Genomic DNA, 72089 nt, shown 5'->3' with positions numbered 1-72089 from the left:
ATTTTGCCTGTAACGTTAGTCTGGCAGGAAGTATCGATTATTGGTCAGGTATCTCTCTTTTTCGCGTGCAATCTATAAATATTGTATAGGTTCTAAAAGTGTCTGTTCATTCTCGTGAAAATATGTACTGGGATATCTCGATGTATACACGATGCATACGTAGAGTTTTAGGATTAATATGTTTTTAAAAAAGATTACTTACTATCGTATATATCGTAAATCAGCAAAAAATAATGATTTCTTCGTATAATATCAATTTTCTTATTAAAATCGTTGTAATATATTAATTTTATAAAATGCAAATTAATATATTTATACTAAAAAAATGTTTTTGCAAAAATATACAAACATAGTTGAATATATTTATGAAACATAGAATATTGTGTTGGAATTTATTTTGTCTAAATTATATTTAAAAAGTATTTACGGAAAGAGCTAAGTTCCGCGCGGAATATATTGCAGTTTTGTAGGATTGTAGGTATAATAGAAATAGAATAGAATAACATTCAATGATCCTGCATTTTTGCACTAAATTATTTTTGAAAAATTTTATCACTTTATCGCTTTCTATAAAATGTACACATATTCATATGAAAGTTAGTTAATCCGAATTAAATGCACTCTGTCAAGTGCTAATCCTACTTAAAGAAAGTTTCACGCTCGAGCAAGCAGCTAAAAAGAAAAATACAACAGCTAGGATGCAACGCAATGATGTGCATTGTGTAAATGCGTTAGTATTTGTTTTTTTCACACAAAGTAAGATTTATTTAATTTAGTTCTAACCGTTCACTAAAACCTCATCGATTTCAATGAGTTTTCTTAGTGAAGCGTGCATTTTTTTTTCTTGGATTTTATAAGCACCAAACTAAATATACATGTATAGAAGTTCGATTTTGTCAACATAGTTAATAACTGGGACATATTATTATGTGTATTGTATGGATTCACGTTTTGTCATGTCATATTATTATTGAAACACATATCATAATAAGTAGGCATGATTTATCTTAATCATACAAATTGTGCATAATGTGTAATTACTAAGCATAATGTGATAACAGCACATATTATATAATTTATCTAAATCTTGTATAATGTTACAGATTTATTCGAAAATATAATATGATAACGATATAATCAATATAAAAAAATAGAATTATTAATAATATACATATGTAATTTATAGTTGTAATCATTAATAATTTAATGGATATTTTGAATAAGACAAAATTTATTAAAAATATTTTTATTACATTTTTTATTGGCATGTGTGACGTTAATGTTAAATGATGTTAATAATTATAATTATTTTTTGTTTCCGGCAATTAATATATTTGGGAATTCCACATCACGTACATATGTAATAGTAGAAGATTAGATTATATATAGGAGAATCTGTGTGTAGGGACCACTTGATCCTTTGGGAGATTTGATTCCTATCGCTTAAGCTTTATTGAAACATTCATTTTTACTGCTTTAAACAGACAAATTCTTCACATTAAAAATAAATTTTCTGCTAAAGCAATGAACTTGTGTTCGCGTGGAAAGTTGCGCGCCTCTAGGCAATGGGGGAGGTGGATGTAGTTTACAATAGTTTCTGGTATTATATATAGCCGAAATAAGACGTTATTTCTTCAAACTTTTTTGTCATTAACTTTTTAACGAAGGACGAGTGACAGCTAAAACTTGTTGGAGGTTATTCAGGGTCATGACCTTGATAACATATGTCAAAATCAAGGTCATTGGAGCTTGTTCCCCTAATCGATATTTTATCCGGTTTTTGAATAGGAGGTTGAGATCTGAATGCCTTCACATCCACATGCAAGAAAATGGTCTTAATTTACGGTCTGATACCGAGGGTTTGCACCACGCATACGTACAAATTGTAAATGACATAAAAGAGACATCTGTTGTATAGATATTTTATAATTAGATTCAGATCTCACGCACAGTATTTGTTTTCCTTCACCCCTCTCTGTTTGTTATATTGTATTAGTTTGACTGACATGTTCCGCATGATTTAATATTATCAGTTATATTTCAAACGCGCTGGTATCAACATGTTTTATAGAAAAATAACCAAGAACATTATTATACAACCAAAAATACTTTTAATTATTTAAAATTTTAATTGTTTGATCCAGAGCTTACGACGTATTCTCTGATTGACGACGTGTCACTTTTACCTTTATTTTTGAACAACTTTTAATCATCGATAATTCAACTTTCAACAGATTTTACAACATCAAATCTGTTAATTTGATGGTGACTCACATCTTTCAATCAGGGGAGATTTAACTCATGTATTAGATGAAGAAGAGTCCGAAGAGAGTCGAAACGTTCTAATTGTTATTTTGGATTTATGGATTAAAGGAGAAGAAAAAAATAAGAAATTTGAATTGATTTCTCTGCATACCAATTACCACGCTGTTACTCTCATTCGCCCAATTTTCATCATCAATTTGTTAAATATATTATTAAAATATATATGATATAGCATAACAATCTTTTCCTTTTCTTTATTTTTTAAATATTAAACAAAATCAAAAGGAGGAATCAAGTATTAGGTTCTTCTATCTAATAGCTTATATCTATGATAAATTATTATAAAATTAAATAAAATGTGCGAAAATAAATTAAAATATTTACAAATTACTTATCATTTTCTTTATGTAAACTTATGACGAATAAAATACACATATAATGATAAATGATGGATTATGCCAATACTAAATATCATAATTTTATGTAAGTAATATTATTAAGACATGTTACATTACATCAAGTAACAGTTGTATTATTATTATTATTGATTATTGCTGTATTATATTTTACATTCTTAATACTACGTATTTAATATTTAGGTATTATAACATATTTATCAGATACACGCATGTCAGAGACAGTAGTATACATGTAAATATATGTATAATATTATATAAACGTCAACAGAAGAATTTCTGTCAGGCGTCACTCTACGTTAGAGTGAAAGAACGCTAATGAGAAATGTCATGCGATAAATGTCAGGTCTAAACTTAGCTTCAGACGGAAACGAGTATTTTTAAGTGAAAAGTGGACGATTTGTGCGAATCGCAAAATGCATTAAACTGTATATATGTTTTTGCCCAGGGTGATAAATCGATCTGTAATTTGACCTTCATCTAAAAGTGTGCACCAATAGGAATTAAAACAAAAAAATACTGTACTAATCCAAAACAAATAAACCACAAACCCAGTCAATTAAAAACCTTGGTATCTCTTCGATTAAATATCTTCGTTCTCGATAGCGAATTTTCATTTCGTGTATTGGGTTTGTTGCATGATGAAAGTGAATCAAGCACTGTAAGTGACGAATAAAGTATCGAGTGCGAGAAGTAGCGCGCACCAGTTAACGTAGTGATTGTAATCAATCGCATTTCTTCGACATCCGTAATTTGTTTGTTGATTTTACACTTCCAATGCATTGTTACGTTGAAATTCAAAGCTACGTGAATCAAAATTGTAAATAGTGATTTCTTGATATAGTAAAAAATTCTTTCCACTGAAATAACGTTTAGCATTATATTTTTTCGTGATTTTAGAATTTAATCACAATTTCCGTTTTTGTTAAAAAAAAAAAAATGAAATATATAGGTAGATGTAATAGAAATCTATATCTAAATCTTCTTTAGAATCTTAATATATCTACATATAATTCTCTTAAAAGTATCATTCTTCAAAAGTGATTCAGAAAGTACTCAGAAAAGAGAAAAAACTTTTTAAAACTTGACAGAAAATTATTGACTAAACAAATAATCGGCAAAATGAATATATTTTTAACATGATCAAATATCAATTTTGTCATTTTTGTTTCACGATCCTTAAAAAACTTTTTAAGTTGTGACGATTTTTTTATGAGGTTAGTTCACTTTTGATGATTGATAGGGTAATGGCTACGTTTACACCGTGCATTTAGGCCGCGACCTATACAATAGATGTTCTTGTTTATCCTGTAAGTTAAACAAAGAAACCTATCGTATAGGTCGTGGACTAAGCGCACAGTGTAAACGTAGCCAATGTTTATTTAACATTCATATTCATGGTAATAATTCGAAAATCACATATTATATATATATATATTTTATGAATTGTTATTTTTAAAATAAGGGAACAATAGGTTTTAAACAGATTGTGTATTAAAATTATATTAATTCTGAGATAAGGTAAAGTACTTTTATAAAATTTTAATTTTCAAAATTTTCAGGCTTTTTGAATTTATGCGCATAAAATGTCAAAATACAAACAAATATGAAAATTTAATATACACAAATATAAATTTTGATAATATACAAATAACAATGAAAAGGAAAGATTTAAATAAACAATTAAAGCACAATAAGTACGCTAAGAGAATTACATGTAAAATATTCGATGGTTGAAATCTGAATGCACCAGTTACAGCATTTTTCCAGGTTGCTTTGTACTCAGCCCTTCGCTTGGCGGTTTATCAATTTTTCGGATCATTTGTCGTGTCGTTCTAGTGCAAATAAAGCGACGGTCGCCCCCATACAAAGCCAACCGTTTATTCGAATTTCCATTTGCCGCGCATATTATCATTGCTGTACAAATTTTCCCCGATTAACTCGTAATTATCTCTCTCGACCCAGGTCTCTGCCGTTTATTCCCCTTCGTCCCCGCATCGATCGAATCGGATAATTATAACACTGCGGCCAGTGCTGCGGTTCGAAGGACGACGACGATGACGACGGCGACGAGGAGCGGTGTGGCGGCCGGAGTGAGAATTTCAATCTCGTGCTCGTTGACGAATTTCGGATACTCGAGGTGCCAGCAATTTCCCCCGACGACAAATACAATTTCCAGGTAGGTACTTGCATTGAATACTGTTTACGTGGTGTTACGAGAATCTACGAGGTCATCTTGTGGAAATTGTTAATGAAGCTGCGGGAGAACATTCATTCTAGCTCGTTCGTGTCAATTCTCTCTCTCTCTCTCTCTCTCTCTCTTTCTCTCTATAAAATTTGAAAAGTTCAGTTTAAGTAGCTCGTATAATAATTTTACCAACGACATATTGCTCTTGAGATTTGAAAATCATTTTTCGAAATATTAATAAGAGTAATTTCTCACTCGAATAGATTTCTAAGTTATATGAAATCATTTGACAGTTGTGGAACGAAAAGTCTGGAAATTTAGTAGTTGCGAAGAAAACTATTTTTTTTTCATTTTTCCGATTAAAGCGACGTTATAACATTTTACAAGGCTTCGAAGCCATTAAAATTTATTGAAAATGCCAAAGAGAAATATTTTTGTGTTTTGAGCCATCAGTTTAACATGATAAAATGTAATATGTAATGTTTACCTCGGTTTATATTAAAAATAAAAAAGAGGAGTCAGAATATTGTGAAAAATATTTCACTACGATTTCAAGCATGAAGGGTGCGATTATGATTCTTTAAAGATACAAATAAATAGTACTCTCATGTGCTATATACTTGCGTATATAACATTTTCAATGTACCTTACAAGCTATTCGATTCGTATATTAGCAAGACGTAAATTTGTTGGGAGAATTTGAATTTGCATTAATTATGCGTCAGTCGACGATTAATAAGCGTGTCGAGTTGATGGAAACTTCCTTGAAAACGGTTTTACAGATTACGAGAAAATTAAATATGATTCAAATGATGTCCTTGCATCGGATTTAGCATGGACGTTATCGCGAGTTCCTATATATTATTCATATATAAGTCCGTCTCACATTAATAATTCTCCGCGTGGATATTAGAGAGAGATAATTTTCTCCAAGTAGATCGCGCATGAGAAAACAGATTTGCAACTAATTTTAGAATACATAATCGGATAAACCATACTTGATAACGATATTCTTATCACAGAAATGAGAAATATAATTTTCCCTAAGAAACAGCGAAATTAAATTTCTGCCTTTTTCATCACGTATAATATCCTTGTGACAATAAATTTTACAGATAATATTGCATATTAAAGAAAATAAATATTTTAACAATTTCTTTCAAGCTTATTAATATACTGTTTTAAAATGATAAATTTAGAATCTTGCTTGCTCTTATAAATGGTAAATATTTACCCTTAATGCGAGCCAATTTCATTGTAAAGTCAAATGACAAACTCAGAGTATGAGCTTAATCTTGCAAATTATGTGAAATATGGAACAGCTCGGAATGTTTCTAAAAATTCTTCATTTGAATAGCTCTCATTATAAATCTAATGCACAAGCTCATTGTAAAATTAAATGATAGACTTTGAGTGTGATCTTTCAAATTATATGAAATACGTAATAGCTCGAATTTTTTCTCAAAATCTCGTATTTATAATAAATATTTTTGCCTATTATAAAATTTAATGCAAGATAAAAAATTTGAGAAAATAAAAATTGGTTGCATAAATTACTTCTTGAAATTCTTTGCATGGATAAATGTCGACAGGTTATCTAACGTGTATGTACATCTGAAATCACTCTATTCGAATATCTCCGTCATAAGGGATGATCGCTCTATCGCGATGTGCGCGTAATGGTATTTCGCATTCGAGAATCGTTCAATGCGGATTCCGCGGACGTCGACGACGTCGCTCACGACGACCGCATTTTCCCGGTAAGTAATCGGGATTGAGTTACGTCGATGCGGTAGCAATCATGAGTAGCCACAAGCGATCCCGGGAAATCTCTAATGAACAGGAAATAATTAAAATCCTTTTCAGATGTTTATTTTGCTTGACTTTAGATATCAGAATGAATTTGTCCTTCATTTTTTTTATGGCATTCTTCATCCACGCCTTTGTGCCATTAGTTCTTTTTTAGTTTAATAATATTAAAATATTCTTACATAACACAGAGCAAGTAATTTTTCTTAATTCTTTTTTATTTTCTTTAGTTTGATATAGTTTATATGGTGTGCTGTTGTGTCATAATTGAAAAAAGATTAAATAATTATATTTTCATTACACTATTTTCATATAATGCAAGAGTTTTTTAAGATGTTATAGATATGTAAAAATGTTGGCGAGAAAGCATAGAAAGCAACATTTGCTAATGTTAAAATTAATATTTTGTGTCAACAGTTTAGAAAAGTACATAAAGATTTGTTCAGATAAAATATCGAGCTCCGCTAAAATAAACAATACACGTTTGCATTTATAACATAAATGTTAACTGAAAATTCTGAACATTTTTACTTTGGATGTACACGATATATTATTAATCAATTAATTAAATTTAGAATTAGGCAACCTCATTTGGAGTTAAATATTTGGTAAATAAAAAAGAATGTATATTTTTGTAAAGAATTGTATAAAAATAATTTTAGGATCATTATTGTAGTTCAAGTAGAATGCGTTAACTTTATTTATAGAACATATCGGGTGTAACAAATTATTTATATCTATTCACCCGCAAAAAATATGGATATTAATATAGTGGTCTATATTTTTTACAAGTGAGTATTCATATGTAAATATACAATACCTATATATAGAAAATATAAGAGATTTTTATCAAATACTTTAGAAATAATTATAATTTTTTAAATAAATCTGTCACATAACTAAATAACAAATTGCACATTTCTGGCAGATTACTCTTGCAGTTTAATTGGATTAATCAATTTTTGATCAGATATTAACAGATGTTATCAAAAGCCAAATTTTAAGTCGAACAGTCAATTTTAATGTATGATATTTTTTTATTCATATAATTAGCTCATAACTAATAATCTATCAATAATTAAAAATTACTTTGTCTTTCTTTCTTTATCTTTAATTTATATATTTTTGTATTAGAATAAAGTAAAAATAGAGAAGAATATACATTCTTTGAATTTATATTAAAATTTTTTTGTCACTGTAAAAATTAAACAAAACTATTTCTCTAAAGAGAAAGAAAAGAAAATAAAGATACGAGACATACGAATATCCCGATCGTAAGATCGAAGAACTGATCTGATAATAACCATTTGATCACAACTTAGTATCGATAAAAATGTATCGTAATCGTATTTTGGATTCACAGATCTGTCTGGTTCGATGAGTCGAACCAAACTGAATGTTCTCGTAGTTTGATCAATACAAGTAGCGCGCAGGCGTTCTCGGTAAATGGAAACACGAGGCTCTCTCGTTTTCCTGTTCACGTCTGATCGGAAACAGGTAGATGGTAAGAAAGGTGTACCGGGTAGGTGTAAAGCTTGCAAGAAGATATATAGCAGAAAGAGAGTCGATTTTTCTCGCCACAGCACACTTAAATTGGCTATTATCAAAAAAAGCTTTAGAGAAAAATAAATCTGCCAATTAGAAATATAGACTTTTTCTTTCTCATTCAGAAATTAATTGTTTTAAGAATAATTTAAAATTCTTTTATTGCCAAGGTAAATAAATTATTTCTGATCAATTTCTTAGCAGTAAAAATTTATTCAAAATTAAAACATAATATAAGCATAATATAAAAAAAACTATTCTTAAATAATTTTATCATCCCTTTTAGTAAAAGATTTAATCTTCTACTAAAAGGGATGATAAAATTATTTAAGAATAGTTTTTTATATTATGTTTTAATCTTGAATAAATAATTTTTACTGCTAAGAGAGAATTAATTGATCAAAAATAATTTATTTACCTTGGCAATAAAAGAATTTAAAATTATTCTTAAAACAATTAATTTCTGAATGAGAAAGAAAACCTCTATATTTCTAATTGGCAGATTTATTTCTCTCTAAAGCTTTTTTTGATAATAACCAATTTAAGTGTGCTGTGGTTTACGTTAAACCGAGACATAGATATTATTGATATATCTGAGAAACGTATTTGTCAAATGCACTTATCATCTGGGCCAATCATATTGGTGTCAGCTAGGAAACCTCCAATCATTTCAGAATGATAAGCTTCCTCGTCATTGAAGCTATGTATTTACGATTCTAATGGTCCTCGGGATATCAAATTACCGGCTTGAGATAACATTTTTGTCAATGTTCCTCCTACACAGCTATAACCGTAAATTTTTTGCTTGGTTTCGTTGATATCGCATATTGTGTTTATTCAGTTCTGCGAGAAAGACGCAAACAAAATTTCTCGATGGCACAACTCATAAATCCCCAACCGTATCTGCTAAAATTTTTTATTGGGAAACATATAACGAACGATTTTTATTCTTTATCAATTATTTTTTATTATTATCAGATTATAATTGTATAGCGTTTTATTCGCGAATTGTAATAACATCAACAACAATGTATTTTGATTTCTCACATATATTTAGAGGAATCAACAAATCATTGACGTGATATCAAATAATCGTTTCTCGCGTTATGTTATCAGTTATCTCAAACAAATGTGTTTCAGTGCGATCAAGTGCACAAAGTTTAATCTCGCGTTATTCGTTCTCTACGCTGTTGACCCTTTGGGTAATCCTGTGCTCTGCTGAAACGGGTTTGAAAGGACCAGCTTCGATCTCGGAGTAACAGAAATTTCAGGATATTTACCCATCCGGTGTCTCGATTGCTTTTCGATATTAAAACTCCAGTTTATACGAGCAATCCGGAAAACTGTATTGATTTCGAATATGTATATTAAAAAAATATATGTATATAACATGAACAAATATTTATATGTAATGTTCTAAATTTCCTGTATCATGTTTGTTTATTAAAACATTCACAAATTTATTTTACATATTATTGATCAATTTGGAGTTTATACATATATATCGGGGCAATAGTTTTTGAGTTATGGGTTTTGGAAAATCAAGAAATGTTCATAAAGTTTTAAAATAACAATTAATAAAATACTATTTTTCATCTATATGTTTTTAACTGAATGTACGTAATGTGTTTTATATATATATATATATAAATATTAAGAATCTTATTAGACCATATAGGTGAGAACACAACCAATAAGAAATAGGAACGGCCATAACGGTCGAAGCTGGATTTTCGATGCTTAAATAATTCAATGTGAATTTATATATACTATATATGTTGTATATATATGTATGTATATTATATATTAAGATTTGATATATTTAATATATTTTGTGTTAAATCTTAAAAAGTTTATATACAAAAAGATGTTTTGTCAAATTTTTATTGTCGGAAGTTGACTTTAGATTAATCAAGAGATCTCGTGGAGCAGGAATATAAAATTATGTAATGCTCACTGCAATTTTTATATACTCTGCTTTCTAATTTAATAATAACTCAGAACGAGAATTTTAACGGTAATTTTGCATTTATTTCGATATATTGTCTTTAATCGGATTAATTTGTACTTTACAGAGATTTCGATTAAAGCACGAATGCTTTTGCAATTAGATCAATCATAGTTGAAAAATCAATAAATTTGTGTAATGCGAAGATACATATAATGATTGATTTATCTTTGCATTATTAATAATTAGAAATATTTTGTGTTTGTGACACTATTAAAGACTACTTCGCATTCATCTAGGAATGCACCTAATCCTTGAGATATATATAAAAAATAGTAATCTTGTGTTACACACGCCCTCGACCTTTAAATCATCGTTGCGCTCCAACGAAGCAAGACATATTCCCGGTGATTGTCAATAACGTGCATTTTATATGTATTTTTATATTCTGAAATAAGAGTTTCCGCGTATTTATACATTTTTACATAAATTAACAATTCAATCTATTATCGAATCATCGTAACATTCTACTTTTCATGTCTTTATTACGTTATATTAAGTGTCGTAAATGACGTGAATAATTATTGGATTAAAATCTTAAGCACAGAATATCAGATCATGATCAAAATATTCAGTTAAACATATAAAGCATATATATCGACATAAAATTCTAGATTGAGTTTAAAATTTTAGAAAAATTTCAAGTTCAGAATTACGGAATTATTTTATTACAAGGCTAAAATAATTTAAAAAAAAAGGATAAAGCCAACAGACATTAATAAATTCACTTATTGTCTGCCAAGCAAATTTGTTCAAGTCGGGCGCGGTATTTTTTTCTGCGATAACGACATTAAGTACATGGTCACGAAGCAACATAACCGTATATGTACATAAAATGAATAACATGCTATTTATATTATGCTAAATGCATGTTAAATTTTATGCATTAGAAAATAAAAACTTATTCTAATTAAGTTTCTTGTTATAATTTGAAAAAATTGTGTCCTCTTTGCGTCATATTCACGTTGGTCACATATTTTTCATGTCACACATTGAATCAGATATTTTTTTTATAGTTATACACAAACAGAAAATCACGCAGTATTGTACCATGAACAAGCAATGTTGCAGTTTGGATAAATAAACGGATAAGATATGTAATCTGTACCATATTAATGTTTTATGCATAACATGTGTTATTATATAACATATTTTCACTTCATAAAATTGATAAACATTTTCAAGCATAGTAAAAAGAGAAAACTGATGTTAATTTAATTTTTTATAATTTTTATAATTATAAATTACGATCTGAAAAATAAATTACGTTACGAAACGAGTTTTAACTTTATTCAAAAAATTGAAGTTGAGGGTGTTTTTACAAGATGAAATTAGTAGTAGTATACGAAACTTAATTGTAAATCTGGCATAAGGAAAATATGAAAAATAATAATGATATAAATTTAATAATAAGCATCTTAAAACACTTTAAAAATTTATTGTGAAAAAGATCACTTTATAGGGTTTAAACCTGAACTTCCGACTTTCCGGGACAGGCGTAGATGTTTAAAGATGTATTTATATAAATATTAGTAATTTGAAACCTACATTAGCGCTCTTAAGCAATTAACGTTCATTTAATTTTGATGCTTAATTTTAAAAAGACGATGGAAGGTAATTCCATGTGAGACTTATCCCTGATAGGAATAAGCACGTACTGGAAAATCCACTTCAGTATAATTATGAACAAAAGTTGCCTCTATGCCTCTCGTTTTGAAATGGTACTCACGCGATTAAGAGCTATCTTCTATTGTAAAAGAATATATGATGAGAATTTAAATAATCGAAGCAGATGCTGAATCTGTAGAAACTATCATAATGTGAAATGCGATCAATATATGTATTTTTACATGATTTTATACACAGACAAATAATGATTATGCATTATAGTCAATGCGCCATCTTTTCTAGTAAATCATGTGTATATCGCATTCTTGGCAAATACAAAAACAATGTTGTGTGGATCGTAATATTCTTTGATGCGCATAGCGGAAAAAAATAGTAGAAACTTTTAAAAGTGAGCATTTGTGATGACCTACTTCAGTTTACGAGTGGCATATGCAAACGCGCGATACATTTTCCAATTACCTTCGGTATATTCGGAAACATGCTCGCCTCTTAGTTATGGCCTACATTAATCAATAAATTTCCGAGAGGATTTTCATATATATGGAAAGTCCATGGATGCAATAATAATAGGATGAAAAAAGTACAATTGAAAAGTATGATGTTTTAGAAAAGATTTTGCCAATTAACATATTTGTGTCTTTATCGCACATGCATGTATTTAATTATATATTTTTTAAATAAACGAGACTATATATCTGAAATAGAGATGAAAATGACCAAATTTTACGATAATTTACTCGGTAATTTACCGTAAACTAGTCAGTAATTTATGGAGGCTGGTAAAATGGTAATTTAAAAAAATTATAAAAATAAAGTAATTTGATATAAAAGTACATTTAGTCATTAAGTTAAAAAGTTTAAAAACACTTTATTTAATTTAAATTTTTATTTTGATGCTACTTATTGATATAATAATTAAGAAACTATGTAAATACGTAGTAACTAAAGAAACTTTAAATAAATTATTAAAATTTTGAAAACAAAAAGTGTGACATGTACAGTAGTCTTAAACTATATTTTTTATACCTTATAAACTTAGAAAATTAAATGATAGAAATAGAAGAAAAAAATATATCATCGCGTGTAACTTTTCAAATTATGTGATTTTAAAAAATCACATACTGATTTGGAACAATCCATTGCGTGATTTACATGTTTTAATTACATGATTTCGTTATGTAATTTTGTGACATAATTTTTTTCAATAGGGTACGTTTAGATTTAGTCAATAGCTCTGTTATTCTATCAGCGATTCTTATTAGAAATATTGAATGATTGTATAATTTTATACAATATATAAGTACGAAAATACCAGTCTATTTGTGCATAAAACTATAAGAAACAATAAATTTTACCAAAATTACCAATAAATTACCATTTTACCATAATTTTACCATAAGTAATTGTAAAATTGAATTTGACAGTAATTTTGCATCTCTAATCTGAAATAATGAATTGATTAAAATATTTTTTTTTGGTTATTGTCCATAAAAACAATATTATCAGATATAGAAATATTTAGTAATTACATTCTTCACGTTTGACATTGTAAATCATTAAGTATACTTAATAGAATTAAATAATTTGAAAAATTTATTGAAATGAAAAATGAAATAAAATATTAGATTTGGAAACAAAATGGACTAACTTTAGAAACAAATCATTTATTTGTGGTCAAATAAAATAACATATATAATTATACGAATCAGATATAGTTTTAATCATGAATAAGATTAAGATATTATCTGATTTATTATACAAAAATGATTTTATTTAGTTTCAGGGTTGATATGAAGTTACGTTTTTAGAAACGATGTTATCTTTGCAACCAGTTAATATCAGTGTGGCGTCAATAACAGTATGTGATTGTGTGATTTTCTGATATTTCGCAGAGTAAGCTGTGAATCAGATATAGTTTTAATCATGAATAAGATTAAGATATTATCTGATTTATTATACAAAAATGATTTTATTTAGTTTCAGGGTTGATATGAAGTTATGTTTTTCGAAACGATGTTATCTTTGCAACCAGTTAATATCAGTGTGGCGTCAATAACAGTATGATTGTGTGATTTTCTGATATTTCGCGGAGTAAGTTATAAAAGGGGTCGGTAGATAACTGACGGAAACAGAGCAACTAAATTAATACAATATTTTTATTGCAATTTCATCGAGTATGTGTGTACATTGGACGTAATTAAGAATATTAAAAAATATGTTATTGCTATTTGTTCATTTGTGAACACGCTAATGCTTGAAACATAACGCATTCGTAAGCGAACGTTATACGTATATTTATTGCCTTAGGCGTTAATTTTCAATAAATTTAATTACAATTTAAAGAGAAAAAATCGGAAATAATCTATTATTATTCGCGAATAAAGCAGCAATATATAAGTTTTAACATAAACCATCAATTATATTATTAAATATCATTTCTATACTGAAGATACATGATGTTACGTCATATTTTAAATATGTATATTTATATAATTAATATATACTTTATTAAACAAGAAAATATACAGAGTATATCAGATCACCTGTATCATCTTTTTTTCTCTTATTAGGCTGCTCCTCACCCTGATGAAATCAACTGCAATGTTCACGAAACGTTGGCATTCTAAGAATGAATTTCGACACGGACATAATTCGCGAAACGCATAATTTCTGTACAAATCATATTAATTTTTTTCAATCAAAATAAAAATGGAGAAAAACCTTTTTAAATTTCCTTGATCACATAGGGTTTGATTTAAAAAAAATTTAATTTTAACTTCCGATAACTTTTGATGTTTGGATAAATGGATAATTCATAACTTGTAACAATTTCCTCATTTTTCTCGTAAACCGTAAATAATATTAAAAAATTCAGGCAAATGTTGTTTGTTATTAAAAGAACTCCAACAATAACTTATTCAATTTATGTTTCTATTAAAAATTTCAGATTTGACCCAAGTTTACTTTACTTCCGGTAAACCGAAGTAGTTTCCGGAAAAATGAAATTCCACCATTACATAGTTTAAATAGGCTTTAGTAATGAAAATGTTTTTTCTAACCATTATCTATTATGTTTTTTCTACCATTATCTATTTCTGAGAAAAAAGATGCTACGAGTGATATATCCTATATATTGTACAATATTTTGTTATTTAATTGTACAATGATTTATTTTAATTATTACACAATTAATTTGAAAATATAATCATTACACGATCATTATGTAATGATGAACGGCACGAGTTAATATTTATTTTTTTTTATTTTTGCCTTTTATTCTATATTTTTGAACATTTTTGAAATTTTAAATTTATATTATTAAAATAATATTGTTTATAGTATTAAATTGATCATTTCAAACGCTAGCCATGTTAAAATATAGAACAAAATTATTAGTTTGATGAATTCTCTATATACATATATTGTACATTTATGAAGCATATTTATCTCACATGAAAATACACGCACATATTTTGATTATAATCTGTCAAATGAAAGGGATTGATGTAATTATGAAAATTACGAATCATTCAATCGTTCAATCCGTTAAATCTATCTGCTATATATTCAGTTTCTTCGCGTTTATTATCAAATCTTTCCGTTCGTTTCGTATTACCTATATTTTAACAGCTCTTCTTTAGTAACTCTTCTTTTGTTCTCTGCATCTAAAGTGCATCTTTAGAGTTCGATATATAGTTCATATTGATCCTTCTTTCTAATGTAAAAGGAAGTTTTAGAGTTCCAGAGTTATGAACATAAAACAACAATGTGAAATTTTCAACACTGCGATAGATGATAGAAAAAATAAATACTGCAAGTTTAAAGAAAGAGAACGCTTTGAAATATATACGCTGAAAAAAAAGATTGGCTGCTGCAGCAAATTAGATGGTAAAATATGGCATAGCATTTTTAATTGGTTGCAGCAATCAATTTTTGGTTGTGTTAATCTATCGAAATCCTATACTGACATTGCAGATAGGCTAACGCAACCAAAAATTGGCTGTTGCAGCCAATTAAAAATGCTATGCCATATTTTACCATCTAATTTACTGCAGCAGCCAATCTTTTTTTCAGTGTAGGTACGAAATTTTGCGCAACAACAATTCGCCATTTTAATCGTACTATTATATTTCTTTCCTTATTAGGAGAATGCTGGAAATGAATGCTGTGAAACTTGGTAAAGTTTAATATTCTGACGGTTTGTTTTAGTCATACCTTTGTATTTCTTTCATTGTTGCTAGTATTTAATTCAGACAACAATTTCTGAGATTTGGGTAACACCAATAAAAATGCTTCAAAAGGCTGTTAAATATTGATATATGTGTGATTCGAATTTATCGTCGGAAATTATCTTCGCGACGTAAGCGCAAAGAATTCTTCTATCTTATCATTTCGATTTCATTTTCATTTAACATAATTCGGATTATATGTTATTTATCATCTGGCAGTTCCGGTCTCTGATTATCTTCTCGGTTAGTAATTCTGCTTCTGTATAAATTATGTATTGATTTAGTTGTACGTGTACTGCAGCAAGAACTGCTTCTTTGAATTATTCGCTGAAGTTTTAATTTACTTCATCAACTTCTACTTCACATCTTTATAATAAAATTATATGGTAAAATTCTTATGAAAATTCTCATAAAAGACTTAAGGTGCGTTCGGCGAGACTTATTACGCTGTGTCATTTTATTCTTGTTTTACGTCTAATAAACAATGAAGATACACTCTTGTAATTTGAAAATTTTAATTAAAATTTTATGAAACAAAATCGAATGCAAGTTAAATAGTTACATGAAATTAAGTAATTTCATTAAAAAAAAAATAAGCATTAGATTTTTAAAATAAGGCAAAGTTTTCAAATTGCCAAACACTGTCTTTAAAAAGATTGGCGAATCTTGAATCAACGTGCACTACTTTTTCAAGGCTGGTCTTATTGGCTTATTGTATAAAGGGACATTCTGCTGCAGACAATTCCAACAGACCAACGCATTGCTGGCGTTGTTCCATTACCGTTCGCGCATTACTCTCTTTGTTGGGCGTCTTGTTCACACATTCTTATTTGTCGTTGTCTCGCATGGGGAGAAAGAATGTAATCGGCCGTTCGGTATAAAAAAGATATCTTATAATGTTGTGAATTTCGAGAATTTCGAAGAATGCGATTTACCACAGTTTACTAAGAGAATGATTTTCTCTGTAGGTAGCGAGATGTACCTACATACAGTCCAATAAGTATTTCATGGGAAACACACTTGTCTATGAGGAGCACGATGGCGAAAACGAGAGAAGGACAAATGTATTTTTACACAAGAGAGAGGAAGAGAGAGAGGGAGGGAGGGGGAGAGAGAGAGAGAGAAACGTAGTTGAATGCATTCGCAAAATAATGCACGGCCTTCTTTATATTTTATATCACTGAACGTGGACCGCTCGCGATACAAGTTTCCTTACATGGCTCGAAGAAGGTTGTGGATAAATAACAGCGTAATGGCAGTCACAAAACGCTGAGGCTATATTTTATTTTGGCACAGAATGTAGAACAACTAAGCGGAAGGGCATGAAAGGGATAGAAACGGAAGTAGCGATATAACAGTATACGAAGTAACAGGCAGAATTGTAATTGCTCTTGGTATAGTATATGATTCATGGTATATACAGTGTTTTATTTACTAGACTTATAGTGTGTGTAAGGCGCTATTTTTTAAAATAAAAATATTTACGAGAAATTGTGCACTTTTAATTGTTTTCAAGTAGAAGATTGATAAATCTTGTATTTGTTAAGAAAAAAAATTTATTGTCAATATTAATCAATTTAATCATCAATCAAATCAACAAAATCAATTAAATTCATCAGTATTATTCAGAAAATATCTCTTGAGAATGTGTTATCTGATATTTCACACAAAAATAAAGTTTTATAAGATTCTATTATACAATTGTTCCGATGCTATCAATACTATGATGTATTGATAACATATAATTATAATTAAAATATACATGATTTCAAAGAACCGAATGTTTCTTCTGCACATCGCAGCTACATATTATCAGTTACAAAATCTCTAAATACCACTTGTTGAACGAAACTATTATTTCTCAAATCGACAAAGTGTCATCCATACCTATCTATTTCATATATACGAGTTTAATATGGTTCTTATATTTCTCAGAAAAATGAGACCTACATCATTGTATTTCAGCTTTTATTTTTCTTTTTGTATTTGTGGTCTAACGAAAAGATTATAATGTGATTAAATCCTATGTTTTAATTAGTTTCTAAATATACTCCAAAAATTAAATTTTTGAAAAAGTAAATAATAAGAATAAATATCAATTCTTAATTCATTATTCACGTGACTTTTTTAACTTTTAAGTTTTAACTTTTAAGTAAGTAATTACTTGTGTGGACTGTTTCTAACATCCCAACATTATATCTCAATTTTCATTGTTCCCTTTGATGATTTACCTTGATAATAATTTAATAATATTCTATGTATCCTTTAAATAAAGATAAATGCAAAATTTTTTTAAAATTGTGAAACAACTTACGCTAAATATAATAATATGTATAAATACTATATTTAGCGAATTTATAAGTGTGTTAGTAGGAATGTTGCTACTAGGTTGCTAGTAGGATAAATTATATATATATATATATAGGGTGGGGCATTTTAATCGCTCTAGGCGGATATCTCAGAAACTAAGAAAGATACAGGAAAAAGTTTTATATAAAAGTTGTAGGTTTTTTTGGGAGAAAGAAAGTAAAAATAACAAATTTTATATATAGGGCATTATCAAGGTCAGATAAAGGTCAAATCGATTTTTTTTAATGGAACATCCTATTTTTGATGCCAGAATTTAATAGCTGGTAGTAATAGCTTTTCAAAACACTATAATAAAGTTATTTTTCATTAAGTACTTTTCAAGTTATAAAGCAAGTTATAAAGCGGAAATTACTGTACCGCCGACATCAGTATTACTCAACGTGTCCAACCGACGGCTAAAACTTCTTGAATGTTGTTTAGGATCATGTCCTGGATAACATTTGTTAAGATTAAGGCCATTGGAAATTATTCCTCTTATTTTCATTTTTGCATTAAAAATTTATTTTTACGTAAAAATGAAAATAAGAGGTACAACCTCCAATGGCCTTGATTTTGATAAATGTTATCCAGGTGACGATCCCGAACAACATTAGGTTTTAGCCGTCGGTCAGACACTTTTGGTAGTGCTAATGCCGGCGGTATTGTAATTTCCAAGCTTTATAACTTGGTTAAAAGTACTTAATGAAAAATAATTTTGTTATTGTGATTTGAAAAGCTCTCTTAATACCAGCTATTAAATTCTTGCATCAAAAATAGTGTTATATTAAAAAAAAATCGATTTGACCTTGATCTGACCTTGATGTCAGGCCCCCATATACAAAATCTATTATTTTTACCTTCTTTTCCCCAAGAAAACCTACAACTTTTATATAAAACTTTTTCCTGTATCTCTCTTAGTTTCTGAGATATCTATCTGGGGCGATTAAAATGCCCCACCCTATATATGTTATATGTCGATTATTCCTCTTCATCTAAAATTTTTACACATAAATTGTCTATAAATATCTCCATAAATCTCTATTAATTAAAATATGATAGTAATCTATTTAATTAATATCATATTAATTAATATCATAAAATATTATCATGATTAAATGAACTCGAAACTGATCGACCTTATGTTCGACTAATTATTGAAACAACATAAAAACAATATGCATTACATGATAAACGCTCTAATAAAGCCTGATTAATAATATCGCAATTTAAATGTTTCCAATTTTTGCTTTGTTTTATTAATTTCTATTTGCTACGACCAAATTATTTATCCTTCATGCTTATACGCGAGGAAATATAATTAAACGAGTTCAAGGTAAACTCGAGTGTGTATTCAAGGGAAAGCATTTGCATGTTTGTTACTAATTGTAGGAGCAAGGTAAAATATTTTAAGATAAGATACGTCTGACATAAGAAGTGCGAAACTCGAGCATTTCCTCGATGCGAAACGTTGCCTCGATTTTATCTTTTCTCTGAGAAACGATTGCGTCATTGTCTATTACAGACTTATTTCCATCAGCGAGCTTGCGCTCTCGATATTTTTCATCTCACTTTTATTCATCGCGTCCTAACGGTTTAATGGATACATTCTTTTCTTTTAGATTCATTATCAAACTTACGATAATTTTCATTCCTCGAAGCATCGCAAGATATTCCACTTCGTCAGACATTCATCAAGGAAAAAGTTTGCTCTCGATAGTCCAAAGTGAGAAGTTTCAACAGAAAGTTGGTTAAGAAACTTACAGTTTTACGAATATTAATGTAGCAAGGTCGTACGTAATCTTCGAATGAAAAAGAGTAATTTTCAAAGTTTCAGTTTTTCATTTAATTCGGTTGTCATTGAAATTTCATGTACCTTTTTGATAAATATAATAAATTTAAGTAGATGAATGGATTGGTAAATTTGATTTATTTATTAATATTGAATAAAATTGTCATTCTGTTGCAGTAGCACTAAATTTATTGAATCTCTAATTTTGAGCTGTGTTGCATTTCATACATTTCTCATTTTCATTGCACATCGAATTTTAATGAGTCGCATTGTATAAAACCGATTCTATTCTACCCGGGTCATATTATTTCTCCTTATCCAAGCTTGTTTCAATTTCCGCCACTGTTTCCACGCGTGTCGGTAAATTTGAAATTCGTCCAATATCCAAGAAGAATGTAACGAATTTTCAGTTACTCTTGCCGCGCTTCGACGATCATATGCGCTTCAAATACATTTTTGATGATCGAACAAAATGTCGTCACAATGCACGCGATTTCCGATACATTCCATATTTATTATTAAATTTCGTTCAAATGCATTTCCTCAACCTGTTTACAGATAGTCACATATGTATGTCATGACATATATTTTGATCTTTCACAATATGACGCAAATACAGTAGATGCTGATTCAAGATTATAAAGTTACTTTATCTAATTGTAAGATATAGTGATAAATCGTGTAATATGGTTCAATTAATATAAATTAAAAATAAATGTGTTAAGAAATGCTACGAACTAAAAGACAACATGTAAATATGTAAATAAAGGATATAATATAATTATTAAGAACTAAAACAAATTAAAAATAGATTTGTGTTTCTCAACCAAAGAACAGATACGTTTTCTCGCATTACAGCTTCAAAATTTTAACTTATTTTTATATTAACGACGAAATAAGTGTATTAACAAGTAAAAAGTTTTTGTATTAGAACAGATACGAAGGATTTTTTATTATTGAACACTGTATAATATTATATGATTTTAAAGAATTTGACTTGATACTATTTTAATTATGATACTTCTGTGAATTTTTTTGCCCACTATGACATTTTCAAAGGAGTTTATTAGTTTGACATCTTATAATACACGTTATATCATTGCTTGGACTTAATATCAGATTGATAACGACAGGACGCAATTAAGTGACCAATTTATACCAGAAGTCTGTACTTTTTATCTTTTTATATATTAGTTGAACCGTTTATAATTTAAATATGTATATTTTTGTGTAACATTGAAGATGACCCGAAACGGACTCGAAACGACGTTTGTTATTTTTAATTTGTTTTCTTAATAATTATATTATATCTTTTATTTAAATATTTACATGTTGTCTTTTGGTTCATAGCCATTCTTAACACGTTTATTTTTAATAGTGATAAATATTTATTTCCTCAGTATTATCTTTGATTAAGATAATCTTTGATTAGATTTATAATTATAAGCTATCATATTTAATACGTGATAATATCACACTTAATTCAGTAGCAAACTTATTCAGATTATTTCTTCTATTTTGCAATATATATGTACTATGAGTTTTAATTAAATGAATAGTAAAACCGAGTGCAGTTACATTGCTTGGAATTAGCTCTAGTTAATTATATTTCATTCTTTATCTATGTTACGCTTTTTATTTGAATATAGCTTTACTATTTACCTTTATTAAAATATAGATAACGTAAAAGAAGAGATAAAAGAAGAAAAGAAATAGAATTTCTTGCTTTTTATTTATTTTGTGTTTATGTCACAAAATTATGAGATATTCGTACATTTTTAATATTTATCAGTATAAAACACGATAAAATTTTTGTTTGCATAGAAATGATACATAGAAAGACAGCGAATTGTATGCAAAATTTTTATGTAATGAAATTTAAACTGTACAACGAGGCCATAATTTGCCTATCGATTGGGTATGTTATTAAGAGTTCATCGATTTTTGTTCTATTTTTGTTCTCCAACTATCTCGGATTTATTTCTGGAAATTTTCCGGAGATGACGTTAATATTTTAAGTACTTTGTAAACCACGCTATTGGCAATATGAGCGGCAAGGAGTCGATCGACAACTCTATTCGTGCTTTGGCAAAAGCAACGCTTTCCGAAGTATGTGGTACACGGATAAAGAAACTTTAAATTCTCTCTTCTCTGAAACGGGATATGGAAATCGGATCCTTGACATTGGATATTCTGGGCATATCGATATCAAAGTCTGCTAAATTTCACAAATATAAATCGACCTTTATAAAAGACAATCTAATGTTGTTACATTTTTACGGTTTTCTTATATCAAAAATAATTAAATCACGTTAAGTTGTAAAAGAATCTTCGTCATTTAAACATTTAAAATTTATAGAAATATGAGATTAATATTTGAACTTTAAATCAAACTATTGATTGTTCTCTAAAAATAATACCGTAGTTAAAAACGGAAAGATCGTGATTATATTTCGTTCAAATAATAAATTTAAAATAAAAATTTTATTAACGATCTCATTATAATATATATTTTTTGTCATTACTTTTAAAATAAACTAACAATTGCGAGCTTTAATTGAGTGAAATTCTCTAATGTGTTTTGTTGAACATGTTGTAGTTGCAGGACAGAATGTTATTATAAATGAGATTTGCCCTTTACAAGAACACTATGCATACTTATGTGTATTCATTACTGTCATAGTAGTCGGCGCAATACATGAATGTGCATGAGTACCAAGAGTGTCCCAGGAGTAATATACGTATCGCGCTGTCATATTGACGCAAAGTGACGACCTTATTCGTCACATTTGTGGTAATTGGAACAGATAATTGGAAAAAGTTTCGCAGATTCATTAGCGAGTGATTGTTGGAGCGACTGAATGTGCGTCGTTCGAAATAGGATTACACGCCTGAGTATTTATTTTAATCGTGCTCTATATGCTTCTCTCTTTTTCTTTCTATCCTGCGCCCGCTCTCAAAAATTTATATCATAATTAAAATTCTGAAATAACTCTAGCAGGTAAATTGATTTATGTAACTATGTAGAAAATTCAATTTTCTGCAGTAATGGTTGCTTTTATAATTGTTGATTACCTATTTAATTTTTGTATGTCATATGCAATGAATTATTATTAATTTAAATGTATTTTGCTTTTTATATACTATATATTTAATATATACTATATATAGTGTATATATATATATATTTAGCGTTATTAAATATGATCTCTTTCTAGATTTTCTCAAGAATTTTTATATTTAATTGGTATAAGAGAATTGAATCTGCCGTTTACTTTGTTCGCATTTATCTTCTTAATAGACTGTTAGCTTGTTTTTGCCATATTACATTATCAATAAACACACAATTGCAAATTAAAATGGTTCTTACACCAATAAATCTGAGAGATGTCCTTTAAATAAAAATCTTTCTTTTAGAAAAAAAACCAAGACTTTTCTAAATATCCTGCAATATAATTGTAGAAATGTGTTCACGGCGAGTTTATCAAAATTAAATTTCAGATGGTAACAGCAATTTAATGTGCGATGATCGACATGCTCGCTTTAATTCAGCCCGTGAACACGTTTTCAATCTAGTGACGTATCTACAAAAAGAAATTCGATTCTACGATCGATGAAAATTTGTTAGAAGATTTTTATCATTACTTTACGGCGGCGCGGCGTGTCAGGTACGGAAAAAAAGATGAACTGGGAAGTTCATAGCGCGATAAAAATTAGACGATGTTCTCAGCGTGAGGAAAATGAAATAACCCAGAGCGAATCGCGTCGTGTCGTTTATCGTGATCTACCGTGATCCACTGAGGATTATCACGAACACCTTCGGCGGTTCAACGTTTAAACTTTGCTCTTTGAAACGATTTTTCTCTCTATTAACTTTTAAGCGGATTCTGTTGACGCTTCTACAATCTAATTTCCTATAAATTGCTTCATGTTGTTTCAACTGAAGCTTATGAAAGACATAATTGCAAAATAAATAGAAGTTATAAATATACATAAAGATAAAATTAGTACTAATACTACTGATGCATATTAAATGTTTATTCTTTTCGTTAAATCGATTTTTTTTAATATGCGTTGGGAAAATATTTTTAATTAAATCTTTTGTGTGATACGAAAAATTTTCATGGAAAAAGTTAATATGTGGAAATAATAGCTGTGTATACAATAATCTGTTTTCAAGCAAAGTTTTTAAATCGTGTTAATTACATTGTTCGAAAAAAAAAAAATATCTAAACGAGATTAGTCATTTCCCGTTTTTTCGGCATTAAATACGAATCTGGTTCCCAAATTGTTTCATTACGTCATAATTTTGAGAAATTGACAGTTAAACTTGTATGAAAAAGAGCTATTTTCAAGTACTTTGTTATATTATAACTACGATATGTGACGTGTTGAAGAAGTTTTATTCCAATCAAAATAAAATATGCTCTTAGGTCTTTCAGTCATCAAGAGGAATTTTTAATGTCGGTCATGGTTAATAAGATATTAATAGTTATGGGGTCTATTGTAGAAAAAATGTCAGTGACGATTTATCGAATAGTTTTCAATTATGTTTATTTAAACTTAAGAAATTCTTAGATTAAATACGAGTCCGATGTCAAAATTGATAAATTCAAAATTATGACAGGCATTTTGAATTTGTCAATTATGACATTAGATTCATATTTTGCGGCCTAAAAAACCCTTAAATTTATATAAATATAATTGAAAGCTTTTGGTAAATCAATGACTTAATTCACAATTATTCCATAGAAAACCCCATATTATAACTATGAATCTCATTAACCGTAGCCGACACTAAAAATTCTTTTTGAGGACTGAAAGTTCTAGAACGTATTTCATTTTGATTGCACTAAAATCTCTTTAGCATGTCACATATCATAGTTATAATATGAAAATATTCCTGAAAATACTCCTTTTCTGCGTAACTTTAGCTGCAAGTTTCTCAAAATTGTGATATAATGAAGTAATTTGGAAACCGAATTCGTATTCAAAGAAATTTTGGGAAATAACTTGTCTCGTTGCAGTGTTCAAGAAAAGTCATTTTTTATCGAATAGTGTTACTGAAAGATAAATTGTTTGAGATAAAAATTAACATTGTTAATAATAATAGAATTAGTTTTAGAATAATAATTGAATGATAGAATAATAGAAAATTAATAATAACAAAAAAAATTTTTGATTGTCATCTTTGTAAAACGTACGTAAAATGTTTCTGTAATTCTGAGCTTTTGAGTTTTTGTTACATAGCTTATAAAATTGCTGGAATTACGTGAATTCAGACGCTTTATGAGTTGTTAGACGCAATTTTGGTTTTTTTTACTAAAACACATATTGCTAACGTGCAAAAGAATATTGAAATTACAAATTTTTTTATTATGTTGCGTTCTATTAATCGTTGTAATGAATATGTAACATATATAGAATATGAGATGCTTTGAAGTTATGCTAAAATTAAACAGTATATTAATTTTGCATTTCATTATATCTATGAAGTTTCGTCAAAATTAATATCTGATCTTTATTCGTGCAACTCCGAAGATTGATATCAGAATTGGTAATTTATCAACATTATGAAAATTTTAGTGTGCATGATTTTCACGGTAATCTATTTTAGGTTAAATAAGTTATTCTGTCTCGGTTTTCGTGACGTGACGGTGCGAAGCGGATGACGCATAAACAGCTGCATAGATGCGCTCGCCTCTCTGACGCATTACTATATTTTATTCAGTCCTTCGTGTCGCTAGTAACAAAGCGGAAAACGAGACGAACAAGATCATCAGTTACGTGTACGTTTCGTCAAAGGATTGTTGAGAAAGTTGAAAGACGCTTTTGACTTGAAACATTATATGACGTAGATCCAAGCTTTAAAGTAAAATAAATTTTATGGTTGGATAAAAAGATTTCTCTTTGTGAAAAAATAAATCAAATAAAAGGACTGGCGAATTTAAGAAGGAAGCGAGAATATTAAAGTCAGTATAAGCTAACAAATGTATTTAATGTACGGTATTACTATTTAATGTATGACGTTTTGCAAACCAAAGCCATCATTTATAATATCTATGTATATCTAATGACTGAATTAATTAAATTGTCTATTTCATGCAAATTTTACAAAGTAAAAAGTATTCATTATTAACGTGCTTGATAATAAGTAGATATGTCGGATAATACAGACAATATATATGTCTAAAAAATATAAAGACATTTTCTAAACATTATACGTCTTGTCTCAGTACGCTATTCAGATAACTAACAAAAGAGAGTCACAGTTAGGAGATATTTCCTAGTAGAATTAGAACTATCGTATTAATATCATCTTGTTGTAACAATAAGCGTGAGATATCCACATTATTCTGAAAGCTTTTATTTGTATTAACTTTACCGGCATTTTACCTATGAGGTTTGTGCATACGCGTGTAAAATCGAAAAATAGTTGAAATACTCTTTGTCTCTTTGTCGAGATAAGAATGTATAACTATAATGACATGGCATTCACCAGAACTCTGAAAGGATTGAAATACATTCTGATAAGCATCAGCATAGCAATAATGTATTTTACATATCGCGTAGTCCTTTGTGATGCCTGTTCATATAAAGCGTAATGATTGATATCTATAAGGAATGACGTATCTTCAAGAGAATATTACAGAAACTGCTGAGGGACATTAATGAAATTCGAATCTCTCGAAAGGGGCAAGATCTTTTTTCTCTTGTAGGGAATAGATTCAACCGAGCGTTCAATTTCATTTTCACATGAGGGTATATTTTAGTATTAAGGCTCGGAAGAGACCGGGAAGACGCGCTCGATGTCTGACTCTCCATCTTCGTAATGGCGTTTTTATGTTAGCATTGGCTAGCTGAGCGAATGGGCTTTCGTATAGAAGAGAATGCGAGTGATGTCGTTTCTAAACGATTGATGTACTGGAAAGAGAACTTACCCGATCGTGCTATCTATACGCATTTATTATATGATAGTAAACGTCGTAATAATGATAACATTGTCACATTTGGTAATTTTTCTTACTTTTTTATTCAAGATATATTGCATGCGAGAATTATTTAAATTGTAAGAAAATTCAATTTTATACATTTATATATTTTTGCAATATAAATCAAATGCAATAAGAAAACTGGCAAATTAAATATACAAAGGATTTTGTGACTCTATTCCTTAATAGCATAATTCATTGGCGATACATTAATTAAACAGTGATTATATTGGCATGCATTGGAGATCTTTTGAGCCAATGTAAAGACAATATTATAATAGCTATAAATTTAATACGACTACATTGCTAATATTACACATCATTATGATAATATTGGATAAAAACTGAAGTTTTTGTCAGTGAACAGTATACGACGTGGAGTTCTATTTCTCGTAAGTAAAAAAGTACATAGGATAAAATAAAAGGTGCAGCAATATGAGATTTGTCATCCATATTCTAATGAATGAAATAATGATGTAAGCTGGTTCTAAACCTTGTACATGTAACTTTTTAAAGTATTCTTATTGTACTCTTTTTTTTTAATTCCTGAGAAATTATAGATCAGAAAAAAAGAATAATTGAAGATTAATTTGAGAATTCTTTGTGCTATCTAGATGTGTAATCATATCATATGATAAAGTTTTTGTTTTGTTTATTCTATTTACTAATTAATATATTTTTTACTAATTATTTATTTTGCTTAAACAAGAGATATATATGTTCGCCCGATATTTGAAATTCAATATTTGTTATAAAACGTAAAGCGTCTACTTTACAAGCACTAATCGATGTTGGGAATAGAGATGAAAAAAAAACGGTTTTTTTTACTTTGGAGTAAAAACTGAATTAAATCTGGGTTTTTACAATAAAACATTGTTTTTTTATCAAAATCCTGAAAAAAGATACAGAATTCATTTTTCTTGATATTGTTAAAACGTCTATTAATATATTAATATCTACGTTATAATATTTACGTTGCTATTATTTTGTAATACTACTTTTGTTTTTATACTTTGTAAATATCAGAGTGGAACCGTCTTCGCGTTATCGCGGTATCTAATGAGTTTATAACGCTTTTTCAACCTAGATCTAAGTATATCCATGGCTATCTTCACATAGCAACCAATTTACAATCAATATTGTGCACCAATGAATTGTGCTACTAGAGTTATATTTTACATTTACATACTCTTAAATGTCATGAAATTTTGCAATTATCGATTTCCAATCTTGTAATATCTGAAAAATATTATAATTTGATCTTATAGACTGATGCTATTTATATTATATATAAATTTTTTAACAGTTGTTATTGAGATCGACAGTACATGAACGAACAAGGAAGTAACTATATCTTTAGAAAAAGCTTTGCAAAAGATAGCCTTGACTTGGAAACTCGAGACTTTGTTTAACTGATTGTAAGATGAGAAACTCGAAATTAAGGGAACCTTTTGGAATAGTTCGGTATCACGTTACTATATCCTCTTTTCGACCTTAGTCGATGATAGTGCGATAAGCATGAAACATTGATCTGAATTCCACCCTTGCTCCTCGCATATTATTTTGCGCGCAAAATGTACATATAATGTATAAATCATTTTGTACTAATTTACAATTCGTACTAAGGATGATCGATGGTGAGTAAAACGACGAGGTTGTTGAAAATAAATCTGTGATGTAGTGATCGATGTGATAGTAATTCATAAATTATCACGAAAATGTTGATTTATTGTTGTTTAATTGAGATTTGTTAGTTGAAAAAACAGAAATACTATTGTCTTCTTTTTATCGGCAATAGTGAAATTATAAATAATGACTTATCTCCATTTTTTATTTATATAACAGCTGTTTATTTATCTATTTATATATAACAGCTATTATTTATCCATTTATAATGAAATATAAAACTAAAAAATTTTTATTGAATCCTATAATTAATGTAATAATATAATTTCAGAGTATATATATATATCTGTATTTTTTACTTTAATACATATATAATTGATAATTTATAATAAAATTTTATCGATCTCACTACATTTATTCTAATAATCAGAGGTTTCTTTTAAATCGAATACTTGAAAAGTCTAATATATATACTATATTACCGTTTTCAGATTTACGTTTTTCGAATAGCAAAGAAAGGGGATGGATGAAGCAGGGAAAAGCGACTTACGCTTTTACGTTTCAAGCATTTCATCTTTTCGCTCCACTTTATTTTCTCTCAATGCTCTTACAACTTGAAAAAAGAGATTTATGTAGGTAGATGTAAATAGCGTTATTAATAGTATCATGTATTACACCTCGTATATGATACGCGATGGGTTTCAGGCACTTTTGACCATACATACGTAATACTAAGATATCGTTCACACGCTTAGCCCGTATTCAGCACCATCGAGTTATTCAGATTTATTACGCACTATATTGTAGTTTGCTTCGTTGTATCTATCTATTAATCTTATATTTCAAAGAGAAAGAGCAACTGTTGAGATTAACTTTTGCTCGTCATACAATCACCTTCACAGCATGTTATCTTTATAAGTTCTTTAAAATCAGTTTCAATTTGTTCAACAAGATGAACTTCGTCAATTTCGATATTTTGGAAGCAGAGGTTAATGCAAGTTCCGTCAAGATTCCTAAGCATAGTGTTTATCACAGATATCATGTTCTTAAATAATTACGAGGTTTATTGGTGACATGATTAATTGTCGTTAAACATCACTTAGATATCCACCGGTGACGTTTACGATATAATCGAGACATGCATTGTCCGATATTTATTATGTAGTTTACTGCAGCAATCCGCTTTTGTCGTAACTGACCGACCTAAAGGCATCTTCGACGAGGTCCGTCAAGCATCTGACCGCTTGAAGGAGGGCCGCGAGGAGCAACGATAACGAGAGTGAGATCAGTTTGCTGGGGACCAAAGCATTCTCCGAGGCACCTTGATTTTTCCCCGACATTTTTTTCCTCTTTCGCTTATCGCAACTGGTATTTTTATCGGCGCCATTGTCTTTGTCCTGTATTTTAGCTGTCGTTACCCGCTTCGGTTTCGTGGGCGAGTTTTCTTTCGATTGTGATGTCACATTGTCTGAAACTTCCTTGGCTAATTTCGGCGTCATCTTCTTCTGTTTGTGCAGAATGGATCGTCGCTGCGACGCAAAACTCTCGAGTTTTTTCCGAAAGTCTGCCGCTGTTGCTTCAACGGCCTGTAGAAATTTCTCCTCATGGGATCCTCTTCTGTCATGTCGTTTTCTTTTATTGGCTTGCAAGGTACCTTCCGATAGTGCTTTCGCATTGACTGCTAAGCGACGAGACCCCGTGGCCATGAGGAAGACGTCTTGTAACGAGGGCTTGTCGTTCTCTTGCTTAACACCGAGCTCCGAATTCTGGAAGATCGAGTTCTCGTCCAAAGAGCTTGCCCTGCTATGCCACTTGTCGCGGAAGAGGGATTTCTTTTCAACGTATGCGCTATTCAAGTTATAATCGATTGTAGTTGCGGGTTCTTCTGGTTCTGACGAGCACAACCTAATATTTTCTTTAACTTTATCTAGGGCGATTTTTCTTGGTAGAGTTTTGCCAAGACTATTGAGCACGAAGTTCTTCTTTGAACATATCTGAGAATTCGAGTCCTTTTCCTCTTCTATTAAAACGTTTGATTTATCGATACAATGATCATCATCCGATCTTGAGGGATTATGTTGGTCAACGTTGATTATATTCGAGCATTCCTCATTGGAGTTATTTACGACAGGAGCGCCCGCGTTTCCGTCTTCATTGTCGTTATCCTTGATCGTTATATTCTGACCTACCCAGATTTCCTCTTCTTCTACTTCTTCCTCCTCTTCGTTTTCCTCCTCTTCATCCGAATCGAGAGACATGGATTTATTCCTGGGAATGACCGGAACAATGCCATCGGCATGGAGGAGATCCTGTACCTCATAAAGGCTTCGTTCGATACTTGGACTCTTGTAGAGTAAATTCCGCAACTCCGGAATGTCCAAATCTTGAACATGAAGGAGATTTTGTTCAATATTTAAAAGACTTTCCTCGATTTGTACCAAACATTGTTCGATATCGCAGGTAGTCTCGGAATCCGGTTCGTCTTTCTTTTCTGATTGATTCATGCTTGCCTCATTATCCTGCTTTTTCGTGGTATTATCCTTAGATTCTTCCTGTGTAACGTGAGACTCTTCGCGGCGATTTTCCGACCATAGTTCTGAAGACCAGAGAGGCATCATAGCTTGATGCTGCGTTTGACTGTCGTAGAATACACGATAATTGCTGTGACTATTGGCTATCTCGTAATTCATATCCGTTGATGTATCCCACGCCAGATTATCGTTCGAGCTCTCGTTATAACCTCGATCTCGTATATCTACTGCAGGATTACCATGTTCGCCATGACTGTTTGCTACTATGTACGATGACGTATCAAGATCGCGAGCCATTTCAAGATTATTCCTAGCACTTTGATGTTTCGAATACAGTTCCGCGTACTTACTGTGACTGCTCGAATCTTGATAGGCATTTCCATGACTATTCGCGAGCGGATATGTCATACCAAAATCGAAATCAGACTGGTATCGTTTTGAATTAATCCCCTTTGATCGATTGTATATCGACCATTTGAATCTGCCTTGACTATCAGTATCTTCGTCCTGATTACCATCGTCTTCATCATCGTCATCATCGTATTCCGTAGCATCCTTAGGATATGGCAATTCCTCACCATCAATCTCGGGAACTGAAGGACCAAGATTTCTGTCGTCGATTAAGATATAACCGTCCAGTACATTATCGTCGAGATCGATCCATTTCTTCGAACCGTCCTCGACATCGGTTCTTCGGTGTCGCTTCTCGGTATGATGGTTTATGGAACGTCGTCGTCGTTCACGTATTGTAGGATCATGTACATGTATTTCTACCGGGCAGAGGACGTCGGAATTTCTCTCGGCGTTGTCGTGCAGCGCTGGCGGTGTTGTAGCCACCAGCGGTGCCGCTTCGTCCAGCAAATTGTCTCTGGATTCGCGGTACCGATAGCCGGGACAAGGTGTGTCAACCGGCAAATGCGAGAGAAGATTGACATAGCCGGCGCCTCTGCCTATCAGCGATCAGGTACTGGTTGATGGATTTATTTGATCATGAACTACGGCGGAATTTTGGCTCTCGTTCAATATTTCGTTAATCGAATTCAATCGGTGTATGTTACATATCACCTGTTGACAGATACGCAAATAATATAAATGTATTCATCCTCGATAGAAGGTGGCGAGACTCTATTGTTTTAAAAATAAAAAAGATTTCAATTTTTTTAAATTTAATGTGTCTTAAAATTTCCTACATTTATAATATCAAATATTACTTTTTTTTTATAAACTGCTACAATATATTTGTGTAGCATTCCAAAAAATTAAGTTTTTATTATAGAACATAAAACATTTTTTGCTGCATTAAAATGTATTATTTACAAGAATTACCTTTGGAGGAATTATTCTGATATCCCTAAATTCTTCCGTGAATGTTAAGATATAAGTGCAAAACGCTATTGCACAAAGCCATTCAGTTATGGTGCTAACCACATGCAACTCCCAGCCGCCATCCTCCTTATTCCATTTCCGGGGATTTGTTCCTACACACAAGATATATTTTAAATATTAACACTACAACATGCAATGCAAACAATAGTTAAAAATTAACAAACCAACCCTTATAGGCCGAATGAGCCAATACGCCTGTGATGACGATCACAATGAAGCACACGGTACAGAAGGTCGATAATGCCGTACGAAGCTGTGCAACTCGTAACGAGCACCCTGATGGGTACAAGCAAAATGAACATACGGCCTGTAACAAAAAGATAGTCGGCTCATTTTCATGAGTATCAGCTTCTTTTACCTACTTTGTTATGATAGCAATCGATTTTATTCTTATATCTACAGTTAAATTATATACTTTTTTTATTTGTTTATTCTGTATTAAATCTTTATGAGTCATTAAACATTTAATAAATTTTCGTTGTTTTGAACATGTAATTTTTTCGTACGTACCTGGCTCCAAAAATATGCGGTACCACCTCCGAAACAGAGAAATGCACCGATAAGATGAACTACTATTACTGATGTCTCTTGAAAGTTTGCAACAATTGATAGACCGGCGGTTGACATGAGGCCGAAAATTAAAGCCCAGTAATTCCATTTTGCAAGCAAAGAATCTGTAGGTGAATCATCAGAGCTAATGCATTCCTTAACTTGGGAATATCTTATATAGATCGCAAAACCCACTGCAATTAAAACGAGTTGCAATCAGCTTTAATGATGCATAAAATTTATATGTTATGATTGTTTATTATCTAATAGTTATGACTTTATTATAATTTTCACGATTCCTAATTTTTTAAATATACTTTTTATACTTTTTATAAGTAATAAACTTTAATTAAATAACAGAAGCAAAGTTTCCTTGTTTTAATACAATGAGAGAAATGTTACTGTAAACAGTAAATGTCGTTGTAAACGGTAATATAATTGGCACAGCTATTCGAATTATGATTATCTTGAAAACTCATTGATGTGATATAAAATATATATAAAATGTTTATGGATGATATTATATCGTTTACGGAAAATATATTGTAGATATATATTCTACTTACTGAGAATAGTGATCAGGTTGACAATTTGAGAGAAGATAGAACTTTCTGGTGCGTAAGTCGCTGTATCAGAAATGTAAGGAAAACCAGCTTCCACATGTCCTAGTAAGACAGCTATTACATATCTGTGAATTGTGAAATACATCTTTTGAATAATTTGATAGAAAACTTACAATTAGATAGAAGTGCGCGTGCGTGTACCATCCCCCCATATACACAAGACACTAATAATAAATACAATAATATAGGTATTAATAAATTAACAGATATTAATAAATTATTATGAATATATAAACTTTTTAATAATTTATTAACTGTTTGGACTTACGTTGAAATGAAAACTGTAGGTAAGGAGATAAAAACGGCGATCGGCAGATATTGTAGATTCGCAAAGAAGAACTCCTGCTTCTCCATGATTTCGATGTGTAATCGTTGTTACTATTAAGCCAATGATAATGATGATGACGTCAATCGCTGACGTCTGCGATCGACGCCGCTATCGGGAAGAATCTCGCATCGATGCAACCGTCGACGAGTAACGGTCATTCATACTCTTTGATGGCTATTCATAGGCCTTTTAATTCTCTCCTCGTTAAATATCAATCTTCGCAACGACTAAATCAAGGGCATTGCCGCAATTCAAATGCCATCGACATTCTTTGAATAATTCTGTAAGAGAGGTAATTTACCTTTATATGTGCACGAATAATATTTTACATGTATATAATACTGTAATTAACTGTATGACACAGAAGCGTGATTTATCATATGACATCAGCAATTTAATAATAATTTTATAATATTTAAATACGTTTATTTAAATACGTTGTTCTATTATAAATAAAAGAATCTCGCGTGTTCCTGACCTCAGAAGCTAAATTTCGTTTATTCCATACATCGATCGTATGGAATACTTTTTGTATGTCGAAATAATAAAATATTTCATTTTTGTTTATTTAAAAAAAAATATATATATATATTAATTATTACACGTTTGGTAAAATAATTTTTAAAAATATACAGTCTATTTTATTCTTTATTAATAAATTGCTTATTAATATTAACTTTTAAAAAATATTTTTTTTTGAAAGATGTCCTTTCTATATGAATTTTTGCACTATAGAAATAACATAGACAACAATGTGAACAATTTAACATAGGCAACAATAAATATCGCATTATAACATTTATTAATAAATCTCTGATAAATTTAATAATATTAATAATTTATTTAATTCGATGCGTTAGGGAATCGTACCGAGTCTGTCTGAAATATATTGGGGTAGTCACATTATGCATTTATGTAAATATAATAATATGATTGATAAAAATATTTGCGACATACGTCATGTTTAAAAAACGCGCAAATCGTTATGCATGTGTTATCTGTATGAAAAAGTAAAACATGTGAATAAGCATGTTAATAAAGGCCATGAGGCGGAAGCGGATATGATAAGGTAAAAATTCTCGTTGAATAATCTCTCTTTCTCTCTCTTTTTCCCTTCATCAAAATAAAAATAAATTCAAGAAAGAATGGAGGGACATGTATAGTATCTCGATTACGTTCGTGATACAACGTGCAGCAATAAAAATAATACGCTTCTGTTTATTTATATTTTATGCTGCGCAAGGTCATAGAACATTCGTCGCAATAAACTACCGATCAATTCTCTATTATTTTCCAACATTTGAAGAATCAAATCATACCAAAACTGCAACAAGACACACTTGACACATCAGGTGATGTTACACAAAACTTTTCCTCCGAAAGCGATGATTCCGCTTTTGTTGGGTTTCGTTCGTGGGGTTGTTCAGACTATCAGTTGGAACTCTTCATGGTCTTTATTTTTCGGAGCACACGACGTCCAAATAATAATAGACGATATTGCGTACAACCAGAAAAGATGTGAGGTATAGGCTGATGAGTAGACCTTGGTTGAATTTTGTCGGACGGCAAAACTCCGCAGAGTCGCAACGAAACTCGTTGGAAAATGCAAAGGTTATAGCCCGTGGAGGTGCGCGATCAATGTTGCGTCAGTGAAAACGACGTTCTCGGCAGCTGCGCCGCCGTCCTTGCTACCGTCGCGTCGGCGTCGTTACTGTCCGATCAACACGTTCGCCAAAGACTATTTATCCTACTACTCTGTGAGCGCTGTCTTAGCCATTTCCTGTCACTATGACGTGTTGCTCTTAAGATTAATAGCGACAACTACACGGAAAATAAAGTTGGAAAATCGTCAAACGATTACTAAATTTGATTTCAAGCTTGTTAATAAATTAGTGATAATCGAATATTTACATGTAAAATAAAAATTTAATATAGTTCATTCACAAGTTTCATTTAATAAAGAAATTATATTAATTAAATAGTATAGTTGTTAAGATGGTATCAAAATTTTAATTAAATTAAACTGTATATATTCTTTTTGATGTAAAGTATTAAAAATTGTTGATAGTTATTTCTGTAAGATACAAATTTTGAACTTGACAAATTTTTAAGATTATTTTATAGAAAAGTCTTCATTTCATTTATTCCAAAATTATATCATTTTAATGATAAAATTAAATCTAAAAGTTAAATCTGTTCTTTATATGTTCTAGATTAAATTTAACTTCAAATATTTGTAAAATTATGCACAAGTAATTTCAAGATACAAGTGATAAAAAATTTTAAATAAAATAATTTTAATTAATATTTTTTGAGAAACACGAAAACTAGAATTAGGAAACTTGGATTAGAAAATTTAAACAGTTTTTTTTACTGGAACAATTGAAATAAATACTAAAAAGTATATATTAATTAAGTCTTTTTTTAGATTCTTTGTTTTTAAATCAATGTTGCTACTAGAAATAAAAAGAGAAGTCATTTTGTTTTATTTTTAATAATTTTATGAAACTTATCAATAAATTATTTTTTATTAAATTGTAGGTAATGAATTATTTATAAAATAAAGAATTTTATTTTGAGAAATTTGGGAAAACAAAAAACGAACAACATTAATACAAAGAATGACAAATAATTGATATTAATGGTATTATAAAATACATTGCCCAGTATTTATACTTACTATCGGTAATTTACTCTCACTCGATAGATAGAATTCCCTTTTTATAAGAGGAAATGTATTATATATACAGTACGCTTTTATTATCATTACAGCTTGTACATTGATTTTTTAATTATTACAATTAGGAAAGTTTGATATTAAATGCTAAATCATGTAAATACAGTTTCAAAATAAATAAAATTTCAAAGTAAATGTTAATACGATCTGGTCCTATCTGTAGCAAAACATGATATAAATCACATTTGATGTTAATAACTTTTTAATAAACAATGAGTGACAGCTAAAATCTTTTGAATATTACTCAGGGTGATGACCTTGACAAGATATGTCAAGGTCAAGATGATTGGAACAAGGCTCTTTAAACAGATGTTCTACCATTTTTTTAAATTTGTTATTAGCCTTGTATTAGTATGACTAGCTCGAATTATAATGATCTCGGCGAAAGGTCAGTCGTCCTCGAACGTGGAGAGAAACTAGACGCTTGAGACGTCGTACGTTTCGCAAATTAATCAGCGAGAGGATCTTGTCTAAATCTGAACTCACTCATTGGTAATTCTTATTACCAATGGACTGTTATTACATTATATAACTTTACGCGCTTTTAAAAATTTTCAATTTTATTTTACAGTTGAAATAATATTAATCCTTGTCGCTCAGTTGATTTTATCTTCTGATGTACATTGTGTAATTATAGCAAATAACTAATCAGTTAGTAACTTCTAATTATCAATTAAATTTAAGTTAAAAATATAAGCAATAAGTTAAATATGTCTATCGTTGCGTACGTATTTTGTTTCTGATTAGGTAATGAAATAATAATGCGAATTAACACTAGCTATACATACTGAGGTTCCAGAAACTCTAGTGTAATTTGTTAAATCGTGATTTTTTCGTGTTTCTGCACTTTTCTTCTTCTTTGAACCTATATATCTTGAAGCTCCTTAATTCTATCGACTTTATTATGGACTTGTTCCTTAATCAATTCTCCATTAATTGAAAAAAAAAATTAATTAAAATATGTGTTCATTTTTACGGAAGTTACGGTAACAAATATGGATGGTATCCCAAGGACCCGAGTATATTATATTAAGGGTAGAAGAAAAGAGTATGTATAGCTAGGGTTAAATACGACCGAGCCCGTATTCAATCAATATTAGTATATTGATAATTTGATTTTTTTATATTAAACTAAAATAGTGAAATAAACTAAAATCCAATTAGTATTTCGTCACGGAATTAATGAAATAATTTCTTATATCGACTTTTTCAGAACTCAGCAGTTTAGTTTTAGCAGCGCGAGTCGTTTAATGTGATACCGTAACTATATTGTGGTGTAACGAAGAACATATTTGATATTTATTTTATAATTTCAAATATTTCATATCAATTACAATGTGCTGACAAAAGGCAAGAGATAAAAAGTGGTTTTTACCAGCGCGATTTTTTTACGTAATTGCTCACGTGTAATGTTTTTGATATCCCAACATGATACGATTCAAACGTAACAAAAAGCCACAATGCGTCAACCTTTTGTTAAATATATTGCGTATACATTGCACGGATTTCGTGTAACAAAAAGTTATTACAAACTAATAATCACTTAATGTAATACAATTTGAAATATCTAAGATATAGATGAGTTGTGTACGAATCCAAGGAATAAAGCAAAAATCGTGCAATAGAGCTTATTCATCGAAGAATATTAACCCTTAGTATACACCTTAGTTTTTGGCACCCTTAATACACATGTTCGATCATTCGTGCCTTGGATTAATTTTCATCACTTTTACAAATATACATAAATTATTAAGCGATTTTTTTACATATATTTTGACATCTTTAGAAAGTATTTGTACAGTTATATGTTCATAACAAATTGTAGAAAAATTGTTATAACTAAATATAGTTAACAAAATGAGAAAAATCATTTGTGACCCAGAGGTGAACTTCGGAGTTGTCAGTTAAAGGATACGCACGAATTGAGGTAACGCACAAAATTTGTTCTCTAGACGCCAAATTTTTTTTAGGAATAAAAAAAAGACCGATATTTGACCAGGTGCTCTTAGTATTTCAAAGAAAAGAAATGCGCAGGACATGAATGATTCAGAGGTGTGTATCAAGGCTTAAAAATGTAATGAATGGATTAATTTACTGATTTTGTAATATGCGTTAATATTTCTGCAATAAGATGATCGGAGCGCGGCCTTGGGGATTGTTTTGGCGCGGAAGGGCGGGCGACACGAGGCGGCAGGGGGTGGTACGGGCCACGAGGTGGCGCGGCGCGTCACGTTAATGCGAAGTTACCGCGCAGTCATTTCCTTACCGAGACTCGTATAAGCGGGCAGCCGTATCGCGTGCCGCTCTTCTTCACAATTCTTTTTGAAACCTTATCGCGAAGAATGCTAAATATAATACGAAACGTTGTACTTTATGAATATTCTATACGATTACTAATTTGCATTTGTTACATTTTAATTATTCATTAAAGAATCGAGATGTATCATGTATCATGGAACAGATATTTAATACGGTTCAACCATTTGGAATCAAAATGCGTAATGGAAACCAGAATTTATTACTACTTCGCGATAATTAAGGACAATTATTTTTGTTTAACCTAAAATTTTTCTCTCGCTTGAATATAATTCTTAATTATAATATTTTTTAGGCTTCCACGGGTGTTTCCTATATGAAAATCGTACGTTTCGCAGATTTTCTTCGTGTCCAGATCCATTCTTATCTTGGCAAGATAGGCATTCCAAGAATGGATCTGGACACGGAGAAAACCTGCGAAACGCATGATTTTCAATTCTTGATTATGCTTTGAACGATATCACATGAGTCATAAAAAGCAACGTTATTAAATATTCTCATGTAAATAACACAATTCATACTATTCCTACTTTGAGAACTAATATAGTTTGTGTAATTAATAATTTAATTTTTCATTTTCGTGCATCTTTTGTTATACGATCCGTATGAAAAATTAAGCGTAACTTTGAAACTATTTGTCGGTAATAAAAGAAATATTCCTCTTTTTTATTTATCTCTAGTCCATTCCGTCGACTCTAATCATATCTTATAGACATCGTAACGCATCGTAATAAGAGATTCAGCCCTTTTATCCGTTCTGAATTTATTTTGCAATGGTGACAAATTGACGTATGTTTGATATACATTTCTAAAAGTTAATCGATAATTGCATAGTAATATAAATAACAGTTGTATGTTATATTTTTCAGATGATATCTTCCCTCTCACGGGTACGACCTTGACGTGGTAAGAGGGCTCAGTACCTAGGATATACATGAAAAGAACGGTTTTTCTCACGTATCTAAAAATTTGCGTATCTATCTGAATGATATATAAAGTAAATTTTTAAATACTTTAGTAAAATCATTCTCTTCATATAAAAATCCAACATCATCGTAATAAGAGATTCAGCCCTTTTATCCGTTCTGAATTTATTTTGCAATGGTGACAAATTGACGTATGTTTGATATACATTTCTAAAAGTTAATCGATAATTGCATAGTAATATAAATAACAGTTGTATGTTATATTTTTCAGATGATATCTTCCCTCTCACGGGTACGACCTTGACGTGGTAAGAGGGCTCAGTACCTAGGATATACATGAAAAGAACGGTTTTTCTCACGTATCTAAAAATTTGCGTATCTATCTGAATGATATATAAAGTAAATTTTTAAATACTTTAGTAAAATCATTCTCTTCATATAAAAATCCAACAATGGGGAAGCTAACGTACCCTCGTCGCCGATTTAATTGAAAGTGAACGAACCGCAGCCGGTTCGTCGCGTCGCGCGTTTGCTTCGGGAGTGCCGTTAAAGTTATCGGACTAATGGACTTTTCACAAAACCCATTCGATGAAATTCTAATTCGACGATGGAATCATATCTTCAATGTTTCGACAGGAAAGCGGAACTCTCTTTGAGACGTTGCTGCTTAATGCAGGTGACCGGTCGCTGGTGCAATGCTCTCACGCCTCTCACGAGGTGAGGCCGGCCGCGTAATGTCACGCACGTGTTCGCGCGGTTTAGCAACTACTGTTGCTGTCGGCTAATTGAGGACACGCTCTGTCTGTCGGCAAACGGTTCGACCCTTAGCGGTAAGAAGCGATCGATTGACTCGGATTCGTCTCTGCGTCTATTCTGTTACTCGTTATACAGTCGTTATGACGATTGCATAACGAATTACAGAATTTCGCTGGTGGTCGCCCAAAAAGGAGTTGTATAATTTTGGTCGGGGCGATCATTTCTCTGTGTTTATCTACCAGTTGAATCGCGTTTAATCTGACTTGGTCAGAGCCTAGCACTTGGTAGGATCTTTTCAAGACCTAGCTCGTGACGAGGGGTTGGATCCTATTTCCTGAATTGTCTAAATTGTTAGACTCGGCAATGGGTACCAACTTTTCTCTTATCAGAGGCGCTTGTCACGTCTACCAGCCTCTTAGAATCGCTCGTGGTACAGCACCACTTGTGTCTCACTCAGACTAGTGTTAGGGCGTATGCCTGAGCCAATTTTAAACGTGATTTTGCGTAAATCAGAGGTGATGGACTCGATTCGATCGATTTCGTCTTCTTTCGTGTGGGGCTTAACTCTTGTTCGGCGTTCATCGTGTGTTTCGCGTGTACTCGTCGACATGTGGTGTTGATTCCACCGATCGAAATGGAAATCATAGATCGTGGGTTTTGTAAACGTGAAATACCGCAGTGTCGTGCGAAAGACTTTCATAAATAATTAGTCCACGCGCGATTATAGTGTATTATTCGCGAGTGTTTTACGCGAGTGTCCTGTGCGAGAGGATGTCAACCCAATTCTGAGAGGAGGAGGAGGAGGTGTGGGAGAAGCATCAGGCACCGGCGGAGCAACCTTACGGTAAATATTATTTTTTTGCTTATGTAAAATCAGTATCTTTCTTCTATTTATTCTTGAGTCGTTTTATTTTACAATGATTTAAAAATAATAATTAGAAGAAAACGATTATTTAAAATTATTTTGAAAGTTTTTAAATACGCATTTTTAAAATCTTTTTTTTTTTTAGAAAATGTATAATTATTATTATAAATATCTAACTGAATAGTAAATGAAAAAATTCGATGTTTATAAAAATTATATTTTGAAAATTTTACGATAATTTTTAAGAGAACTTTGCGTTTAGTAAATATTTTTTTGAATATTGATTGATTTTTCTGCTTCGTTTTAATTTGGATTTTAATTTATTTTTTACAGAATCACATCGTAGCGACGTTGCAGATGTAACTCCGCTGTTGCGCATCGGCCTGGTGAGTGATGAATTGATGTTTTTATTGAGGTAACGGATATATGATAATTTCATTAGTATACTATATATCTAGATGCATATATGCATCAATTTAATAAAAATAGACGGATAAATGTATAATAAATGATGCATTTCATACATCCGTTGCCTTAAGTTATAACAGATTAGGATAAACTTAATCTTGGATATCATGTTTATGCACTTGGCGTAAATTTTTTCTTTTTTAAAGAGATTTTTTTTTATTAGAATATTTACTAATCTTTTACAGAATATATTCTGTATGATTGCGTGGAACATGATATATTAAATATAATACTGTTAAAACAATATAACACATATTTAATTGAAGTCTCAGAAAAAATATAACTAACAACTTCTTTTAAACAAAATTCTTAAACATATAAATATAGAAAAAGAAGGAATCGGAAAATAAGCGCAATAGGAAGATGATAAAAAATGTAAAATAAATTGTTTATAAAATATATTTTATTTATTTAATAAATTTTTATTTAATAAATTTTTTATTTTTTTAGTGAAAACTATAACGTAACTCTAACTTAAGAATTACCATACATATTTTAAATCAGAACTCCAGATAGAACTTAGAGTCATTAAATCATAATCATAGGTCTTACTTTGAAGGATGATAAAAATCATTTGTATATTAATTAAGTGATGTTTATTTTTTAATAACAATCACCGAGGAAAAAATTTACGTGTCTTGTGGCGTAATTCCTTCTGGTTTGTCTGAGGTTGTCGAGCTTTCTATTTTATCCAGATATATTAGCTAAAATAAAATTGTGTATTTTAATTATATGTATATGCATAAACGTAGTTTTCTGAATGAAATGCTACTATGAATAGTGGTAAAAGATCAAGATACCGTAACAACGGGGTCTTCAAAATTAATTAATCGGAATTCTGGAACGAAAGTGAGAAGAAAAGCGCAATAGATGATTGCGAGAACCCATTCGCATATAGTACTCGCGACGTGCCAGCCCCAACCACCATCTGCCGGTAACCACTTTTTGTAATCGTTACCTGCGTAACACGTTATATTTTGATTACTTGAATTTTTTAAAAAATATTCGAGCTATCTTTAATTCTACATTTTATTTAATGATAAAGTTAAAAGTTTTATATATACTTACATTTGTTTGCACTCATGTCTAACGTAAATAAAATATTTGACATGTATTCTCATTCTCTATGTGAATAACTGAGAAATTTCGGTCTAAGCATATGTTATAGATTATAACTATATAGGTAGATTACACGTTATAAAAATCAGAGTCTTTTTAATAACACGCATTTACATACCTTGAAATTCTGACATCGAGATATAACCAAGAATAATCGTAGCGATCGTCAATATTAACGTAAGAGCCGAGAGAATTGCGCGCAAATAAACAACAATTATGCCATTCACAGCTGGTACCATCTTGTAGCTCAGATATGTCTAAACAGATAATTATTTTATGATAATATATAAAATTATTTTTGTTTTTAAATAGTGATAAAATTATTTTTTTTATATGAAACTATTCACGGAGCTTATCTACTCCTTCAAAGTTAATTATTGTATTATTAAGTTCATGCAAAGCGATTAAATAGACCAGAATTAAAATTAAACTATGTTTATAAATAAAAGAAATATAAAGTTAAAAAAATAAAGAAAATATAGTAATACAATAAAAATAAAATAATAGTAGAAGGAACATAATAGTAATAAGAAAATTTAAAAATTTAATAGGAAATATAAGAAAAGCCTCCTAGTGTCGAATGTTGATTGATCGGAAAGAAAGCCACTCTGACATTGCTTTAAGCTCAAATGTTCAATCGGCTCTGTGCCAAAGAATTATGCAATATCATCAATAAATTAACATTGCCTCTGACATCGAAACGTTCGCGGTAAAACGTAACGATTCGCATCACGGTATACCTGAAGACAGAAATAGAGAGTACCAGCAGAGAAGCAAGTCATCGCTCCAACCATATGAGCGGCGACTACGCGGGCTTCTTGAAAATTGGCGAGTATATCGAGGCCAAAGCAAGCAAGGATACCGCAGAACGTTGTCACTGCGATAACCTTTTTGTCTACGAGATTGTGGCCTCTTTCTATCTGCCATTGCAGTACTTGTCGATGCCTGATGTAAACACAGCATCCGACTGTGTAAAAGATGCAAATTGAATTCTTTTTAACGTGTTCAAGAAAACTTTTCTGAAGTTATTTTTACCTCCATTTTTCCTAATCATTCACTACACTTTTTCCAGATTTCTTTTATATATTTGTAGATAGTAATTGATTTATAGATTTCTTTTTCTAACATTTTCATTTATATGACTCGGGACTTAAATTCTCTGTCTAAAGTATGAGATAAATTTCATTTATAATTTAGTCTATAAAGCTCTTGGAATTGCGTTTACATACGTAAAAGAGCCGCGATGTTCAGACATTGCGCGAATATGCAGGATTCTGGTGACAATGTGCCAGTCTCCGATATATAAGGGAATCCAGGTACCACGTGATCCCATTGCACCGATATGGTGTATCTGAAACATGAGCCATTTGTAAACTATAAACTTGAGTGGCGTGAGCGAGTATATAATGCTTCAGGTTTCTTCGACTTCTTTAACTGCTTGCAAAGTTCTTTTATGGTTAGCTCTTGATTGTTAAATAATTCTGCGACGTGTATTTGCTGTAGACATTTAAAAATCAGTACAAACTATGAAATAATTTTTCTTAATTTCCAATTGATTTTCGTACACATATTTATATCTTACTTATCTTATAAGGAGACAGATCGAAGTATAAATTCAATTTAATATTTGGAACCCTTTGAATTTTATATTAAAGTAATCATCTCCAATATCAAAATATTCGCAATAAAATATATAAGATATACCTTTAACAAAAATCTGCTTATGTATTTAATGCCAAAGCATTTTTTTATTATATATATATTTGACATCTATATGGCTATTATTCGTTATTTGCTGGGAATTTCACGTTTAATGATGATTTTTATGTTTTGAAAAAAAATAACTGATTGAGTACACAAAAAGGATATTTCAAATCAAGATTTATTAATAAAATAAAAGGCTTCAATATACTTTTTTATCTATCCTGGAAAAGTATATTTATTGTAGCTTTTGTAATAATTTAATTTATCGTAATAATTTGATCTATCCATCATTTAAAAATTGCGGACTTACGTAATTACGAATGTCACCGGGATTAAGATGAAGAGACTCAATGGTAATACGTGCAATTTCCCATACGCCATTCTTGTTTCGTCAGTGCTGCAAGACGCATTGTTCTTATCTTGTGTTATTATTATTATATGGTTCGATGCGTTCTACATCTACGCTTGGATTCAATACATTCTTCGCTACATTCCTTATCGGATTGGTTAAAAAACTAGTGGCGATACAATAATTCTGATCGATGGATCAATAAAAAAAATGATAAAGAGACACGAGTCTTGAATTGATTGAAAGAGGGATTGAAGTGATACATGGCCGAGTTCATAAAAGATCCAGTTAAGATGACCCAGAGGATCCTTAGGCAGGATCCTCCTTGTTTTATAATGTTCATTTCATGATACCAATTGGTAATATTAACAGTAGAAAATTATATTCCCTAATTATATCGAAGTGCTAATGAATCATACATGAAAATATACATATATAAATGCGTCAATTACGGGAAGAATAAGTACAAATTTTATAAAAAGATTTTATAAATAGATCATTTTTTATAACCAATTCTATGGAATTATTTGTTATATCGAATTGCCCATATTAGTGAAACATTCAAGAGGTCGTACGATCAAGTTTTTAGCACCAAACTTCATTATTAAGTTTCGCCAAATAAAAAATGGAATTTATTTTAAGGGTAATAAAATGGAAATTCGTAGAAAAAAATGCGATTAAATTCTACCATAAAATTCTATTGTAAAAAGAATACCGGAAATTACTTTATAAAAGCTTATCGACTTACCGTGAAAATTTTGCGTAGTTAGCAGCGTTTTTTCCAAGAATATATTATCAAGATTCATGCCACGGGGACATTTGATCGTGAGGCGTCTTGTCGCGACTGTCTGTCGCTGTGCTACCTCTTATCGTTCGCACCGTACCAATCGCCACGCACACTATTGCGTGTTAATTAACGTGAGACGTATAATATATGATATATGTGCGCTCATGCGAAATTTAGTTAATTTTGTAATTTTTTAATATTTTCATGAAAATTTTTTAACGAATGAGAAATAATGACTAATAATATTTATTGTTTAAATTAGTATCAGATGATAAGTCAGACGAAATTATCATCTTATTTCACTTATCACTATATATTCAAAAATCACTAATCAAAGAGAAATAAATTTTAAATTAGTTATTTCAAAACAATAATGAATTATTTAGTTAATTGAATATATATTTATATATATATACTTTAAGTTATGAAAACCAATTTCCAATAAAAAATAGAGATGAATTTAAAGAATAATATATATAGGGTAACTCCGGCAAATACGCCGCGCTGGGATTTACGCCGCAGAAGTCAGAAAAAATAGAAGGAGTGGGGGTAATTTTCCCGTAACTATTCTGTTACGGGATGTCTTTATGTTATATTAGTATTGTGTTATGATTTCAGCTTCTTACTGTTAATATTATGAATTTATTGTGAGTTGAATCGATTTGTCACTGTATAATAAGTAATACGCCATCATAAGTTATAATCTACATAAAATGATTAATGTAGGACGTGTAAAAGACTTAGTGGTTATTTCGTGATACATACGTGTAGTGGAATAGTAAAGCATGTTTGTATTAGGTATTAAGCATGTTTGCATTATTTGTAAATTTTTCATGAACCGTACATACCCCCTTTCCCCCTATAAGTAGCCATATATCTTATCCCTATGAGATATGCGGCAAAAATACAAGGTTTCAAAAAGTTTATTTTTTAATATGAAAAATAAATATTTCGGATTTCTAATATTTTTTTCATAGTAGTAGACAGTACAAAGTTTTTACTGATATAGTTCATTTATTATAAACATAGTAAATAATACTAAACAATAATTTATTTTTGATAGGTCCAGCGTATATACCGGAGTTACCTAAGTATATAAGATCACACTTTTTGAATATTTAAAGCCTTGTAATTAATATAAGAAACTTAATGCTTTTTACATTGCATTGTAGTACAATTTTATTACTTTGAATCTTTTTTTTTATGAAGCACGAATTACTTATTTTTATTTCTAAATGAGTATTTCGAAACCTTTGTTTTATAGGAGAAGAATCGATCTGTCGGTGATTCAAAGATATAATTCTTTGAGCGTCACTAAATTAAACCTAACGAACCATGCACGACAAATATATGCCTCGTTTGAAATTAGTGAGTAGACTAGGAATTCGCAATTAACGCAACGCTATCGATATCACATTCATTGGAATGGTAATAGGGCTGACCGTGCTGTTTCTAATTCGACTGTAATTTCAGACTGCATTTCTGCGTCCATTATCGAGTTACGGCTGTTCTAAATAGTGATGCTGATAAATGCTGATATCAGAGTAATGCTGATAAAACGCCGACTTAAAATTAAGAGACTTTTTATAGAGAGATGTAGAAAATCTGTAATTAGGATATGAAAGAATAAAATAACACATGTACAAGGATTACGTATTCGAATCACATTTTTATATCAACAACATTACGATAATACAATACGTTCTGCAATTTTTCAATTTTATTTTTGTCGCTAGAATATATTTAGCGATTCGGTTTTCATTATAGACAAGTTTGATAATTATTTTTGCTAAGTAATTATTTAATACCTATACAGGTATTTTTTTGTTGTAAACCAAATTCTCAGAAAAATTTAATGCAATATTCTTGACATAGCAATTTATATAAGTATATCAAAACTATAAAAAAAAGAAACATGTTATTTCTTTTATTTTTAATTTCTTAATTAACTTTTTTATTGCATTGTTCTTTGAATATCTTTTAAGTGAATTTCTTATGATCATAGGAAACTCACTTAATTTGAGAACGAGGAAAAGACATTTATAATTCAAACTTGATATAAAATTTTTTGTTCGGCGATTTTTAAACTGTCTTTTAAAGGACATCAATTTTTAATGTTATTAATTTGTATATTAATTGATCACGGAAGTTTTATTGAAATATCTAAAAATTTAGCTGGATACAGATCCGAACGTAGTTTTATTTGAACTATCAAAATAATTATGTAGGACGCTCAAACTAGTTACTAGAATGTTAAAACTTTTTGCAGTCATGAGCACTTAAAGCTGCACTATACATATTTTAAAATAAAAAAAAATTATGCAGATTATTCTAGATATTAGCAAAAGCAATACAAATTTAGTGACGGTTTGCTATTCAAAAGTTGTTTCAATAAGAATAAGTTTCAATAAGTGTTTTTTACTGTACTCTAATGAAATTAGAGTCTGGAAATTTTTAATGTTATTTTAAAATATGTCATTTTGAATTCTTAAAGTACTTATATAAAACCGTTTATAGAGAGATTTTTATTATTATTTTTTAAATTTTAGTTTATAGCGATAAAAATAATAACAAAATAATAACAGAGTAAATAAATTATAAAAATATGTTATTCAATAAAAATAGAATGTTATAAACACAACTTTCATACGTGTGTATAGTTAGCTTGTACAAAAATATGTATATATATGTACATACATATATGTGTATATGTGCTATATACATTTCTCTGTTCCACACAATTATTTTGATGGTCTAAGTTATTTTCAAATCTATATCTGGTTAAATTTTTAGATATTTTAGTAAAATCATCCTTTTTGAATAATTCTAAAAACAAGTACATTCATAAATAAGCGTATCTTAAATATCCATTATTTTATTGCTTAAATATTCGTTTTTATTAATTAAATAATTAATATTCATGAATATTTACGAAATTTATACTCTTATTCTTATTGTTTAATTAATATAAACCATCTTTACGTTTACGTATTGGGTAAAGTTATATTTTATTATTTCAACAGAAACATAATTTTGCCTTTTTGCATATTAAGTGAAAGACGTAATTTTTATAGACATCATACTAATCTATGATTAACCGATGATTATTATACATTTAATTATCGGCATTTAATTTAAAATATAGATACACTTAAAATTCAGTGTATATATACATGGCATCAGTATCGAGTATTTCACATCAGTATCGAGTATTTACATACTAATATAAATAGTTTGATAAATAAATTAATAAATGCGCATTATTATATCTGGAGTCCATCGTTCATTTCATTATGTGGATCAAATCCCAAAAAAAGAGAACGCCGTGAATAATAATATTTACGTACATATGCACTTTATATTTTTATATTTTCACGACACATTATATTTTAAATGCGATCGGACTAGTTTCCAAAACTTAAACTAACGTGTCTACATACAATCTTTTCATACGTTTGCACAGTTTGCGCTTATTTAGCTGTACAATCGTAGCCAAAGGTACATATTTTGATCATTTATAAAAACAACGATTAAAATCTAAATATTCTCATAAAATATCTGATAAAATATATTCTTTATATTATTTTATTCAACTTTACTTAATAAATCGGAAAATTAAATTAGATAGAATAGAAATATAGATACAGATAAATATGTAAAAAATTAGATAAAAAGTTATCAAATTGAAGAAAATATCAAATAATCAAATTAATTATTCAAATTGATTTAGAAGGACAATTTCATGTTCACTACGATTGTATTTTCACTTGCTTTATCAGTCGATAACAATCATTGTAAATTGCAATATTTGTACAAAGAGCTTACCATTTCATTCGTGTAACTAGTAAACTTGCTATTCTTTGTGTGAAAGCATAATACCTTTGATAAATTAAATTAGTAATAATGACAGCTTATTTTTCATTTCGGACAATTAACAGGAAATTTAAAAAGATACGTTGACGCGAATTAAGGTTGTTTTTTGCTGGACGGTTTCCGTGATTTTTTTTGTCGAAAGCTGATGTTATTGTCCTTAATTACATCGCGAATCAAATGACCCGTATTATCGAATTACGTTCTCACTGTATTAAGTTATACAAATTAGCATATCATGGTCTATTCTTTATAACTAATATAACTTTTATGTATATTTAAATAAATAACGGATGAACAATTGAGGACATAACTTTAATAATGTACTTTAATAATGTTGTAAATTATTAAAGTTATGTCCTCAATTGTTCATCCGTTATTTATTTAAATATACATAAAAGTTATATTATATAGTCGGAACAACTCAGTCAGTATTTCATATCCCGTTGATCCTTCTTTATCTTTTCGTAATATTTCTCTCTGATTATTTTGAAAGTTCAATAAAAGGTATGTATGTCTAATAACAAACAGCGGTTAAAAAAATCTGATTTAATAAATCTGATATAAAATACGTTTTTAATCTTTTTTTGAATGTCAGAAAATGTCTAGATGTTTTTTAAACGTTCGACATTTATAAAAATTTAATGGATGAGAATGGATTTCCTTTAATTATCCCTGGTAGTGCATTCAATAGGTACCTTTTTGTTCCGCGCTGTTTAAAATTGTAATGCTTTATATTTAAAAATTGAAGTTAAAATATTTAAAAATTAAAAAATTTTTTATATGTGATGCACACACTGAGAAAAAAAAAATCTTAATTTCAAAGAAATATTTCTTTGCTCGTATTCAAACAAATTATTACTTTGGATCAATGAAAATTTCTTTGAAATTAAAATATGTTTTTTAAAGTAAACAAAATATCTTAATTTCAAAGAAATTTTTATTGATCCAAAATAATAATTTGTTTGAATACGAGCAAAGAAATATTTCTTTGAAATTAAAATATTTTTTCTCAGTGCATGTTTTTATTTTATGATCGTATTAATTTCAATTTTATATTGTATTTAAAAAAATTATACTTATTGAAAATATGCTACAAGTTTCGTGTTTTGCGTATTATATCTTTACATTTCTTCACTCACCCATATATAGTTATTTTTCTATCTCTCTTGTTTACCTACTGTCATGGATAAAACTATTGGATAAGTGAGAAACTGGAACGAATAGTATTGAATATTCTATTTGAATAGTTTTCTAATTATTTTCAATCGGTTTTTTGCGAATCCGGTAGCATTTTTTCATAAGGGTAAGATTAATGTTCCATTATATCCGTGCTCGGAATTATGTACTAGCTTCGTCAATAACAGTAATCGTTCTGGTGTTAGTATTAGGTGGTACATTTGTGAAACGCCATTTCGGTTTGACATCTTGCTCATTAGTTGTTGATTGAACGCCACTAATCTGACCGCAATTGGATTGATTTGTCTTGGGTCGCCCCAAGGACCATCTGCGTCCACAACGATCCATAATAATTGGCATCTCAGCAATCAGATTGTTCTCGAATTCCGAGAGCATAAGGTAGTTCTCCACCTTGTTGCACGAAGTTAGACAGTCGCCTATGTAATCGAAATCCTCCAGTAAATTATCAGGTAAATCCATGTCAGCGATACCTTCCTCCGAGATACACGTGAGTTCCGGTTTATCTATTCCTAAAGCGTCTATCCCTTCACCTAGGATAGTAAAACAGCTGTGTTCAGTATTCTGTGCATTTATAATATCATTACTACGCAAAGTTTTATTTTGCATTTTACAATGCCTCATTTGTACAAACGAAAATAAAAATATCAATTTATCTATTTGAAAGATTGAATGTATTGTATAAGTATAATATATATAATAAGAAAGAATTAGAGATTTAGTGAAGTTATTTTTTTTTACTTGAGTTATTATTAATATGAAAATCAATGATAAATACTTTAAGAAATAGTACAAAAAGTAGAATCAAAAGTAATAGTATAACGATTAGAGTTTGAGATTATATACTCATAAGCATGATTATTCCAATATGATAATCATAGCTATAGCATATTCATCATATATATCGCATCTTCGTGAATGAGAGAGAGTGCATAACCACAAAATTGAGTGAGTTCTTTTCTATGTGAGCTTTATTCCTACTCCTCAAATAACTGTAGACGTTTGATCTAGATATACTATGTCTATAATTGCAACTTTCCAGGAATATTGCAGTAATATCGCAAGTTCTGTGCTGTATTGATAAGACTGAGGAGTAAAATATGTTATTTCAAACAGTATAAAACACGTTATTATAAACAATAAAATAATATAATATTTAATGAGGATTTTTTTTTCCATACGTTCTCTCTCTCTTTCTCTCTTTTAATTTTTTTTATTCATTATAAAAATTGTAAAAAGCATATAAGAGAAAAATTTACCTTGTGCTGGAGCAATATCGGTCCCTAGAATGAGCGCTGCAGCCGTCGTTCCGGCTGCTCCAGCAGCGGCTACGTGAGATCCCTCGTTTTTAGGTTCTTGACTGAACGATAATCTTCGTCGTTGAGGACAACTGTCCGAGGAGCATATGTGTTTTTTACCATTAGCTCTGGTGTGTTTATGTCTCGATAAATTTCTTCTATGTAAATCAATGAAGAAGAGTGTAAAACTGCCAACCAGAACACATGTCGAGCTGAAGTAGTAGCCAGCCTTACCACCACAACCCACATTTATATATCCTGCAAAATATATTTTTCCTCACTCTGCATTATAATGCAGTGTAAAATTGCTCGATGTTTCAGAATGCTCATTAAGGAATAGAATAAAATGTTGATATTTCAAAGGATCATTCTTTTTAAATTCCGTTACAAGTACACAGTAAAAAAATTTGTATATTTATGTTGGAAACGGTCGACTCACGTTTGTGTTAACAGTTTGTGTTGAATTTTTTAACATATTCGAGTGTTAATTTAACATAATGTGATTATATTATTTAAAGATTTTTTGTGAAATTGATATTCAATGTTTTTTAGTGTCAAAATGATAATTTATGATAATTATCTTATATAATATTTGTGTTACTTTCTAACATATTCATCTTGTGTAAAATTAATTCAAAAAAATTTGAGTGGATCGTTTGGGACATGCGATTTATGTTAAATTCAATACATTTTTTCCAACTGTATATATATATATATATAAACATTTTATCCAAGATTAAAATGAGACATTATCGATCGAATATACAATATAAATTACTCACTATAAATTTTTCAGAATGACTATACTCGTTGAGACATAATTATTACTCTATATTAGATTTTTTTTACCTGATATTGGTACTCCGATTGCAATTGGTATCGCTTGAGAGCATTGAACAAAACCCCACGTTCTGGCAAAGTTCCGCGCTCTTACTCTTTCGTATGTATACATCTTCAGACTGTAATGATAGCCGCCGCAGAAGATGCCTACAGGAAAATCAGTATTTTTTATTGCTCGTAATGTGCTCTTAAAACCTTTTATTGTGAGAGAAGAAAAGGCGGATTGCTTGTCACTAGAGCCCTATTATTTTTCTTTTGCTATTACTTTAGGAGTTTCGATGTTAAATCATCAATTTTACATAAATTTTGTTATTTCGGAAAAAAGACAAAGTATGTCCAAATCCAGAAATTATCTCTGTATCCAGAAATTATGTTCTTATGTGTATATTATTCAATAAAATAGTAATGAATGAGACTTTACCGTAAATCCACGCGAACATAACGTATCCGTGATAATTTCCTTGAACGGCAGTAAGAGCGAGAATGCAAAGTCCACATACAAAGACTGCTGCTTGTGTAAGATACTGGCGGGCTATCCTGCATTCAACATTGCGATGAACGACTAGAAGTCCAAAAGCTACGCAGCCAAGAGTCCAAGCTAACCCGAGATAAGCTTGTAGTAGGACGACAGTATCACCGAGACCCTCTTCTTCCGCTTGATGCGCCTGCATAAAAAATTATTTATGCAATATATTTTAGGGCTCTAATTTTATTCCGTTTTTCGAAGATACGTGTAAACGTAAAACGTTTATCCGTTTATATTCGCTTTCAAAAAAACGTTTACTTGAAGGTAAACGTTTACACGTTTAATTAGCACGTTTAATTAGCTAATTATACGTGTAAACGTAAAACGTTTATCCGTTTATATTCGCTTTCAAAAAAACGTTTACTTGAAGGTAAACGTTTACACGTTTAATTAGCACGTTTAATTAGCTAATTATACGTGTAAACGTATTTTCGTTTAAACGTATAATAGCGAGCCCTAATATATTTGCAGCGAATTTATCGTTTTTTTGTGATTAAGGTCGAGAAAACAAGTTAGTGTATGTACTAATTTGTATTCAGTATTACAGCAAATTATGAATTTTTGTTATTTTAAGTAATCGTTTAATAATTACATATTGCTTTTAGACAGTTAAAAATAACTGTTATAGAAAGAACGGTATTTTACTTTTAAATAATATTTAGAAGATCCAAGTCCATTCAATTTTAATGTAATTTCGTTACTAATATTTGAAGGCTTTAAAATACTCTTTGCGTCAATAGTATGGAAATAATAGAAATTTGTTTCGCATAAATTGTTGATTGAATAAAAAAACGTAGAATACATATAGATAGAATACATATGGCGTCACTTAGACTTTCAAATTCACTCGTCATAGTTACCAGATAAAATATCGGCGTATTGATTCCGAATGCCGAAATACTGGTAGATACCAAAAGAATCCGTACTGTTTTACTTTTCAAAGTGCTAAAATCGAAAAACGGTGGTTTGTCGGTGGCTTTGTTTTTGTCCTTTATCTTGCGTTTTTGATTTTTCAAGTGTAAAATTGCTCTTCGTTGAGGATGATACAGCGAAGCGCTACGGTAAAAAGTGCCGAGAATAAAAGTGAGAAAGACCACCCCCGTGACAGCTTGAAGACCAAGTCGCCATCCGATTTTACTGTAATAAAATTCTTATATGAACTTTAACTGATTTCTTTCAATAACAAAAAGTATTGTGATTAATCGTAGAATTTATGTATTGATTAATACACATATTCTGCGATTAATCACAATACTTTTAGATAAAAGGAAATTTTACATGAATGTGCGTATTTGTAAAATAATAATATAACTACATATATATATTTGTATACATTTTCTAAATTATTTTATCGCTTTTAAGATGAGTTTTTTGTTAATAATTAAAAATGTTTTTGGAAATAATATCTTACTGTTATATGATTATGAAGCTTAATTACTCATTGCTAGTGCAATGGATTTCGTTTTGTTAAATTTCGTTCGCTCGTATCGTTGAGTTCATTGAAATAAGTTCTTGATAATATTTATTTATACAATTTACGTAATTGTAATTGTGTTTACGTAATATATACGTACGTGATTGCTCCTTTTATAAAAGCAGACATAACTGCTATACCCAAGCCGCTTCCTGAGACGATAAAAATTTCAACCAATTCTCTCTTCCTCTTGAAATACTGAGCTACCATCAGCGTACTACAGTCTCGTGTCATTCCAACCCCAATCCCTATGCAAGAAAATATACCGATGACTCAAATCGTTGTAACTATCCTTAGTTTGTTCGGATAGGGTCGGATAACAATATCGCCGACTATTCTACATTTTCGAAATTGATGCTTGTAATCGTTCTCGCAATGTTTCGCATAAGAAGGAAAGTTAGGGCGAAAATGGATGGAACTAATAGACTAATATTAGTAACAAATATAGACGTAGGCGAAAACAAAGATGACGAGTATGCTAAAATAATAATATAATCAAATATTTAACAATGTAGCGCCGCACAAATTGCGACATATATTTTTCTCTCGTAAATATCAAAATATTGTCATAGTTTATGACATCATTATTATATTACTTATAACAATATATTAATTATCATTATCATAATGATTAAAACTAATAATTTAAATTAAAAAATTAACAACTTGTTCAAGTAATTTAAAAAAGAAAACGATTTTATTGTCACGATTTTATTGAATTTCTATTAGTATTGCTCGAGTTATACCAATATATATAATTTTAAAACAAAATTCCAACAATTACCAATTTTAATAAATTTTAAATAAGATATCATGGCACTTGGAAAAAAGTATCAGGCCATTAATTTATCGCAATTTTAGCAACTTCTTGTTAGTTCTAGAAAAATTCTACGATATTTTTTAAACAGAGTTCCGGCTGCTACTTTTTCAATTTTGGTTTTTTCAGCATAACAAATGTGGAACCCTTTTTGTTTTTATAAAAAACTGGAGAAAAGTGCTATTGAAACTGTCATTATTTTTTTTATATTAATAGAACGTCGTGCTAATTCTACAGATCTACGTAAATTTAGATTGTGAAGTCAGCACGTTGTTCTATTAATATAAAAAAAAAATAATACCGGTAACACTTTTACAGTTTTACAGTTCTCTTTATCAAAATAAAAAAAGTTCCGCATTTTTTATACAAAAAAATCAAAACTGAAAATATAGCGTGCTAATTTCGTGAATCTAGCACGACACTTCCTCTCTAAAGTACAAAAAAATATTTTCATTTTTAACTACTGTTGTTTCGTTTTTTCTTAATCTCAATATCTTTGCGTCGTTTACAGGAATATTTCCTTATAGTTACGAGTTTATACTTATAATTGTGTTACCGCAAATAGTCCTTTGTTTTCCGCAATTTTTACTTACCAACGACGGTGCCGTAGCTGAAGAACAATTGATGAAATTGCGAAGCAAAGGAAGTGAAAAGGCAGCCGAGGGCGGTAACGAGGCCGCCCAAGACTGCTGTTACTCTCGTACTTTTTTTTCGGCAAAACGCTATTGTAACCGGCGACACGAGCAGGGCGACACCCGTCGACATTGCCCCCAGCCATCCTATAAAACGAAAGAATATCATGTGGACATTTCACAAACTTTGCTTAATCGTGCAAATATGTAGATGACACTTCCAGATAAAACAGCTCAAAGAGTATGATTACGGAAAGATGGGGTGGCAACTATAATTATATTCCATACATTCTCCTGTCCAATACTACCTAATAATGCAACATAATGCAACATTCCAGATTCTTATCGTTACGGGAATATGGATACCGTCTATATATTTATCCATATACAATGTGAATTAATTCTGCGGTAAAATGTCTGCACGATGTAAGAAGTCTCCTCACGGAGATGTTATTAACTTTTTGCGGGAACGCCAACGGCGTGTCGTTGATCAACGGTCTCGAAAGAGATATAACTTTCGTGTATATCGCTCGCAATCTACCCCGTAATAAAAAAGTCGGATCAAACGCATGGTTATTCCAAAAAGGTTTTGATCTTCGTTACAGGCGTTGTAGATAACAGAATGCTTCAACTGGCGCCCGTTTTTCATTTCGTCTGGCATGTTATTCTTTCCTACTTTTCTTTGTCGTTTATATGATGTTATTTATTTCATTTTATTTCTTTTATTTATGAATTTAAAATCAATACAAACCGTTCTTGCGTGTTTGTTTAATAAACGTTGAACGACGTCTGGTGAGAAATGAGATTGATTCGCGATTCGCGGCGATGTATTTTCTTTGAGGATTTCCGGGCGACAAGTAAAACGAATTTGCTTTGCAGATTGCGTGGCTATTGCGTATTGCCCATATAACATTAGAATTCGACGAATCTTTTCCGTAATTGATACTTTACGATCGGGGAATAAGTCACGATGAGCGAAAATTTGTTTTCCGAATCGATTGACTTCCTGTTTTTGGATGTCATTTGATTATAAGTTCTTGGAAATAATGTGAAAATAAATGAAAATTAATTTAGTAAAAATGAATACCTCGGAATGCATTTAACACACCATTTTTTAGAGTGAAATATTCAGATCTAATTTCTTTCTCTTGATATGTATATTTGTATATTTTTTCTTTTCTTTTTAATTCCATTTGCATCTCATCTCCTTTGTCACTATGAGTGAGTTGTGGGCTATAATTTTCGTACAGTACATACATTTCCTACCAATGTAAATGGATTAAACATCTAGCAACTTCATATATTTTTTTATGCGACTTGCAATATACCCTAGTATCTTTCAAATAAGCTATTGCCATACCCTAGATACTCGACCAGTCAGAACCAATAAAGTTTACGCGTTATCATTCCGCTTTTCAAATGATTTATGATAGTCACAGTATCTAAAGAATTCTCGAGAAACGCATCTCGTGCTAATGAATACGACGCTTCGTACTCTTATACTTCATTCTTCCTCTTTCCCCTCATTCTTACCACGACATGCTTAGCACGTCTATCGCAACGGTGAAATCCCATCGATAAATCACGCCTGGGATAAAGTCGTGGACGCCTCTTGCATCTACTTGAGTTCTGAAGCAGCATCGCAGGTCCACGCGTAAACAACAATAGTTTATGCCTATATAAACTATTATAAATTTTGTATAAAGGATCTTTTTTAAATAAAAGATATTTTAATACAGATAAGTGAAGAAAGTTATATTTGGTCAAAGCGGATAAAAGATATTTTAAATTACATATTATATAATTGTAATCGCTTTAAATTTTAGCTTGTACACTGTTAAAAATTTCATGAGAGAAATTTAATATACTTTTAATTTACACAATTTGAATTTAATTTCATGACGTTACATTAAATTTAATGTATTTATAACTGAAAAGTATATTTGTGTATATGTACATGAAATTTAGTGTATTTTTCATAAATTTAATGTACACGTTCGTTACATTTAAGTAACTACTGTAACTTAATTTTCAGTTAAATCATTCATTACTTTTAATTTCGTTCATAACCACGAGCTTCATTTACATAAAGGAAGCTCGTGGTCACATTTCTAATAGTGTAAATATTTTGATTGCACATATCTTAATTCTTAGGGAAGTACATATTATATATTTCTTCGAACATATATATTTTGATAACTTTCTGAAAAGCGTATTATTAAAATCATAATCTCTTTCATACATTTTCTTTCGCTAGCCCGCGCTAGCACGTGATTCTTCTCACTAAGACGCTAATTAATACGACCGTCCATAAGTATTAAACAAACACTCGATCGTGGTTAAAACTGTCTTAATAGCGACATCAGGCTTTTAAGCGGACTCATTTAGACGGTCTTCCTAGAGAACCGAGTCTTCAATTAATTTTTATGGGTCTCATCGATACGCGCGCTCATCGATCGCGGTGAATATATTTTATTATGGAGGTAAGTAACGACTCGGCTTACGGAGACAAACGGGCGCCATACCGCGAGCACGCGAGAAAAAGCAGTTATTAATCTCACTGTAGCTATGACGGGATGACGAATGCGCATTAAATATCGCTGGCCAACGGCGATGATTTACGCGTGGGAGTATCGTTTAAGACGTGCCTTTCGCAGGATTTTTCTTCTTTTTCATTCTGAATGCCAACGAGATTTCTGCAACCGTCTTGGAATTCCCTTCTGAGTGAGGGAGTAAATATATCCGGATTCGTTTTGGGATATATACAGGCTGTTTCTGTTATTATCGTTTAGGACATCGAGGGGAAAAAGAAAGTTTAGGAGAGAGATTTGTATGCAGGGGTTACATCAAATTGAAATGTCTACTTGATAACATGATAAAACCTGTGATAAATTATGATATCTTGAAAAACCTGAATATAAAAATGCGTGACAACTGACAACTTTACATTATTGTTTAAATAAATTAATTTCCGGACATCTTCTTAAAAATAAAATAAAACATATTATCACATAATTTTTTATTTTAGCGATATAATTTGATTTTTTAAAACTAAAGTAACAAAAATGTTTGTCATTTTATATGTTGCACGGAAAACAATTTTTTTCATCAAAAAATCTCCATGGATGATAAACGGATAATAAAGTAGGTATACATGACCGTACCAAAACTCAGACAAGTGTCTAAAATGTCTAAAAAAAAATATTATGAAATACACTTGAAAAATTAATTAAGAGAATATTCAAAATATGTAAGGCTGTGATAAAAAGAGGATTCTTTGAAGAAAAAAAATGTGTTTTTCAAGCAATATATCGATTTATAATTACAGATAAAAATCTTTCAGTTTAAATTTCTGAGAATAAGTATCTTTAATGCATCTCTTTTCCTCATTTTTTTGTACTTGCTAATAACAAAATTATACACATCGTGTGGATGTAGAAAATATATCCGGGATAAAGCAATTTCTGGTTCATAAAGTTTAAAAGTCTAAAAGAAATGTTTACCGTGTAATGCTCCATACTTCACTACTTCTTTCGTCTCTTCTTTCGCTATCGCTATTTTTCGCGATCAAGTTCAGAATTCTTTATTGAGACTCGTGAGACCGACGAGTATTCTTTCCATCCCCGAGATAGTCTTTGTCGATGGGAGTGGGTGAATCGACAGCGAGAGTGAATTGGCGAGAGCGAGAGCGACTGCCATCAGGGTCAACGACTTACAGATTGGTCGGGATTTTAGTTGGTTATCCTTGCGAAGGACGAAAAAGCTTGTAAAATTTCTAAGAAGTCTTTTTGCTAAGATCTCGAAGAAGCGAAAAAGATGGTTGAAAACAGTACATATTGCCTATTGTACTTGTTTTTTTTTCAATTCTTCGCATAGTTGTACAATTAAAAAATTTTTGAATTTCTGCGCAATTGAGTAGAATAAAAACGGCTTAACATACACAAAGATATATTTATAAATAAATACTAAAAATATACTAAATCGGTCACACAGTTTTATTAAATAAATTTTATGGTTGAACGTTTTGCTAAAATAAAAGAATGAGAATGTAAAATTTTTCTGAATAATTAAATAGAATAAAAAATGTGGTTTAATGCCCATATTTATAATAGTAAAATGCATACTAAATTGGCCAAATAGTTTAATATTAAATAGATTTTATAGTTAACCGTCTTGTTAAAACGAAACAATAAATTTGTAACATCTTTTTGAAGAAAAAAGTATCATTTTGTAAAAAAAATAATAATAATTTACGATTTACGATTTAATTTAATTTAGAGTCTAATAACGGAAGTCATAATAAATATGACGAATTAATTATTGGTTTCTAAATGTAATCGCATTTTAGTATAAAATTTATTAAAACGTAATTTATAGTTAGAATGATTTAGTCTGATTATTGTTCTTTTTTATAAATACCTTAATTAAAAATTGAGAAACGACGAAAATTGATGGCAATATTAAGCATGATAATATAATTTGTATCAATATATTAATACAGTAACAAAAAGTTTTCTCTCAAACATTTTAGATATATCAAAAGAATTAGCAAATATATATTTTAGCCAATTAGACCATTTTTTGTTTTTCTCAAACGCTTCTTGCAAAAAACAATTTATTTTTTCGCTTGTTTCATCGGATTACTGTTCCTTTTCGTCGTCTAAATTGCAGCTTCTCTAGAACGTAATATCGCATTCCCGAATTAACGAAACTCGTTGATGCTCAAAGATAACAGCACGCAAAAAACATAAAAAATAAATCACAGCCGACAGATTCGCGTTTACGAGGACGATAATAATCCGCTCATGACGCAATTCTTTGCGAGGCGTGCTCTTAAAGAGGCAACTCGAAAATGCTACTGGTTGTGCTTAGAAGTATTGGAAACCAATTGAGAATATGACCTTATGTTTCATTTCTTTCTCGACGATAAAACCAAAGAAGGTGTATTTTCGATATTTTATATCGAAAATAATATCATTTTAGTGGACTTTTTATATATAAATTTAACTTATTGTTTTCATAAAATAACTAGATCTTTTATATATGATTGGAAAACTTGAGTTTACTACTTACATGAAATACTTTTATATTTTATCAAACTCAAGCAATACAATGTTTAGAAATATTGTATCGCTTCAAAGAAGACATATTATCCAATAGTTTTATATATAAATATCAAGATTATATACTTTTATAGATTGATTTATCTTTTATCTCTCTCTCTCTCTCTCTCTCTCTCCTACTATATTTTTTATACTATCAATTTTATCTTTATATAAAAAAAATTGATAATTTAAGAAATAGAGAAGTATAACGTACATATTTTATCTATAAATTTCAAGTTTTATAAAAGTATTGACTATTTTGTATTTGCGAGAAGTAGATATATATTGTATATTTAATAAGTCTTGTATATAGTCTCTTTAGTTCGTGCATTGCACAGCCAGTTTAAAACAGTCATCTTCTCTAATGAAGCTGGACAAGAAATATTGTTAATATGTATTTGTTGCGTCACGTACCTACATTAAGAAGAGTCTGACGATATCGCTTTGTTCCATCGAGGAGTAACCAGGCCCCTGCGGCCCCATGTATTCCCGTGGCGAGAATTTGCACCATGACACCCGTTACGACGATGACCCAGCCCCAACCATTTTCGGGATAATAATGTTGTCTTATAGTACAACGCGCGGCATACCTGATATATGTATATAAGACTCGAAAATCATGTTCGACCGACGTTGCATACACAATATTTACGTTGGAAATATTATATAATCAGATTTTATTACCCATGTATGAATAGTTTCCAATGACGTTTCATTAAAAAAAAAAGTATAATATACATATCAGTTTTTAAGTGTTAATCTGATAACATTATCTGATTTTAAAATATTCTGTATTAATAATAATTAAGGAAAAAATTAATTCCTTTAATCAATTTAAAATGACTTGGACTTTGATGAGAAAAAATCACAAATCGATACAAATGTCAGACTCAATTAAATTCACGATAAATTTTATTCAATTTATTCTGACGCAGGAAAATCATTCTAGTTACATACAACAGTTTGTATGTCAAACCTAAGCTCAGGATTCGCATTTTCTTCAATTCCCTTAGGTGCTTGAGGGGATACTATCTTGTCGCATTCTCCGGAAAAAGAAGGCTCGCCGAAAATCGCGACCCCGCTGTCTTCGTAAGCAGGATTTTGAACGACAACTCTTTCGTTACGTTCAGGCTTCTTCATCTCGTGAGAGATTGAGAGAACGACTAGTTTCTTCGGCATTAACACAATGATATACGCGACGCGATTATTTTTTCGATGTAATGTTCATTCTTACCAGATGATGCTCGTTCATCATAATACGGTTTTACTGGCCATCATTGGCGTCCTTGATCAGTTCTGATTTAAATATCATTCGCAAATTCTCATTTTTAGTTGTCTTATAATTTATTAAAAACGGAAATAAATATTAAATTAAACTTATAATAAAAAATTAAAATAGAATATTTTATTTGTGACGTTAAATTATAAATGAATTAATAGTAGTAAATTAACTTTAAATTCTGGTCATCTCTAAATTTTATTTTCATTTACTTTCATTATCTATTCTTATTATGTCCATGATTTAATTAAACAGAATAATTAAAACAATCTTTAGGCAAATGATATGACGTAAAGGACGTTTCAGATATTACGGGTTATTAAACTCAGGTTGCATTTTACGGTATTTAATATTAAAGAGACAGTTATAAAAGACATTAAGAGATATTAAAGTCATGATCGAAGAAGTCAACCGAAGTCTGTGAGATAATGCACATTTCTAGTCGTAAAACGCATTTCATTGTTATAGTGACGTTCGTAGTATGTTCAATGGTTATATCATATATACATGTAAGTGCATTATGCTAAAAGCTAGGCAAACAGGGCTTATAAAAAGGAAATCAAGAAGGCTTGCAGAATGGTGAGTGGAAGGCGGATACGAATCCGAGAAGGAAATAAAGAACGAAGAAGAAGGGAAAAAATGAGGATGAAAAGGAAAACGAGAGATGGGTTGGAGCACGTCGTGCTTTTAGCACAGTCAGTCCTGCCAATTCAGCGATTGTGTAATTTCGAGAGAGGGTAAACGATCCATAACTTACAATGCTTCGAATGACTTATGCACTCACGTATATCTCGCATTTGATATTCTCGTATTCAAGGAAATTTGCCGTAACAGTTGAGCGCGATAGAAACTTTTTCCGAAAATACTTGCTCCGGCCCGGAATTAAATCGCTTCGATATTTTCCCTTATTTGATTGAATTAAAATGGAAGGAATTTTAAAATGGAACTAAATTTTAAAAAGTGGTTCTCTGTCCCGTTTTGCAAAAAAGAAGCTTTTCTAAACTGTATTAATTTTGCGATATTTTAAAACAAATGAATGATAATACACATTGAATAGTCTAATATTTAATTAGAACACCATTTAAATTTAAATATAAAATAATTTAATATAAAGGGGGGGGGAATAACCCTACACAGTCAATAATACTGTTAGTTAATTACTCTCTAAATCTGAATCAGTAGATAATCACTGATATCAGTGCCAAGTATGCCACTGGTAATCAGTAAATGAAATATGAGATCCCTAATCTAGCTGATCTATATTATGTGATCTAACCAACCTTGTTTTAGTGCATAAATTCAATAAATATGGAATTGGAAGATTGAAATTAACATGCAAATATCAGTATTTTAGTTATATAATGCTCGAATATTCTTCCTTTTTTAATTGAACTTCACTGATTATCAGCGCCAAGTATGCTACTGGGTAATTAGTGACTATCCACTGATTCAGATTTAGAGAGTAACAAATGACAAAACTGACAATGTTATTGATCGTATGTAGTTAATATTGATGGATTGACGTAGAATACACTGACGTGATCTGGATTTTGATTCTCGAGCATCAGTATTGTTTTATTAAGATCCATGTCATAGTATGTCACAGTACAATAGATATTGTACGTAAAACTAAAGTCAAATATATTGCCAATAATACTGATTGTATAAGCTTGTAAAAATACTAAAAATATTGATGCATATTGTCAGTATTACTGATTCAATATTACTGATCAGTATTATTGACCGTGTAGAGTCATCTTAAGAACGCGCATTTATGTTTTTAAAGATACCTTAAAAATTTTTTTTGCATTTATATTTCTTGGACTTTTAATTCTAAACTTTTGTGTTTGATTTTAGATCATAAAGTGATTTTTTTAATTCGTATATATGAATTAAAAGGAATTAGCATTGAATAATATACATTATTCTGAAACAATAGAGATTGATCTATTTTAATCTTACTTAAATCATTTATATTACAATCGGAACATCCCGCCAACGCAACTCTGGGGAAACTCAACTATAATTTACGTGCCGGTAACGTTGCCACGATAAAAATATAGCCATACGGCCAATTTCAAACGTAAGGGGGTCAACGGTGCTACGTGACGCGGAATCTCGTTGAAACAATGATTCCCAAAATGTGTGTGGTACCCGACACGATCACTTTATTGGAGTTCTTTTGAAATAACAATCTTCCTTTTCGCCTCGCTAGTTGATAATCTTTACACAAAGTTCTGCTTTAATTTTATCGCTTACTGTTATTGTAACCTGTTTTATTGAATACTGAATTATACTCGTATTTTATATATTATATTTTATCAGATGCGATACTCTTTCAATTTATGCGTGATTTATATCGGTAGATACAATATATATTTATATATATTCAATTTGCACACGGATGCGTCGGATTTTTCGGAATAATTTATTCGTAATAGCAATAATTTATCCGCACGTTCCCCCGTATCGCGTGTCCCGATCGGAGGGATCGTTGGAACGCTAGATGAGAGACGCGTTGCCAAACACCGACTGGATTCATCGAGGTGGATCAGAACAGACGCGCACTTCGCGAACTGAGTTTGCGTAGGGGAAGCGAGTGGACCAATCCTCTTGTTCCTTTAGGTTCGCCACGTGTTTTCGTGGACAATGAGGTTCACTACGGGATTTATTACAAACGAGATGAAACTTTGATCTGTAACGATATTATTTGATAACGATTGATCAGTTTTATTGTTATTATATCTATGTTCAAGATACGCGTTCTCAATAGAGTACATTATTGCGAACTTCTTGTACATAGAAGAATAACATAAAATTAATTTGCCGAAATTAGGAGATAACTGTAAGCTATGGCTTCTTCAGCCAATATTCAAATTAATTACATAAGCAAAATTTTTCGAAATCTCTCATATACTAAATGATAGCTCGAGTAGATTTAATTTGTACAAAAAGAAAATCAAAGTACTTGATTCTTATGAAATTTCTGATCAAAGACTTGCCGTTTATCAATTTCAATGACATTTTTAAAAATAATAATAAGAAAAACAGAAGATTTTTGGAGCAGATCAAAACATGTAAAAATTTGTTTTTGTGTAATGAGTATTATGCCTGGTTTATGCTTCGGTCTTAACTCTAAAATCCTAAAATTCAGCCAATAGGGCTGCCAGTTTTAATTGGTTCTAACTGAAATCTGTATTCCATTGGCTAAATTTTAGGATTTTAGGATTAAGACCGAAGCATAAACCAGGCATTATAAAATTAAAAATTTTATCATAAAATCGATGACGACAGATTTTTACACATCCGAAGTATCCGCTGCACGGTAATCGTGCAGGTAGAATAGGTATATTATGGACACAATATCAGTTTACGATATCATCCTGATACGATCACGCTATATATTAGTAATCATTGTGTAATTGAACGGTTTAAAATATGGTGCTTTTGTAAATTGCTTTTGTAATATGCAAAATAGAAGCAAACTACGGGTAATATTAATCATAAGTCGCACGTCGATTACAAGTGAAGTACGTTTAATCAATATATATATCGCTTTAATTTTTGTCTCTTTTTTGACGTTTTCTATTTTATCTGAACTGTTGTCTTAGTCCACATAGATTACTCGGCTTACCAACCGGCTGTGACACTAATTTAAATTTAAAGGTCCAGACTCGTTCTCGTCATGTGTAGTAGAGAGGCTAAACTTTGTTAATTAATTTATTTTATGCACCGAAACCGCTCCTCTCATCGCCCCTTTTATTTAATTATTGTTGTTTTTTATTTGAGAATCTTGTTAATTTTTATTAATATATATTTAAAAATGATATTTTAATAAAAAAGAAATTGTCATAAAATATGAAACATTAAATGTTTTTGATAATGTCATTTACGATTATCTTTGAACAATCATTTTATATTTCATAAAATAAGTTGCCGAGCAACATATTTTCAATTTTTATAATTTTATCTTGATGCAAATTATGTGTCGAGATAAAGTTATAAAAGAGCTCGCTCGACACACTTCATTAAGTGAATGGCAAATAATTTCAGGGTGAGCAAAATGATACACCTGTGCATTATTTGCCATCCACTTAATGAAGTGTGTCGAGCTCTTTTACAACTTTATCTCGACGTATAATTTACGTGAGAAAATATCACTCTGCAACTTATTTTATGAAATGTAAAATGATTGCTCAAAGATGTGATAAATGACGAGAACCACCCTGGATATTTAAATTTAAATTAGTGTCAATCACAGCCGTAAGTTGAATGATCTATGGATTAAGACTTCAACCAGATGAAACAGAAAATAGGAGACAAAAATTCAAGCGAATAAATGAATGTGAAGGACAGTATTAAAATAAATAAGTATAAAAAGAAATTCATAAAATTAATAAATCAAAAAAAACAATCAGCAATTAAAATGTTTAAAGTGTCACGAGTGTTTGGAAATTTAAAATATAAGAACACCGTTAGATAATAAAATATAAATATATTGTATTAATTTTAAAATACAGAATGGTTTTCTACCATTGTACAATATTTGATATGAATTCACTAATAAATAGAAAGTTAATATTTCTTTAACGAATAATGAATGTATTTTTAATAGTTCATAATTGTGTGAGAAGGAAAACGATATCTTTATTTTTAAAAAATTAACTTTATTTGACCACACAGCATAATCTTATAATTTGATACTAATAGCTTACAAAATTTAAATTAATCATATAAAAATATAATATAAATTATATTAATAAAGATTTTTTATTTTTATCTACATTTTTGTTGCATGGCAATCGAGGAGATAGGAAAACCGTAAAAAAGAAGTGTTTCGAAATGCAATAATTCAAGTGTTACGATAAATCGGTGCCGAAGGCCTATCTCATCGTCATGACAAGGGTCGTAAAATAAATGCGATATATAGGAAAAAGTTTCTACGGTCACAAGAACACCTTTTGCTACGCGATTGGATAGGCGTCGATCTGAAAGATCGTGGCGTTTCTTACGATATCCTATTCCTTGCTTTTTATATTACGTAACACAAATTTAAGTTTAACGACCTTTTTTGCGATAATAACGATGATTTAATACATTAATATTATTGATTCAGTTCTCATTCAGTTACGTTCTATTTAACAGAGTCGAAGTTAGATTAAAAATATAAAATGAAAAATTCAAATAAACTTTTTTTCGCTACAAAAATTTAAAAAACTAACGAGAAATCTCTTATGAAATAAATATTCCGATTTTGCTTAACTGTCCTATTTCATATTTTGAGATTTTTATTTTAGATATTATAATAAACAAAAGTAAATAATTTTTTAAAGTTAAATTAATTATTATAGATTATTATAAATTACTATTATTACTAATTAATTATTATTATAATACCTTAAAAAAACTTGTTTTTTATATGATTTTATCATCGGAAATTGTGATTCCTCTTTTGTAATTATTTCGAATCGATTTTACTCATTGTCAAATGAGGTGTATTTTATTGGGATGATGATTAGATAATCATATTTAAATAGTAGATAGTGCTATTAGTTAATTAGTAGTACATATAATAATACTAAATATAAAGATAAAGTGATGAATTTTACAATCACTCTAATGTGACCTACATTATGTTCTATACATACTCGTACTTTGTGTACGTTATTTTGATAAGCCATTCCTTTCCTAAAGTTTCGAAAAATATACATATATCAGAGAACAAAGTGTTATAAATCAATTCTATTCTGACGTTTCTATCAAAATGAACGAGACGCACAATGAACAATGTTCAACAATATTTGCTAACATCATTGCAATAGGGTACATTCAAAACGCTAAATAATTTAAAAGATCAGGATTGTCAGTCGTCATGATAAACATCATACATGTAGTTTTTGCAGATCGCTCCCCGAGGTCGTATCGTTAAGACGGCGCCAATGATGATGCCTATTTTTACCGTGGAACTATGTTGCAGCTGTCGAATCACGGGCCATTATAAATCCCGCGTGAGCCGCAACAGGATTTCGTCATCTTAAATGCTTTCTCTTAAAGAGATAAGAACTAATCAAATTGTTATCTTCATAATACGCATCTCTCTTAAGCGTTTCAAACGCTTTACTCTTGCAGTTGTTGAGATCGAATCATGTTAGATCCCCCGATGATTAGAACATAAAATCCGAATGTCCTGGGCGACGGTGGTAACACGAGCCATAATTTTATTGCTGTTTCTGAAAGGCGATTGTTCTTTCTTCTAGTTCATCGATTTTTCCTGAGCTTATGTTCTGACAAATTCGAAATTTTGTGATACAGGTTAAAAAGTTTGTACACGAAAAGGACGATTTTGCTGAAGTATTTAAAAATTTAGCTAGATATACAGATCTGAAAATAATTTTATGGAACTATCAAAATAATCATATAGTTTAAATTAGTTTCTAGAATTCAAAACTTTTTACAGCATTGTTTATTATTTTGATGGTCCAATAAAGTTATTTTCTGTGTATCTAGCTAATTTTTTAGATATTTCAGCAAAATCGTTTTTTTCTTGTATGATATAATACATTCAAACTCGTCAATCACACAGGATAAATTAAACCCGATCACTTTTGTTTGTTTCAATATTTAATTATTTAAAATAGTTATTAAATAAATATTAATGCGATATTTCAAGCACATGACAAGTCGTATTTTGCATTAAAAAAGATTTTAACAACATTTTTTTTAAAAAGATATTCAAAATGCTTTCTTGTTATTACTTGTATTTATCATTTAATCATTCATTAAATGATAAATTATATATTATAATGATATAATAAATAAAATTTATACGAAAAGTATAGCAACAACGTAACGAAAATGATTAGAAACATTTAATTTGAAAGTAATAAAATACACGTAATGTCACATGACTGTACATTAGAGTATCATCCTTAGACAGTGAAGCAAATATAAGCAAACATAAGCTGAAGGGTTAATAATCCATTAAACTCTTTTGCTTGCACGTATTCAGGGTATTGTTATTTTGGAAGGCTTGTTAACTCAATGAATCTAAGTTATGGAGATGATGGTGATGAAAAAATAAGAAATATCAATGATCGAATTACTAATGTTGTTTCTCGTGATTAATAAATTAGTTTTTCTAAATGGCAGTCTGCCTTCTTATCTCTTATTCTTTTTCAATTCGCTAACTAATCCCGTCAAATACGTTAAGATCGTAACATTAATAGCTTTCCGCGATCCTGGTTTGATTCGTTCATGCGAATGAACAGAGCGCGATGAGAGTCTCAATGTCAAGGTTCTTGAGAAGTGGAGGTGAATTCAGATAAGTCGTACGATGGCGATCGTGGTGAGCCGAGTCCACGATAATCCGCTTTTAACTTCTCGAGCGGGAGTTCCAAGATCCTCGTGAATTGCTATCGTTGTTTCCGATTACTAGCGAGAGGGAATTACGCGCATCAATATGAGGGCTTCATCTGAGAGAATTAAATATATTAAGGACGTAAATAGATACAGTCATTTATTTTAAGTTTAGTTTTTAATTACTTTTAATTTAGTTTAACACTAATATTTTTTATGTCATTTTATTAGTTATAATTTAAAAAGAAAAATTTGAGATAAAAAGAATGTTATTAATTTGAAGATAAGGCTATCTTTGCGCATAAATTTCATACATAAGGGATATAATAATCGTCTCAAAATCCAAACAATCAGGTATTTGATACAATTTTAAAGAAATAATATTTTATATATGAAAAATTTCTTTACATATTCCTTTTTTTATATTATTGATATTTTTTAAATTATTGTTAATGAATCAGAAGAAGTAATTATTTAATTTACCGATGTACTTTTATACTGTTTTCAATTTTATTTAAGCAAAAAAAAAAGAAAGATAAATTGATACAAAATAAAAAGACGCATAGTTAAAAACGCATCGTTAGGGTAGAAAGAAGATAGGCGAGAGGATGACCGTAATTCTCGAAAGAAGGAACATAAATCACTTAGAGTTAGTTGCTATCGAATTGTTAAACACTTCTCTTCACTGCGTAAGGAAAAGGAGATAGCTCGAGTAGTGAACAGCTTTCGGATTTCGTCGTCCGTTTACCAAACTTTCTGTTTCCGATCAATGTGTGTAACAAACCGGAAGGTTGATACGATTCTTTGAGAAGCGCAATATATTGACTAAGGGTTGACAAAGTTTTTTGGTAATTACATTCTCTTAAAGTCAGCAGTTATGTGAATAATATCGTGTTTAATATTGTTTCAAAAATTTTTCGAGAAAAAATATTTAATTTTTATATCATTATAATAAAAACGTATAAAATTTTATGCATAAGGTAACTTATACCTATAAACTTTTTAGTGTTACTTATAGTTAGAGTAAGTAAGATAAAAATAAATATATTAATTTGGGAAAGTTTATTTTATACCTAAACTGGACACGTGTTTAAAGGATAGAACCGAAAAGTTGAACTAATAAATTTAATAATATTTATTATTTTAATTTCATAAAGCTTGTGTAGTATCAATTTTTTATTATAATCAAATGTAAAAAAGTTTTAGACAATGTTTGGTATAAAGCTCATGTACAAGCATAATCTTTTATCGACTTTCTTTCCAATACCTATATGTCTCTAATTTTTAAGCAGTCTAATTAATATTATACAATTAATATCATAAAATATACTGTTAAATGTATGATTTCTTTTTCGAAAACAATTCAGTAGACAAATCATTTCATTAATGAAATTTACTGGTGAGAC

The 72089-nt window shown here is 30.2% G+C and overlaps 3 protein-coding genes across 3 annotated transcripts; all 3 read right to left on the bottom strand.

Moving 5' to 3' along the window:
- Nucleotides 1–29356: 29356 nt before the first annotated feature.
- On the bottom strand, nt 29357–35811 carry LOC108722057 (uncharacterized). Its single transcript, XM_018446964.1, is given in 8 exon segments — nt 29357–32326; nt 32656–32701; nt 32703–32854; nt 32931–33069; nt 33273–33505; nt 33878–33999; nt 34203–34543; nt 35582–35811. Coding segments are annotated over 7 exon segments (3093 nt in total). The 5' UTR covers nt 34289–34543; nt 35582–35811; the 3' UTR covers nt 29357–30011.
- Nucleotides 35812–42883: 7072 nt separating this feature from the next.
- On the bottom strand, nt 42884–46399 carry LOC108722056 (DNA damage-regulated autophagy modulator protein 1). Its single transcript, XM_018446963.1, has 7 exons — nt 46251–46399; nt 45464–45550; nt 44679–44800; nt 44190–44416; nt 43568–43706; nt 43131–43288; nt 42884–43034 (listed from the first exon to the last, which is right to left on the bottom strand). Exons 2-7 carry the CDS (start codon nt 45532–45534, stop codon nt 42960–42962), a joined length of 792 nt encoding a protein of 263 aa, XP_018302465.1. The 5' UTR covers nt 45535–45550; nt 46251–46399; the 3' UTR covers nt 42884–42959.
- Nucleotides 46400–51274: 4875 nt separating this feature from the next.
- On the bottom strand, nt 51275–63188 carry LOC108722048 (monocarboxylate transporter 2). The gene is made up of 9 exons (XM_018446952.1): nt 63025–63188; nt 62463–62638; nt 56905–57090; nt 55595–55742; nt 54881–55157; nt 53916–54159; nt 53504–53641; nt 52616–52912; nt 51275–51889 (listed from the first exon to the last, which is right to left on the bottom strand). The coding sequence occupies exons 1-9, from the start codon at nt 63186–63188 to the stop codon at nt 51501–51503; spliced, it is 2019 nt and encodes a 672-aa protein (XP_018302454.1). The 3' UTR covers nt 51275–51500.
- Nucleotides 63189–72089: the final 8901 nt, after the last annotated feature.

The sequence above is a fragment of the Mycetomoellerius zeteki genome, unplaced genomic scaffold (genome assembly GCF_001594055.1).
Source record: "Mycetomoellerius zeteki isolate Tzet28-1 unplaced genomic scaffold, Tzet1.0 scaffold191, whole genome shotgun sequence".
Taxonomy (NCBI): Eukaryota; Metazoa; Arthropoda; class Insecta; order Hymenoptera; family Formicidae; genus Mycetomoellerius; species Mycetomoellerius zeteki.
This window is presented reverse-complemented; position numbering and strand designations above follow the sequence as displayed.

What these genes read in the sequence shown, in the direction of transcription:
- LOC108722056 (XM_018446963.1), bottom strand. Translation starts at nt 45,534, where the DNA reads ATGGCGTATGGGAAATTGCACGTATTACCATTGAGTCTCTTCATCTTA. An exon ending in CCGGTGACATTCGTAATTAC is followed by an intron (nt 44,801 to 45,463) that starts GTAAGTCCGCAA and finishes CTCATGTTTCAG; the next exon opens with ATACACCATATCGGTGCAAT. An exon ending in CTCTCTATTTCTGTCTTCAG is followed by an intron (nt 43,707 to 44,189) that starts GTATACCGTGAT and finishes TTATCTGTTTAG; the next exon opens with ACATATCTGAGCTACAAGAT.
- LOC108722048 (XM_018446952.1), bottom strand. Translation starts at nt 63,188, where the DNA reads ATGAAGAAGCCTGAACGTAACGAAAGAGTTGTCGTTCAAAATCCTGCT. An exon ending in TCAGACTCTTCTTAATGTAG is followed by an intron (nt 57,091 to 62,462) that starts GTACGTGACGCA and finishes TTCGTTTTATAG; the next exon opens with GATGGCTGGGGGCAATGTCG. An exon ending in TATGTTCGCGTGGATTTACG is followed by an intron (nt 53,642 to 53,915) that starts GTAAAGTCTCAT and finishes ATTTTCCTGTAG; the next exon opens with GCATCTTCTGCGGCGGCTAT.